The sequence below is a fragment of the Ischnura elegans genome, chromosome 1 (genome assembly GCF_921293095.1).
Source record: "Ischnura elegans chromosome 1, ioIscEleg1.1, whole genome shotgun sequence".
Classification (NCBI taxonomy): domain Eukaryota; kingdom Metazoa; phylum Arthropoda; class Insecta; order Odonata; family Coenagrionidae; genus Ischnura; species Ischnura elegans.
The window spans coordinates 111,080,594-111,152,682 of NC_060246.1; the positions used below are offsets into that span (position 1 = coordinate 111,080,594).

At 38.4% G+C, this 72,089-nt stretch overlaps 1 protein-coding gene and 1 long non-coding RNA gene across 5 annotated transcripts; one reads left to right on the plus strand and one right to left on the minus strand.

The window, feature by feature from the left end:
- Positions 1–4,546: 4,546 nt before the first annotated feature.
- LOC124168020 (zinc finger protein 675-like) lies at positions 4,547–42,681 on the plus strand. Of its 4 annotated transcripts, XM_046546131.1 has the most exons (6): positions 5,251–5,335; positions 19,962–20,088; positions 24,232–24,799; positions 35,437–35,730; positions 38,379–38,611; positions 41,930–42,681. In XM_046546131.1, exons 3-6 carry the CDS (start codon positions 24,356–24,358, stop codon positions 42,438–42,440), a joined length of 1,482 nt encoding a protein of 493 aa, XP_046402087.1. In that variant the 5' UTR covers positions 5,251–5,335; positions 19,962–20,088; positions 24,232–24,355; the 3' UTR covers positions 42,441–42,681. The 4 variants fall into 4 exon arrangements, with proteins under 4 accessions (XP_046402071.1, XP_046402061.1, XP_046402087.1 ...); XM_046546115.1 differs by lacking the exons at positions 5,251–5,335; positions 19,962–20,088 and adding an exon at positions 4,547–4,710; XM_046546105.1 differs by lacking the exon at positions 19,962–20,088 and having other exon boundaries at positions 5,022–5,335.
- On the minus strand, positions 29,571–32,243 carry LOC124168040. The gene is made up of 2 exons (XR_006866821.1): positions 32,065–32,243; positions 29,571–30,070 (listed from the first exon to the last, which is right to left on the minus strand). It is a non-coding gene; the product is annotated as an uncharacterized LOC124168040 (long non-coding RNA).
- Positions 42,682–72,089: the final 29,408 nt, after the last annotated feature.

Below are 72,089 nucleotides of genomic sequence, written 5' to 3' on the forward strand. Positions count from 1 at the left end.
AGTGATCCACAATTCAGTCATGGAAAGCATTCATTATTAGGGGAAATATAAGTGGCATTACCAGATCTGCAGTAATACAAACCATCTTCGCCGATATTTGCATCACTACCATTTTCACTATAATAAATAATAAGATTTAATCAATAATTACTTATTACCTTTCCACCGTCATTGGAAACCTATGCATCATGGCGTCAACTTTTCGGCTGCTGCAGCCAGCCACTGCACAAGTTGTCTTTGGCTTTTCCACAAAAATCATACAGCAGGCAAAAGTGTGCAGGAGACCATGTGACCGCATATGACAACGTTCGCGTTCCTCTAAGTTAACGGAACTGATACCTGATACCCCTGCTACCTCCCCTCATACGCCTGTGAACCTCCCCTCCGGCGTCAGTATCGACACCTGTTAGTGAGGTGAAGGTTATTCGAGTTCTCCACCGGGTAATCTCCTTCATGGCTGCCGACATTTCGGGGCACGAGTAGTACTCCATCTTCAGGGCTGAGTGTCATTTCTCGGAAGGTGTTCGCGTTATATAGCGTGCCGGGATGTCAAGTTCCCTCTGATTGTCCTTGGTATTAGCCAATTGAATTTTATTCAATACAGGTTTCTACACGTAACTGAGGGAGTAACCGCCATCTCTATTGAAGTTCTTGTCCGTTAGCCGGATCTCTATGGCCTCCTTCATAATCCTTTCCCAATAATTCTTTTCTCGAGAGATGATCTTCACATCTTTCCAATGAATGGCGTGGTTTTGCTTGATGTCGTGTTCGTGCAGATTTTTCCGGGTGACATAGCCTGAAATGCCTTTGATGTTCCTTTATTCTCGAGGGCCATTGTCCTGCCAGTTTCCCCCACGTAAACTTCTCCACATTCACAGGGAATCTGGTATATCCCGGGAGTTGCGAGGCCACAGGGATCCTTGGCTCTATCTAGTTGGTCCCTATAAGCTTAGTACAGGGCCGGAAGAAGGATTCAATTCCGTGTCTTTTCAAAATTCTGGAGATTTTGCCAGAAACCGTGGACACATATGGCATTCCGACTCTTGCCGCCGGTTCCTGCCGTTCTTCATCCCCACGGGTGCCTACTCGATCGCTGAAGGACCTTTTAAGGGCCGAAGATATCTCCCCCCTGTTGTACCCATGCAGGCGGAAGGTCTTTATTAATCTCCTGTGCTAGGTTGTCAGAGTCGGATATGACCCTTGCTCGGTGGAATAGCGTGGACAAAATCGATGTTCTTTGGGATGTAGGATGATGACTAAGTCCATTCAGGTAAAGGTCGGTATGCGTGTTTTTCTGCTAGACGCTGTGTCCCAGATCTTCCTGGCGGTATATCAGGATGTCCAACAAAGGTAGCCGACCATTTTTCTCTACTTCCATCGGTAAAATCATCCATCGGAATTTTCTTTATTGTACTAAAAAGTACTCAGGGTTAAATTAATCTTTGTGATAGTTGACATTAACTGTGTAATGTCATTTTCCCTGATAAACAATTTCCCTTATGCTGGTTATTTCTCATCTACTTGATTGATTTTAGTTTCCTATTTAATCACTGCCGTTATACATGTAAAGGCCTGTTTACACGATACATCAACATGTACAAGTTAACGTCTGTTTGCGTGAATGATTTTTGTGGACCGGAATATGAGTGAATGCATGAACCAAATTAGGACAGGTTCTATTGTATAGTTTTTAATGTTTGGGTTCTATTTTCCGTTCATGCATTCCCACAAGCTGGGTGGTTACTCGGTACATTTTCGTGTTCATCCTCACGTTCACACATTTAGACATTAACTCGTACGGGTTAACGTACCATGTAAACAGGCCTAAATGATTTTCCAATCTTCGTCCAATTTTCTTCATACAAGTATTCTCATGCATAGTGTAATGTAAGATGCCCAGTACCTAGCTGATTTTAGAATTGAGGTACATTTGGTATATGAAACATTGTACAACCCATCTGCAGATGACGATGCAGGCCGTTGCTATCCAGGTTGGAATGACAGAAGTCTGGAACCATATGCTGTGCATTTGGATGCAGCTCAGGAGTTTGACAATCAAAGCAGAGTGGAGGGTGGGCAGGTTCCTAATTAGGGGTCAATCGGATCGTTGGCTGGGAGCTCATGGATGGAGGGCATCAAGCTAAATACCAAATTCAGGATAAAATTTCTTGAGTTTCTAAGGGTACTTGTCTGAGTGAAATTAGGTAGATGCCAAATCTGCAATGATGACCTTTGATTTGTCACTAGTTTAATGAAGGCACGGGTTCACGCCAGTCAACATCAGGTACCTATGTTAAGGTCACCAAGGAAAGCAGCACTAAGGCTGGAGCAAGTTCACATCATTTCATCAACTGAGGCACAATGGCAGTGATTAAATAGGAAACTAAAATCAATCAAGTAGATGAGAAATAACCAGCATAAGGGAAATTGTTTATCAGGGAAAATGACATTACACAGTTAATGTCAACTATCACAAAGATTAATTTAACCCTGAGTACTTTTTAGTACAATAAAGAAAATTAGTAACCTGTATTGAATAAAATTCGATTGGCTAATACCAAGGACAATCAGAGGGAACCTGACATCCCGGCACCCCTGATAAAAATAAACTCCTCCATTAAGGAGAGGTTTACCCTCCATTGAGGGTACAGGAAGGATAGGTGTACCCTTCCTGTACCCTTCAGCAAGGGTACACGAAGGGTATTTTAGAACATCGGTGGGTACGCCCTCTCCCTCCTGGAGGGTACGGGAAGGGTTTGGCCAGCCTCGATGAAGGGTACAGGAAGGATAAGTGTACCCTTCGGCAAGGGTACACGAAGGGTATTTTAGAACATTGGTGGGTACGCCCTCTCCTTCCTGGAGTGTACAGGAAGGGTTTGGCCAGCCTCAATGGAGGGTACAGGAAGGGTAGGATTAATATAAAAACTAAAAATCCATAAATTAACATAAAAATTTAAAAAATCGCTATTAAACTAAATTAAACGAATGGGGATGAGTTGCAACAGTGATTTCTAAAGTTATAGGGCAGAAAAAAAATTAGCCTGCACGTGGTCTTGAACCCAGGACCTACTGATTAGAGGATTATGAACTAGTAATTTAACAACATCGGCTTTCGAGGTTCTTGACAGGGTTAGCTTCTCAACGGAACTTATGCTACAAAATCTTAAGATGAGAATCGCACCCGGGCCTATGTGGAAGAAAGCTGTGACTTTTTTCTACGACACCTATTTCGTTTCAGAAAATAAGATCGGCATTCAAATACTGAACATCACTATAGCAATGTCTCATTGTCAGCCACACAAATAGGTTACATCCTAAAACGTGAATGGAAGAACTTCAAAATGAGCTTTTTTCACACAATTATAGAAACTATTGTATACAGTGGCGTAGTCAGGAATTTCGTTTGGGGAGGGGGGGTCCAAAACCAGGTGGGGAAAGTTTTGAAAAACAGGATAGTAAGTATTGGGAAACAACTTATTCAAACACTTTTCATAATCGAAAAAACTTCAATAGTCAAAGAAATATTTTTTAAATTCATTATTTTTCAATATTTTGATTTCTTTTATGAAGGAAAACGATTGTGTTTTTATACTTCGGGGGGGCGGAGGGTCCGAACCCTCCGGACCCCACCCCTGGCTACGCCACTGAATATGTATAGTATTGTTTTCCTGAAGGAAATTTTAAAGATTAGTTGTGTAGCCCGTCTATCTTTGCTTTCAAAGACTGCTTACGTTCTTGTACGGAACTCAATACTCTTCAGCAGGTGAAAGTAGCTGAGGAGACACTCTCACGATATGTTTTCCTCAGTTATAAATGCTAAGTCCCAAGGAAGGGTAGACTAAGGATTTTTCTCTCCTTCCCTTACCCTTAATGGTGGGTAGAGGAAGGGTACACGGATGGTAAGCGAAGGAGTTCCAAGGAAGGGTACACGAAGGATTTTTCTCCCCTTACCCTTAATGGTGGGTAGAGGAAGGGTACACGGATGGTAAGGGAAGGAGTTCCAAGGAAGGGTACACGAAGGATTTTTCTCTCCTTCCCTTACCCTTAATGGCGGGTAGAGGAAGGGTACACGGATGGTAAGCGAAGGAGTTCCAAGGAAGGGTACACGAAGGATTTTTCTCTCCTTCCCTTACCCTTAATGGTGGGTAGAGGAAGGGTACACGGATGGTAAGGGAAGGAGTTCCAAGGAAGGGTACACGAAGGATTTTTCTCTCCTTCCCTTACCCTTAATGGTGGGTAGGGCGTGGGTCGTTCAAAGGTAACTACCCACCATGAAGGATGCTACCCTTCCTGTACCCACCATGGTGGAGTTTATTTTTATCAGGGACGCTATATCACGCGAACACCTTCCGAGAAATGACACTCAGCCCTGAAGATGGAGTACTACTCGTACCCCGAAATGTCGGCAGCCATGAAGGAGATTACCCGGTGGAGAACTCGAATAGCCTTCACTTTCACTAACAGGTGTCGATACTGACGCCGGAGGGGAGGTTCACAGGCGTATGAGGGGAGGTAGCAGGGGTATCAGGTATCAGTTCCGTTAACTTAGAGGAACGCGAACGTTGTCATATGAGGTCACATGGTCTCCTGCACGCTTATGCCTGCTGTATGATTTTTGTGGAAAATGCCGAAGACAACTTGTGCAGTGGCCGGCTGCAGCAGCCGAAAAGTTGACGCCATGATGCATAGGTTTCCAATGACGGTGGAAAGGTAATAAGTAATTATTGATTAAATCTTATTATTTATTATAGTGAAAATGGTAGTGATGCAAATATCGGCGAAGATGGTTTGTAATATCGCAGATGAAACCCGAAGCACGATTGTTTATTTACTTATTTACTAAAGGGTTTGATGTATTAGGTCGACAATATTTTCTCATTATATTTTCATTTCGCCGCGGCATGATATTAATATTCGATGGTGTCATGACATGTCGATAAACATAGAGTTTGTAGGGTATTTATGTCGATAAATCTTATAAGAAGGCGAAGGGAACGGAACAAGTGAGGCTTATGATGCGTACTGATGCGTACAATCCGTACCGTGCAGCGGACCAAAACAATCGGAAAGGAAATATTCTTTGGACAGAAAGGTAGAAATAGAAACCATCGCAGAACAGTGTGATGAAACATTCGTTGGAAATTGCAGTGGCTATGCGAAAATATGTCTTAAGCTGTTATTCGTAAAAGAAAGTGTTGCGATAACCTTATGCTCGTCTAATTTGTCGATCATCGAAGAAAGTGAAAATGCCCCAAATTCACATTCGCCCGTGCATGGTGCTTGGCTGTATTCCAGATGACATTAAAAGACACAGGTTCCCTCGGACCGCAGAAATGTAAGTGGATGAGGATTCTATTGTAATCTTATTTTGTGCGTTTTTGAATCAGTTTCTCATTAACGTAACTATAGTATATATGGACACTTGATAATGCTGCGGTATGTTCAGTTTTGGTCACGTTGAGGTAATAAATACTTTTTATCGTAACCCTCATAGTAATTTCCATTCTTGAACGTCAGTGCATGCATTCATTGGTGACAGAATTTGTGGTTATAAAAAAATCCTGTTTGTCATTTTGTCTCAAGAGTTTTGGATATTATAGCTGTTCTGATCTCACGTACCTACATAGCAACGAACCTCTCAGAGACGTCTCACTATGGTCTCGAATGACTCGAATATCACGTATGTCTCGGAGATGTAATCGTGAGACGTTCAGGAATTAAAAAAAAAACGTATTTAAACGCCATCAATGCCTTCCATATATATTTTTCGGTTCAAATCTGCAGTTTTGATTATTAAAATCACTACATTTAATATGGGATTCTTATTTTCAAAAGGTGATCCATCGCAAAATTTGTCGCTAAAAATGATTGAGAAAAGTAGGCCATAACTGTATAATTTAAATTTAATTATTTTTTTTCCTAAATTTAAAGCATACCATAGTACAAAGTCTAATGAGACATCTCAGAGACTTATGTGAGACGTCTCAAGAGATGTCTCATAGACCATTTTTTTGGACATAGTGACATCTCAGAGAAGTCTCAGAGATGTCTCTGAAGCTCTCAGAATGTCTCTGAGACGTAACATGTGATATTTGAGACGTCTCAGAGACGTAACCGAGACGTATCTCTGCTATGTGGGTAGGCTCTATGAAGGTAACAGCCAATTACATCAAGCAGGAATTAAATGCTAATGTACTCGAACCCCACTATATGTGTCGCTCCCGCAGATCGGTCCATACTATTATGTAGCCTGTCAGTCAAATAACTTAAGCAAGGTGGGGTAAGTGCGACCCCTAAATAGTATTCAACAATTTTAGCTAGCTTAGGAAAATTTTCTAGGCTTGCTAAAAACATGAGATTCAATGTATAATATATAAGTGAATCACTGAAAAAGATAATTAGAATAAAAATCCTCTCTGTAAAGTGGTAATTTTTTTTTTTACAATCTTGTCAAGGGATCGCACATACCCCTTACATGGGGAAAATGCGTCCCATGGCTGATGTGCAATATATTTCCACATTACGCGGCACATGGGGTAAGTGCGATTTGCCCAGAAATTTAGCTGTACATTGCTTTTTAAAGTACAAAAGTATTTTTAACCATTCATGAGAAATCAAGTTTTATCTTAGGTAATGTAAGTAGATTTTTTGCATTTTTTTGGTTAATTATGACACAATATGGGATTGTTGTTAAATGTGTTTTTTTAATGATATTAACAGTATTCTACTGATACACATTAAATCAAAAGTGTATTAAAAATAGCTAGTGTGCTGAAAAGCTGAAGAAATAAAAATAGTATAAATCTTGCATATGACAGCAAATCTGAATACAAACTATATTGTAATGAACAAAGAATTGCTTCTCTAATGTAACTTACATTATTGATTTAAAAAAGCAAAATGAAAAAAAGTCATTTTCTTCAACCAATTTAACATTGAATATTTATTTGTTTATTTTAAGTTGTACTCCGAGAAAGATAGGCAAAAGGTTAACTTTCCTCAATGGCCGACAGAGGGCTTGGGTAATATTTTCACAATGTCTTCCCTAGGTATTTCGCTGGAATCCTCATTCTGTGGATAGGTAAAACTTATTTCAGTACCAAAACATGTCCTCAGCAAGCTAACCATGGGATCACCTGATTCATTACTCTCCAGAATTTTCCCTACATAGTGAACAACTGACTTTTTGCTGCTGAATCTAGCCAGAATCCAATCTCCACTTAGAATGTTAGTCACAAAATTTGTTGAGCTTTTTTGACTCACACTGTCTGGTTTCAGGCATTAATACCATGTCATCTACATCCTCCTCATCAGAAAATATGATATCCAATGCCCTATCATAATCAATCAACAAACTTAAGCTATCTTTATCAAATAAACCTTCAAAATAAAAGTTGATGTGAGGACTCTGATTAAAAGACCTAGTTTTGCAACATTTATACAAGAAAGTTTAACACAAGAACTGTTAGAAACTAAAAATTTAATCCATACTACAACCTCGTAGCCTGGGGCAAGTGCAACAGGGGATCGCACTTACCCCAGGCAAACGGGGTCGCACTTTCCCTGGAAGGTAGGAATGAATGGTTATGACAGTGAAAGTGCGACCCCCCATCTAAATTAAATATAATGACCCGAATTCCAAAATTTAAAGTAAAGCAAGGAAAACCAATCCATAAAGAAGAGAAAACATGATATAGTTCTTACCTAACACCTCCGATTCGTTGATTCTGAGGGAGCTGCAGAATAGCCTCTCCTCACAACCAACTGAGACTACGAGATGAACCGACAGGTTAATTTCCTAAGCAAGTGGAACAAAAACTTAAGGGATAAGTATTAAAAAGCGGTTGGCTCTGGTTCCATTACAATGTATGGAGTATGTTGCACTACCACCCCCTGCTTCGAGAACGGAAATAAGATCTTCCTTAAGGGAGGTCGCACTTACCCCGCTGTCGCACTTACCCCACCTCACCTTAATTAATTATTACACCCAAAGCAGAGGTGCCCAATTTCTTGATCTTGATCTTTTAATGGATTGGTCACCAAAACGATGTACATGTGGGACTGGAAAGTGCAGATAAGGTGGGGGAGAGCACCCAATGAACCACTAACATTCCTTAGCTCAAATGTAGGCAAGCTGAGAGATATGTGGTGCCTACACTTAATGGAAGCGGAAGTATCTGGGTAGTGTCTTACATTTATCCCCCCAAAAGAGAGTTTCAGTCTCATTCTTTCAACTTATAGACATGATCAATATTTAAGAAAATTTCTCATGCAACTACAACAACATAGTGATTAGGTAATGAAGGTAACTGGGTACAGAATAGTGTTAGATAGTGTTATCTCCAGTTACATCCATGTACAGAACATCCTCTTTTCTATCCAATTCAATACTCCCTGCTTCTGCTCTTCTAGTCAAGCGTAGAAAACAGTAATATTAGTATTTTATGAAAAGAATATACTTAATCACTCAATAATTAGACCCTCTTCTTTCATAAACTATATAGTTACATTCATAATATCACACCCAATCACACCTCTTCCTCAGTGAATTCAACAATTAGCTCATTTTAGTGTTTATAATTAATTTTGTATCATGAATTTACGAGAGAGGTGTAAAATTAAAGGGCATGGAATGAATCATGTGGTCAGATTCCTATGTATAAGAATACCAAAGGGATCACTCCTACTATATCTTCAGGTCAATAGCCCACCCTGGAGGTAAAATACCCCCAGTGTACCTTTTTTGTTAAATTGAGAAATTTATGTTTTTTTATTACTCTTAAATTAAACTATGTAAATTGCTTGAAAATGCAAGTGTTAATATCTTGCTACTTTAAGCTAAATTTTTTACGTTGAAAGTACTTAATAACAAAATAAGCATTACAGTGCTGTTTCTTATTAAAATGCAAAATTCCTCTTCCTGAAAGATTTATTGACTTCATTTTCCATGTGAGAAATATAGCTAATATAAAAGTAAGGCCAAAATTTTATTCTTTGCTTTCCTTTCTCTTAATTGCTATTTAGTGCCTCAAATAGAGATATTTTATTTCATAAGGGTAATTGATACAACTAAAGTGGGTCGATATCAATTTGTTGCTTGTATGGCAAACCCAAAATGTATGAATAAGTTCAGATTATTTTAGGAAAAAATCTTAAGCATCTTTTTTACTGGGAAGAATAAAACAATGTGTTCTGTATCTCAAATTTACCACACAGGTATGTCCTCTTACCAGTTACCGTAATTAATCGTAAGGGATTATAAGGGTGCAGGTGGGTGGTGACCAACTGACCAGCCAGCTGGTCCCAGCAACCTATAAAAACTGATGGAAGGAGATGAAAGACAGAAAATTATTCTTGCCAATAACTATCCATTTCCCCAACTACCTGAAATTTGTCTATGTTAACCCTATCCACAAAAAAGGTCCTCATGCTGACCCTTAAAATTACTGGCCAATATCAGTTTTTCCTAGTCTTTCCAAAATTTTTGAAAAAAATTTCTCAATTGTCTCACAAACTTTCTTAAGTAATTCCAGCTTTTAGACCAAGCCCAGCATGGCTTCCTAGTGGGGTCATTCCACGTCAAATCACCCAGAAATTTTCAAAATGACACCCACCGCCTCGGATTTTAATGAAATTTTTGTCACTAGCTACTATCACCTATCTAATGACCCATGTAAAATATTTCCTCTCTTACTCTCATAGTTTGCAAGATATGAGGAGTCAAAGTTTGATATGTTTGCTCAGAAGTGGCGCTAGTGGGAGTCAAATTCCAGAGTGCAGGGCACAGCGTAAAAATTCATAACTCAGAAACCACATAATATATTTGAATGAAATTTTGACCCTTTGTCTATCCAAGTGCATAGCTTCCATAGTAATGTCTTTTATTCCCCTTGCATTGTTATGTTAGCCAAAATGATGTCAACAGTTGTTAATTAACCGATTTTTTTAGCTCAAAAACATTACTTCATATTTTCAGAATTATCACCAAAAGGCAGAGCAGTTAACCCATCCAATTTTTTTTTAAATTGAAGGTTAATATGTGCTCCAATATACTGTGAAATAAAAATGGTGGTGTTTTGACTGCCACCATGAGTATTTCAGGTTTTACTTTTTTTTCTGCCCCCATGAGAGGGATTTTGGACACGTACTGTAGGACAATAAGTGTATCCATACCTTCATGAGGATATATTTGAAATATTGGTCAGTAAATCTAAGACCAAACATGTAGTCTAGTGAATGTGGCTCTTGTTCATACAATTTTTTTAATAACAATACTTGGCTTGTGGCAGCTGAGGGGAAAAGTCCAAATGGCTCAGAAATGTGAAATGATGCTTTTTCCTGGAATTTACCCATTTTTTCAAGCGTTTAGCATAGGGACAAATTGGTATCAACATACATTAGACTCTTACTGTGCATTAAGAGGATAAATGGAAATACTAATTTAAATAAAATTATTTAAATAATACACTTCAATGTGTTTAAGGCATCTCCCGAACATCTCTGGAGGCTCTCTCGGGCAACTAAACGCTTTACAATACCACCAATTCCATCACATGGGGATTTTACATGGCTTGTAGCAAAGAATGTCCATGATGCCCTTAAAGAGAAATCCTGGTAATGTTTGCAAAGATTGAGAAATTTTTTGCAGTTCTTGTACCGTCCTGCACAACCATCACTAAAGTAACTCAATTTTTTGACTAACGTAAAATTTTCCTTCATAAAGCAAAATATTATTCTTTGGGTTTCATAAACAAAAGCTACATCATGCTCCAAATCATCTGACAAGATGCATAAACTGGAAATAATAAGCTGTTTAGTCAGGTGATCTCGAGTATAAATCACAACAGGGTGTACCGTACAAGTATCCCTTGTCCAGTGATACCCTTGTGCCTCATCTTTGATAACATGTGAGTAGTTCTCATTGAAGTCAAGGAGAACAACTGCATCATGGGGTCCAAGATTTTCTTTCATTTGCTTAAGGTAGTTTGCCTGTACCATCGTAATAAATGAATGGGGCACCAGTTTTTCCACTCTTTCAATTAAAGTTAATCGGTACTCATCAAATGTCGCAGTGAAGTTCACCAGTTGAGATCTGTCACGGGAAACCCACTGACTGTATGAAACTTCATCTCCGGGGTCACATTCTTCGAGCTTTTTCAGCAGTAAGCTTTTCAACTTTTCACGTGAAGGACACTGAGAGCAATGTCGCAGTATACAGTCCCTATTTTTTCTAGAGCACACTAAATAACCAATTAGGTCCTGGCTTGTTTCCTCTATATTACAGGCATTAAGCCGTAAGTTGACATTTTAATGAATTGTGCAAACACACACTGAATGCGTTCCAGGAGAACCTGCTACCACAAACCATTTTGGACCTAGGTTGCAGAAGTTAGAAAAGCCAATTTTAATTCTGGGGAAGTCAAATTTAAAAGTGGAATACAATTCCTTCAAGTTAGCAAGTAATAATCTCTTCTGAACATGTACATTTTTGGAGATACTAATGGAATCTTTCTTTCCAGGTATCATTCTGGAGTACTCTTGACTTTTATAGAAAGTCCTAACTAATTGTAATGTTTTATATTTGCCTTCCCTTTTCTCAATTCAGGTGCAGCCAATTTTCCATTGTCTCTGAAAAGTTCTCTTGCTTGGCGGGCAGTGTACTCACTCACATGAAACTCTTCCATTACTTTCTTCCTGCTCCATGAAGTTGGTACCAATGATAACAGATGTACCTTTCCTTGATGAGTGCTTGATGTGTCAACTTTTTGTTTGATTAAGTCTATGAGCACATCCATATCATGAACTTTCTGAAGTAGTTCTTTTGGCAGTTTTGGGTCATCCTTTTCTGGAGATAATTCTTTATCAAGAACTCTTTTAACTTTCCTTTTAAAATTACTGCATGCTGACTCTACTTTCCTTTTAGCGTAGGTTGACCTTCTGTGAGATGATATGCCATGAAATTTTAAAGGTGACTCCTCTCTATCTTGCAGCGTTCTGTTAAGTAGCTCAGTTGATTTTTCTTGGGATACTGTTGTTTCAAAATTCAAAATACTATCATTGCTGTCACTATCTACTTCTTCAACATCGGAAAGCTCATTTCCAAACCTGGAGTGTTTCTGTACTTCCTCCATACATGGCTGGCATATTTTCATTCCTGGCACTAATTTCCGAAGAATTGGGATTTTACAGGCCTTTTCTGCAAATTCAAGACTTACATTTCTCAGTGATTTTGATATTTTCTTCTTGTTGCTGTTAAAAGGATCAAGACAATATATTTGGTAGGTTTCATACTTTTTCAAATAGTATATTCTGTGATGTTCGCAGACATTGGATAGGACTTCCCCAGGTACACCACTTCTGAGAGATAACAGCTGTTTTTCAAGTATACTAATGATCTCAATTTTGTTCAGTTGCACCACTGGTGCGTAGGTTTTTTGAGGCAATCAGATGCAGTTACTTTTCGATGCTGCACAGTTAAAAAATTTGCTCATTTTGAAGCATAGTGGAGACACCAACCTTTTTTAATGTTGAAGTTCACAATGAGCAGCTTCGCCTAACTCATTGCACACACAATTAATGTACAGGTAAAAATACACGGATCGTAGACACAGAATAAACTTGGACACCCATGGAGCATCTTCACACAAGAAGATTTGGCAGAAGACTAAAAGTGGTACCCTAGAATCTATTTTGATTTATCATGCCCTCACTGTGATACATTGTAACATTTTATTCTTCCTAATGTAGAGGTTGCACTTAATTCTCTTATTCCTTGGGGAGATGGAATAACACTGAAAAGTGATGCTGAATAGGTGGGATTGTATTACCTTCTCAAGTTTGTCATGCAATACAATCATATGTGAGGCAGGGGAGAAAACAATTTGGCACATATTGTCAGCATTATCTCTCCCAGTGAAATAGAAATTTAATACTCCAGTTGCCATCAAGGAATGTGGATATTGATGACAACCTGCTGCATATCTATAAGTAATACAATTGCTCTGCCAGCTCTTCCATCATCAAGGGTTTGGAAGACCATACTTCTTCTGTGAAAGTGAGGCTAACTTTGTACAACTCCAGTTCAGTGGGACTCATTTAATCACTTTTTCACAGATCTTAACAAACTTGAACATTGCATGTGCTTATGATGACCACTGGTTTTTTGGATTAGTGATTTCTAAACACGAGGAAGAACATGATGTGAAAGTGAAATTTATGCACCCATATGGAAAATCCCCATGTGATGGAATTGGTGGTATTGTAAAGCGTTTAGTTGCCCGAGAGAGCCTCCAGAGATGTTCGGGAGATGCCTTAAACACATTGAAGTGTATTATTTAAATAATTTTATTTAAATTAGTATTTCCATTTATCCTCTTAATGCACAGTAAGAGTCTAATGTATGTTGATACCAATTTGTCCCTATGCTAAACACTTGAAAAAATGGGTAAATTCCAGGAAAAAGCATCATTTCACATTTCTGAGCCATTTGGACTCTTTTCCCCTCAGCTGCCACAAGCCAAGTATTGTTATTAAAAAAATTGTATGAACAAGAGCCACATTCACTAGACTACATGTTTGGTCTTAGATTTACTGACCAATATTTCAAATATATCCTCATGAAGGTATGGATACACTTATTGTCTTACAGTACGTGTCCAAAATCCCTCTCACGGGGGCAGAAAAAAAAGTAAAACCTGAAATACTCATAGTGGCAGTCAAAACACCACCATTTTTATTTCACAGTATATTGGAACACATATTAACCTTCAATTTAAAAAAAAATTGGATGAGTTAACTGCTCTGCCTTTTGGTGATAATTCTGAAAATATGAAGTAATGTTATTGAGCTAAAAAAATCGGTTAATTAACAACTGTTGACATCATTTTGGCTAACATAACAATGCAAGGGGAATAAAAGACATTACTATGGAAGCTATGCACTTGGATAGACAAGGGGTCAAAATTTCATTCAAATATATTATGTGGTTTCTGAGTTATGAATTTTTACGCTGTGCCCTGCACTCTGGAATTTGACTCCCACTAGCGCCACTTCTGCAGCTCGATTCTGTAAATGTGATATGGCCGTCACAAGCGGATTTCGTCAATGTATTCACGGCTTTGACGCTGGAGCGATTCTGAAACTTTTTAGTGACGTCACTCTCACAGCCGCGTCCGTGAAAGTATTCACGCCCAAGAGGGCCCGTGGTAGCTTCGTTGCGGCAATGCGCTCTAATTTTTCATTATGAATTTACGCTGTGATTGATAATTAATAGCACATTATTCATTAATTACGATGGTGGCTATTTCATATTGTCACTTCCCATAAGTAATATGTATTAAAAACAAATAAAAGAAATGCGTAAAGTTAAATTTACATTCGCGTCCTATTTAAATTGATTGGCCTTCATTGCGATTGAAGTTGGTGGGAAGTTAAACCTTGCGCTGAGGGTTTGACAATTATCTTATATTTGTGCATCTTCTAGAATGTACAAGTAAAATACTCACAACTTAATGTTCATAATAATTTGGAGTAGAACCAATGGTAAAAGTATTGTGCGGTACTGAATGTTAACAGATTTATTTAATATTTGTTTCGTAAGTTCAAGCCTTCGATTTGTTTTTATTAACGAGAATGGAGGCTCTTTACATACCTCCGCTACTTTTGCATGAGCATCAATGTCGACGGAGGCAATAGATGCACATACTTCGGCGGCAGATACGCGATATCAACAATCCCTGCGAGACGTGAGATTGGCGATGGATCACTGAGTTCACACCACGATTAATTCGTAGACGTTTAGATGGCTTGCCGGGGCATACTTTAGTACGTTAAGATAAACATTGATCATCTATTCCATCTCTTCCATGCATTATTGCTGCCGTTCAGTAACACGACCAACATGATTCGTTTTTCTGTTGACACAATAGAAATACTAAGACATGTAAACATCTCGCCCTCTAGCAGAAACTGTTAATAATCTACTCGTATTCGCGCCATAAACATTTTCATCAGTATAAATCGTGAATAGTGGCATGTGCTTGCACAATCAGACACATATATGTATACGCACCACAGCGCATTTAAAATTATATACTGAAATGATGAGAGCTCAAACGCATACGAGAATGAACCATTATTAAATAATAAAATAACACTTGTTATCATTCCGCGTAAGCATTAGCTCCATACTATGAGGAAATAAGAGCTAATTGTGCAATTACGAGCCCGCTACGTGATAACTGACTTCGATACGCAGCACTTGACAACATATAAAAGAGGTAATATACAGTTTATAGCTACAAACTAATTAAGCAACCGTAACTTATCATTAATAGGTACTTTTAAAAGAAAAGACCTCACACAAAATTGAGTAAAGAAGTATTATTTACTTTGGGAGTGAATATTCCACGGCATTGTATATGTTTCTCTATGGTAACTGAAGTTGCAGTTGGCCGCTGAAGTAAGTTTGTATCGGAGATTCTGATTCGTTCCTCGCGTCCGCACAGCTACCAACATAAGAAACTTAAGTGATCGTTCGCAATCCGTCAAACATCTCACGACACAGGCTTACAGGATCGCTTGAACGTCTTTCACGGTGAGAGGCGTGAGAACTCCGCTGTGGTTCGAACCACGCGAAGCACAGGTATGACATTTACAGAATCGAGCTGCTGAGCAAACATCTCAAACTTTGACTCCTCATATCTTGCAAACTATGAGAGTGAGAGAGGAAATATTTTACATGGGTCATTAGATAGGTGATAGTAGCTAGTGATAAAAATTTCATTAAAATCCGAGTCGGTGGGTGCCATGCCTGGGTGAACTGACATGGAATGACCCAGTGGGGAAATCCACCACCACTGCCACATTTCCGCTACTTGGCCATATCCATAAGGCCCTTGATAGTAGAAATGGTACACTAGGCATCTTCTATGATATTAGTAAGGCCTTCGATAGTATCAATCATAAGATACTATTCTCCAAACTCTCTAGGCTAGGGATTAATGGCAATGCTCTGCTTTGAAGAAAATCTTTCCTCTCCAACCGGCAGCAGCAAGTAAAATATTGCTACCAATGAGACACTGGCTCTAACAAAAATATATCTAAACCATTTCAAGTATGCCAAAGTGTCCCCCTAGGCTCAATACTTGGACTCCTGCTTTTTATAACTTAATAAATGACCTCCCACATTCAATTTCAGTTGGTAAGGTACTTCTCTATGCTGATGATACCTCCTGTCTTTTACAGTAAAAAAATTCAGCTGAACTTGGGGTTATTTCCCGAACCTCAATCTCAGATATGAACAATCGGTGCCAAACAAATGAACTCACCATAAACTCCCATAAATCTCTTCACCTGCAGTTCCACCACAAAAGGTACCCACCCACGTCCAGCTTCTTACTTTGTTTAAATGATAGCATCCGCATCAGATCTCATTCTGTCAAGTTTCTTGGTTTAGTAATCAATGAAAACCTGGACTGGTCAGACCACATACAGAGCACCATGAAAAAAATCACTCTTGGAATCTTCCTAATTAGAAAACTAGCCCCAATTGTCACTCTGGACACCCTGAGACTCCTATTTCACTCAAAAATCCAATCTCACATCTCAAACAGCACTTTATTCTGGGGAAAGGACAACCTTTCTCAAAAGATGTTTTCCCTTCAAAAACAGGCCATTAAGGCAATTCTTTGCAACCCTCTTTGTACCCCTGGCAGACCTTTATTCAAGAACCATACCATCCTCACACTTCCCACCCTTTTTATACTTTATTGTTCCTTATTTTTCAAGCAAAACCCCCACATATTCTCCTCTCACCATGATGTGCACCCTGACCACACACAAAATAGTACTGACATCCACCTATCCCAAGCCTCTACTTCCCTTTCTCTACACAGTCCTCATCATTCAGCCTCAATAATCTATAAAAAATTACCATCTGATATTAAATTACTCACCTCTCTGCCACTGTTCAAAAACCGTGTAAAGAATTTACTCCTTCAAAAAGCATATTATTGTTTTTCTGAATTCATGGTATCTAAGTGTGACTGTGGTCATACTTGAACTTATTGTACATACAGTAAAACCCCTTATTTACACTTTTCTAGGGACCCAAGAAAAAAAGTGTAAATTGCGGGAAAATGCAAATAGTGGGAAATAGAGAATTTTCACTTTTATTCACATACTGGCTTTGGAAATGTTAATTTTTTAATTGTTCACTAAGCATTATTCCATAAAATTGCTTCCCTCTGAAGCACAGCTGGCAACAAAAATTTAAAAATCCTGTTTTGTCTGCATTAAAAACATCTCTTGGGCTGTAACCTTCCAGAAGTCTAATATATTCAGATTCTTTCCACTGAGTGGCTGTCTCTATGTTAACATCTTTGCTTTCACCACTCACCATCTTGTATACAAGACTGTACCTATTTTTGAATCTATCCAACCAACCATTATGGATACCGTGGAATCTTCGATTCCCAATCTTCTGGGGAAATACTTTTTCTCAAGGGCCTTTGGGCCTGTTTACACGATACATTAATGTCTGCTTGCATGAATAATTTTTGTGGACCGGAACGGGACAGGAAATGTACGAATGTAGGCAGGGGCAGATCCAGGATTTTTCTTTCTGGGAGGGGCACAGAGGGCCTGACAGGCAAAATATCTTGTCTTAATTGAGATTAAAAACAAGATGTAACAATGACTTTACTAAATTCTCTTTATTTTTGTATCAAAGTTATTCTTATTGAATTAAATGATTGAGCCTCCTTGAGTAATACACAAAATAAAGCGAACGTAATGATGACCATCAGGGACGGATCCAGGATTTCTTTCTAGGGGGCACAAGCATGGCCATATCCAGGATTTTGTTCTAAAGGGGGGCACAATGATACCACATTATACAAAACGAATGCAATGATAACTGGACCGTATTAAAAATCTTGCATATTTTTTAAGTGTCTGGGGGGGCACATGCCCCCCCATAGATCCTCCTGTGATAACCGTATTCAAATTTTGTCTATTTTTTAAGCATCTGGGTGGGGCACATCCCCCGCCCCTAAATCCAACTATGAATGCATGAACCAAATTTGAACAGGTTCTATTTTCTGTTCATGCATACGCACAAGTTGGGTGAATACACGGTGCATTTTCGTGTTCATAATTTAGACATTAACTTGTACGGGTTAATGCACTATGTAAACAGGCCTTTATATGACACCATTTGCAGGAACATTTGATGATCTTACACCTAAAAACTACTCTTTTAGCAATCGTTCTATTTCTTCTTACCTGGAATTCTTCACATATATTCTCTTTTTTGATAAATGTCCGCACTGGTTTGCATATTTTACAATGGCATCGCGATTTTTCACTACGGTATTGAATGTTGAGACTGGGAATCCGATCGGATTGCCAGTCCCAACATTCGAGTTGCTTCGCCAGCATTTGAATCGATGCGGGTTCCGGTGTGGGAATCAACTAGCTCTAAAATTTTCATTTTCTCGTCAGTTAAAAATGTCCGTTTTTCACCTCGAATTTCCATTTTCAAGCACGATAATTTCTATTTCCCGTACTAATTGAGGATAACTCGCCAACACACGAGTATCTGAACTACTCCTCGGCGATCAAGTGCGTAGTACAAACTGTTGTGCGGCTTCATAATTTTTGAAAGTTACAGTTGTTTGCGATACGCTGCTATGTAAATGGAATAATTCAAGTTTAAATAAGTTTTTTTAAAAGTATTTAATTAACCCATCTACGCTACGCAACTGTTGAATGAAGTCAGCGCAAATTATCCCAGTTGCCGGTCAAGTTTTATATTTCCGGCATTTATCACGTTTCAGCACGTCTGGTTTCCTTTCAAACTCTCGTATCAAAATATAGGCTACATGATTATTGTCAACATTGTTTCAGGAGTTCTTGCATTATAATTATTACATAGCTCGATGGCTCAGAACACCTACTTTCATATCGTGAATCTTTCCGCCGCTGACAGAAAACGAGATGACGTAGTTCAACTTTCCGACGTTAGTGGCGTTCTATCCCGCCACATTCAAATTCTTCTCGAAAATAGTTCTCATTGCGTCTCTTTCTCTTGGATTTTAAAATACTAATGCGCGAAAGGAAGCCAAAAGATAGTTTTTAAGGGCTGATATGCACGATTTATTGTTTTAGTAGGCAAATAATGTTTTTTAGCCGGCGCGTCGTGATGCACATGGCGGGAAAACGAAAAAAACACGGCGTAAATACAGGGTTCTATTTACATTGGAGAGATTGGAAATATGACGGGACCCAGAAAAAAACTTGCAATTTGCGGGAAAACGTAAATTCCGATAACGCAAATACGGGGTTCTACTGTATTTGTTTTTTACTGAGACCTGTTTCGTTTGTTTTTTAATTTTCTGCTATTTAACCAATGCTGTTTGTTATTATGTATCATATTCTTTATGTATCACTTTTGTTTTTCTCCCTTTTACGATTTCTATGTCACTTGCTAACCAACAGAAATAAAATCATTATTATTAGTTTTTATACAATCATTTGTCATTGAAGCACAAATTCAGTTGATGTTGTGATACATTTGCCCTCACATTTAGTTCATTCAAATTATGTGGTGAAATCTGGATCTCATGATATTTGTAGTTTGCCTTTTTGGAAAGATCATAATTTTTCTTCCCACCTTGTTTTCATCTTAAATACATATCCTTATCAATTCTTCTTTAATGAAATGATACTCTTATGTGTAGGTTTCTGCGAGTCACTATCTTAAATCTCTTATTTATTTAATTTGTTGCAAATTATGTAATTCAGAAAATGAAGAGAGTCAGTCTGCATGAGAAAGTGCTTGGCTTTCCAAAATTTCTCTAAAGCCTTTTTCGCCAAGTCCTTTTCACTTAGAAAATATTTGAGCATTTACCCTCACAATGAGTGATTTTCTGACCCTCCAACCTCCTTTCATTGCAAAGACGTTGTCCAGAATGAGGCCTGTATGAGCGATTCCTCCTAAGATGCGGGATAAGGGTGCAGCATTATAAAATCAAGGCCCCGAGCAGAGAGCTTGAAAGAGTGATGCCCTCTGTCCAGGGCCAAGAGGTAATTTTTTTTGTTCAGGACTTGACCACCTCCTGTGCATACTCTCTATACATCCCATCTGTACATAGTCAACAAGTTGCCATCTCATCACCAACTGCACAGTCCTGGCAACATAGAATTTTGAGCATTTTTGTCTGCCAGTTCTTGCCATACTTGGATAATGCCTGGGTTGATTGTTACCGTATTCCCCTGAATACAGTCCCCCTCTGAATATAGTCCCCCCCCCTACTTTTGAGGCTTCAGTTTCAGGAAAAGTTAAAAAAATGCATATGAATATAGTCCCCTCCTTTACTTTTACCATGGGCATTTTTGGAAAAAAAGGGGGAACTATATTCAGACATATACGGTATTTCTCTAAGTCTAGTTCGGTAAACTCAGGTATAGTTTACCCTGTCTTTATTTTTAGCTGTAAAGCAATTCATTATAATAACACTTTTACTTCTAGTTAATAACTGGACTTCAATCTTTCCAATAAGATACTTTTGAAATCCTCCTTAGTCAAGTTTTACATATGCTTAACTTCGAAGCAAATGAATGACTACTATGACTCGTAAATGTAACCAGGTGGTATGTATCTTCTCCCCTTTGTTCCACCAGGGAATTATAAAGTTCACCTTTTACATTTCATTCAGGATAAGAAGAATTCATTTTTACCCCAAAGGCTTCTATTGCTTGGGTTTTACAGAGAAATCACATTGTGTGTATTTTAAATGGAACTTGATGAGTAATGAATCTATAAATGTGGAACAGGCATTCCTCATAGATTTCCAGACGGCCCCACATGCCCACCTGTGTCCCCGTACGGTATGGAAGCAATGGGTGTGGTGACCTCCAAAAATGTACTCTTGTTACAAAGTTATGGTTGATGTCTCTAATAGGGAAATTGCATACTTTTTATAAACAGTATGCTGATATACTACAGTAAACACTTAGTACCGCAATATACTTTTTTCCGCTTAAAATTCAATTTATACCCTAGAAAATGACTCCCAAAAGTCGCCCGAGTTTCGCGGGCTAAAAAATACCGCCCCCACTAATCTTTGGCTGTGACGTCATAGTTCAGTACGAGTCCAAGATCCAAGCCCAGTATCTGCAGGTTTGGAAGAGCCACGTTGCGTTTAAAGGAACACGTGGGTGAAATAAGGAAAAATTACAAGTGGTGCATTGTTCCTCTGTGCAATAACACCCCAGAAAAAATTATCGCCTGCATTCCCACGGAGGAAATTAGAAGAAAAGCCTCGATGCATGCCGTCTGTCGGGATGAGCGTTACGGAAAAATAGGAGTATAATAAACGGAATGATAAACCCGTGTGCTATGTGAGCGAAGATAACTTTAATATAAATAATATTTCCATATTTCATTGACTGAATAACTTGAAACTGAGATTTTTCGATAATTCGGCCGCCGTAGAATAAAAACTCAACTTCAAAACAAAAATCGAGATAGGTGTTTCTCGATGGTTACGATCGTACGATGGACTCAAATTATTAAGGCATTTTGTTCAATTTCAGTTACGGAAGGACATAGAAAATTCCATGATGTTTAAAAACAAGGGAGGAAATATGAAAATATAGAGCAACGTTGATCCTCATGCATTCGAGTGCCAGCCAAGAAGACAGCGTTTTCTTCTACTGTCGGCGTCAAAATGATGTGCCGCTGTACTTTGCAAATTTATATCCTGGCTTCACTGCATGCTATAATAATGAACTATACGTCATTTTAAAGGAAATTTTACCATAAATTCTGATTTATTTTATTACAAAAAATTGAAAAATGTAGACACGGTCAGTGCAATAAATGACTCCGCGCACCGAAAAATTAGCCGTTTTGTCAACTTCATGAAATTTGCAACTCAACCTAAGGAAAACTACTACGTCTACAGCATTCATCTTCTACATTAATTTACACTCATCAGTGCGGATTAATAAAATGGCTTTTGGGTATTTTTAAAACTTATATTTTGTTATAAATTAATGAAAATATTTAAACATTATCTTGTCCCATAGTTTACCCCGAAAGATAAAGGAAGTTGTAGATGGAAAAAGGATGGAATCCAGAGGTGGTCACAAAAAATGAATCGCAGCATTCTTTGATTTTATTCTGCGCCGTTGCTTGCTTTTCAAAAAAAAGTTGAGTCACAAGAGGAATGTTCCGCGGCCTTTGATTTGGAAAGTATGGAGATAAGAATGGACATGTGTGGATCAGCAATTTCCATTTAGTTAGTTGTCAGGATAAACCAAGGATCCAATTAAAGGTTGTCAGGCCATCGTATAAAGATAGGACTGATGTGCACCACAGGGGAAATGGAGTGTTTGAGGGAAAGTCAAACCCAAAGTTGCCCAAAGAATGTGCAGTTCTATGTTGCTCTTTCCCCAGTTAAAACCAAATAGAAATTGGATTGGGATGATATTTTCACCACGGGTTCCAGTGATAGTAAGATCTTACTATCACTCGAGTGCAGGTGATCACGGTCATCGTCGAAAGTCATCCCTCTAGGATTTCCGATACGGAATTTTTAAGTGACAACCGATCGCAATGACGATAAGCTCGCCTTAAGAGAAGGTTTCAGATATATCCTGAGAAAAGCTCCCAAAATGTATTAAAGACTCTGTTTGGAAAACATGCACATTTTAATGCTAATTTAGGAAGTATTTCATTTCAAAAGTAACTTATTAACACCTGAAGACGTTGTGTTTATTATATTGATCGAAGTGCGATTGACGGATTCTTTCTGCAGAATAGGAAGTGGCTTCGGGGTTTTTAGTCACAAGATGGTAGATTGTGTTGGAAGTTCGTCTATATTATCGCTACTAAATTGAAACATTAATAGTCTGGCTTCCTCAGAGCTTCCTGTCGCCCTCCAGGCAAGGTATTTTTAAGTTGAAAGTATCATCGACAGCTTCGAGGTGGAAATAAGTTCATCATAAGACTCTACCGGACTGCCAAAAGAATACACATTTCACATGAGTATACGCTTTCGCCAATATTATACGCAAGTCTCACTTTGTTATGAACTATAAAACATTACAGATGCACATCAGCTACCTTTCTATTTCTCGGCATCGACTTTCCGAGCCGACGAAGTCTACAGTTTCACTAAAATACCCTGTTATCATGATGGAATCAGTAACAGGAAGCTTGCTAGGATCAGCCTAAGAATAACCATATGCCTTCATCTTTACGCAATCTATCGCTTTCAATGGAGGAGAAATAGATCAAATAATAGCCCTGAAGTCACAATGAACAACTCAGATAAGTCTGCACTTCAATAAATGAATCATAACCACGCCGTCGCATGTATTCAAGTATGCAACCTATACTATGGCCGTGCCGCCGTGCCTCGTACTGAACTATGACGTCACTTTCCTACCAGCCAATCATCGGGCGTTTTCGCTTCTCACTTGCATTTGAAAATTCTCGTGAACTTTGATGCATTAAATATCGCAAACCACGTCATAAAATAATAAAAAAACTTTCACCGAGGTATGCAAACATATGTTTTTATATAATTTTGGGGCTATTGATTATATCTGAAATATATGCAAGTTCCCTATTGTAGCTAGGTTACCTAAAACCTTTTCAATTAAGAAAAATGTATAATTTCAAGGTGTAATAATCTTTATTGGTTATAAAGATCTATCAATCAATGCAATTTTTGACATTACCTATTTATTTTTGACAAGTGTGTTGATATATATTTTATATTGTGTGTCATGATACAATATTTTTCTGGCCTCTGGTGGCAGCAGGAAATTAGCTGGCTGGCCACGAGTTGAAAACCCTTGAGCTTTACTCTCCAGTTCCATTTGCTGTTTATTGTGTTTAATGAAGCATCTGTGAATTTTACCAAATTTTGTGATCATCAAGATATAAGCCGAGGTCAAAACCCTATTATTTACATGCATGAGCCTTAAGTGGGTAAATATATTAAGCACTTGCAAAGGATTACTTGACTTAGGAAATTTGAGTATATTTGTACCTTTCTATTAGTTTCTGGTAAACTTTGATTTTGAATGTCGGTAGAAAAATTGTTGGTGGAATCTTGTAACAAATTACCCATACTTTTCAATTGTGGTTAAGGTAAGAAATTAATTTGAAAACTTAATTTTCCTTCTTTTCATGTGCTGATTGCTATTCGTCAGAGCTGAGAAATGGAGGGAGGCGTGTAAAAACCCTAAACTCTCTACTGTTCCTGTAGAAAAACTACATGATGTATATGCTGTGTGTAGAAAACACTTTGCAAGGCATCAATATACCAACTCTCTCATGAATAGACTCAATCGGAATACAGTTCCTTCCCTTTTTTTACCTAAGTCCGATGCCTGTGAACTTGATGATTGTGTGGTAGTTGATGTAACTGTTCCTCCTGTAGGCACTGAAAATGTTGAGGTTTTACCTGTTGTCAGTGATGTAGAGGATCATTTTAGTGACTCTAATGATCAGAATTCTAATGTGAATGAAGGTGAACATTCTGTGTCTTCTGATGCTCCACCCTCTGCTCTAGGCCTATCAAGTAGCAGAGAAACTGAGACCTCTTTGCCAAAACCTGTGATGAGTTCAGGGACTATATCCCTGTTAAATGATTATTACAGATACACATTGTGTCGGCTTTGTTTTTCCAGCGATGACCATCTGGTTAACATATTTGAGGATAAGCAGGAGTGTGGGTTTCTGATCAGTGATGCAATTGAGGATTTGCTCCAGTTTACGGTGAGTATTATTTATGCTATGTATTCTGTTGATAGGTTGCAATAGGGTGGTTTCCTTTTATTTTTTTATTGCCTAAATCGAAAGATTATTACTCCTGGAGTATGTATTTCACGCTTTTAGATTTTTAAATGATGATATCTATTTTTCGCGATCAAATGAAAAGTGAAAATTTTCAAGCGCACGAAAACGCAATGGGTAAGTATGAATGCCGGGAAAACTCCCGTGTGACGTCGTTCTGGTTCCCACTGCTGCAAGTGAGGTGACCTTGGGGCGAGGCTCTGAGCGCTGATACGACTCAGGATGCTAGCAGGTAGCAGAGTACCATGCTAGCTGGTAGCACTTGGCTTAAATAAGGATTATTAATACCTTATCAAACGAGGAAAACTTTCCAACCTTAGCCAGTTTTAATAAGTGATTATTAAGACATGTTTCCCTGAGCTCTGTGCCTAATGCATGCATTGGTAACCTCCGACGATGTAAAACTCCTATCTACTCGTATAGAAACTAGGTCCCTGTGACGTCACGTTGAGTGGCATCACATGGGCGCCAATCTGGCCTTTTTCAAATGAGGATAAAATTTACCCTTGCCATTCGCCCTAACTGGGATTTCTAAAACCAAATAATTTGTATATTATGAATACACTAATGGTGGGTAATGAATCGCAATCAATGCCTTTCGTTTTCTTTGATGAAGGAAACTACCCTATTGTCATACTATGTATTCACATACTCTAATTTCCGTTGTAAAACTTGTGCTTTCTGGTGAGAATAAGGAGCAGTTCCAACCCGAGTAGAAAATCCTTAAAAAAATTATGTGATCCCAAGATTTGTGTATGTATTCTTTTTTTATTTTTGTCTAATAATTTCTGTTAGATTCAGATGCTTGGTCGATATAAGTATTATTATTATATATATTATAAATATATATAATAATAATATTATAAATATATATATAATAGTATATAAGTTATAAATATTCAAAATAAAAAAAGTTTATTTTGGAATTCATCTACTTCATCAGTGCAAATTCTGGAAAGTTTCTTGGGACTGCATTGATTAAAAAAATCATCGTGCTGAAGAGTGAGCTCATGAAGACACTTAATGTGATAGGAAAACTGAAAAGTCACTGTAGCAGGAAATTTTTTAGAATTCAAGTTGGAGAGCTATCAGAATATATGTATGAGTGTTAGAAGTATATTTATTTACTATAGAAAGTACATAAGTATAGAAGAGAAGCCCCTTTTGCAATAGGCACACAATTGCAGAATAGGACGAGCGTAAGAATGTGTATGTCACAAACTGCAACTGGGCAAATCCACCAATGGGCAATCCATTCATGAAGTAATCAAAATGCATGAATGCAAGATGACAAAATAGCCCTGCTCTAATTCTACAATGATTGCCTATTACTTGAGAATCTTGAAGATGTGCAATTTCATACCCTATTCCAAATGGCTATACATAATAGGATCTGACACCATCAGATGTATAATTAACTATTCTTCTGTCAAATGTATGATTGCTTGAAAAATAAATACATATTTTCATATTGGTGCAGCATAACTTCCTTATAAAAGCTCTCTTGTAGAGACTTGGTGCTGTTTTTTTTTCAACTAGGTGGCACTGCTAGTCCTTGAACCTTATGTGAAAATGCTAGTGATATGAGTGTGCTGATATATGCGTGAGTGCTTCTTCTTAATGTGCTATCATCATTTTAGTTTGAAGAGCGGAGGACTGCATTCAACTTTCCTTTATCCTCCTTCCTTTTCCCTATTTTAAATGAAAGTAGTACAGCATAAGCTCGGTTTAGCAAGTGCTCAAAATCTTGGAAAACTTATTAAATTATTATTATTATTAATATTATTACCTACTCAATTCGGCGCTTGTTATATCTGAAAGGGAAGATGAAGCTCCTCTATTCCCATATTAACTTTTACGTACAGCTTTTATTTCATACCGGTGTTATTCCACATAGTATTAAAATCTGCATTTGCGTTCTTGTGTATTTGTACATAATTTTGCTAATAAAATATCTCATAGCTATTATTGCAGGGTTCCCACTCAACAGTAAACACCTTTAAACTGTGAATAAGCCATGAATTTAGTCTACCGTGAAAATACCTGTAAATAGCCGTGAATTTCGTCATAAAACCTTAAAAATCTATCAAACTAGATTGTAGAACTTCTATTATCAGATGAAAAGAAAAATCGATATTTGGATCATGTTTCAAGGCCAAATCACGTGCAGACACTGTCCACGCATTTATCTACACACGTGTATTCGAAGATCAGTTATTGGTCTGTGAGCCATGGCGACACATTGACCTTAAGCCTGTGATTGGAGGACCGGTAATGGGTAAATTGTTCATTAACCCTGGCAAAAAATCGGACACTTCTTCACTTCCCTGCCACCCTGCTCCTTCCATTTCTCCACTCACAACCAGGCCCTACATTTTGCGAACGATAGGTGATGTCATAAGAGATAGCACTTTCATTGCTGGTTTTACATTCACGGTGTCTGTTGCGTTTGTTAAATTTGTAGTTGATGTGCGGCCGATGATTGTTACGTGATCAATATTTATGTCTAAAATGCCTTGTCTACAGACCATAAATTTGACAACATTTGGACCGTGAAAACCTGAAAAAACTGAATTTTATAATTTAGGTAGAGTGGGAACCCTGTATTGGCCTGGTTTCCGTAAAACCTTGCATCCAGGGCTGCATACGATGTGCAGCTATGCGATCATGGATCGTCCAGAATGGGTGAGAGCATCTAATCGCTGAGCAACGACCAAAATCATGCTCCAGATGCTGTGCCAAACTCGTAGTCGTGGTAGCCAGGCGAGGTCCCAAGAGCACATGGCACAATCGGATCATCCGCAGCATTTGGGAGTATTTAAGATTAAGCTCTAGCACTCTCTCTTGGTGAGCTCGGAACACTGCTCCCAATCCGCGACAGGTAGCCCAGCATGCAGACTGAGTCTTCTCCCCCATGAAGCTACGTTTGCTTTAATGTTATGGATTCTTCATAGATTCTGTGCCCGCAAGCTGGAAATTCATTGTAGCATAGCAATTAAATCTGCACAGTTATTGCATTGTATCCATGATGCTTAGACATGTAATGGCTGAGCCTCATGCGCTTCTTTTCTGAATTATTCTTTCCACCTTAACCGGTAAAATGAGTGACTATTTAGATTAAAACTTATGCACTTCTCCAAAGAGATATGCTTCATTATACTGAGTAGAATGGCGGAGACTTCTCAGATTCGGTCTGTCCTTATTTTTACAGTTAGTCATAGCCCTTTTGACCGTTCATTGCCAATAACTATTTATAATGGAACTCTCGCTATATGCCAAATTCTAATGAGCTTCCACTCTAGTTAATGTTTGCTCAGCTGTTCAACGCCCTCAAGAGATGTCTGTCATAATATAGAGTGCATCCCTTGAAAGGAACTTTTTGGCTTCACTGTATGCAATTTCTTTTAAATGTAAAACATAGGCCGTTTGGTGTTGCAAATACTATCACACGCTATAATGAGATTCTTGCAATATGCCACACTCGCTATACTGGGCTTCCACTGTTTCAAGTTCTATTAGGTAATGTGAGGAATAATGGGAAAGTTTTTGCATCTTATACATTATCATGGTGGAAGATGAGATTGATTTAGTGGAGAGGATATGTCACAATGTTATCTCTAGAGAAAGAAAGTTGTTTTGGTTGGATATAAATTTATTTAGAGAGTCACGTCTGCTAGAAAGGGATGAAGTGGGGTGCAGCTTTTCAATTAAGGTTACTGATGTTTGTTAGTAGTCGTAACATGTTGTCTTTTTGACGTGCCATATATCGGTTATGTTTTTCTGTGTATCTGATCTATCATGGCAAATAAAGCATTATTATTATTAAGTCTTTGGATGTGGTCTCGTCCTACTGCCAGGAGAGGGGCATGAAATGGAGATGCTGGAATGGAGGAAAATGGTGTGTGTGGTGAGATGTTCTGAGGGAGAAGATGAAAGAGATATTTACCCTTTAAAGGCTGAACTGACTTACTGACTGATTTTTATTATTTTTTGCATATCCTATTTATTTTACAACTAATAGGGTGGTTTCCTATTATTTTTTTATTGCCTATATCGGAAGATTATTACTCCTGGAGTACGTATTTCACGCTTTTAGATTTTTAAATGACAACATCTATTTTTCGCGATTAATTGAAAAGTGAAAATTTTCAAGCGCGCGAAAACGCGACGGGTAAGGAAATCTCTCCGTGTGACGTATTTCTGGTTCCCCCTCCCGTCTTGTGAGGTGACCTTGATCGAGCCTCTGAGCGCTGATACGATGCAGGCTGCTAGAGGGTAGCTTAGTGCCTTGCTGGCTGGTAGCGCTTGGCTTAAAAAAGGTTTATTAATACCTTATCAAACGAAGAAAACTTTCCTACCATAGGCAGTTTTAATAGGTGATTATTAAGACATGTTTCCCTGAGCTCTGTGCCTCATGCATGCATTGGTAATCTCAGACTAGGGGTCGACGGGGCCCCGAAATTTTCGGGTCGGGTCGGGTCATCGTCCTGACCCGACCTTCGGGTCGGGCCGTTTCAAATCTCGGGTCAAAATCGGGTCGGGTCGAAAATCGCGAGAATTTTATCCATCGCGAAAAATATTTCACTTTTCTTTTTTATAACTTCTATTGTCCCCAGCAACATTTTAAATTGATTATGGCCATCATTTGTGACAGCGCTCTCAAAATATAACATATTTCATACATTTTATGGCGTAAAAAGTCGTAAAATACAAGCCAGCGAATATTTTCTATGTAAATGGCGATCTTAAGAAAACCTAAGTAACGTTAAAGTTAGACATTATTTTATATTAGAATGCAATAATCAGAACTAGCTGACATTAGAAGGCTAGCATCAATTAAGGGCGCTAAAGGCAGAAAGTAGTTTCTAATATCTACGCAGTAGCGAGGAGTGGCGACAGGCAGTCGTGACGACTGCCGGCCCAATTACGTTTCAGTCTGACTCCGTCACTGAACTATGAAATAGTAGGGACTATAAAGAAATATTCACGGGTGATTGGTATTGACTTCCATATTTTCAGCTGAACATTATATATGCGTTATTGGGCTGAAATATTATTTCTTTCCGATCGATAATAAGTTGACAAATGGGATACGGCATATATTCCATTTCTTATCCATTTTAGCACCTGCGGTAACGAATAAAACTTCTCGGCTAGGCACCAGGTTAGGCTGAAAAGTTTTTAAAGCCTAACCTCTAGAGATGTGCGAATAGTATCCGCGAATACATACTCGAATACCTCGAATACTAGAAAGTATTCGATATTCGAGATCTGGAATATTTATGCCAAAGATGCCGTCTCGAATACCTCGAATATGTACTTTTAATTTCGCGTCATACACTGTCGCTCGCACGTCGTTGGTAGTTGACTCGAAAAAATGAGGAGAATTCTAGTCGTTTAGTGCATGCAGCGCCGTTTTAGGCAAGCTGACGAACTACATCAAATTCGCGGGTTAGAGCGGTGAATAGAGTTCAACGTGGGGAACCGAAATTGATCGGGTGAAAAAAATCCGAAAATCCCAGGTGTCCCCCATCAGGAGAAGCTCAGTGCCGTGGGATAGTGACATTGGCGCATTTCCCACGATCCGCTATCCACCTCAATTCAGCGTTCGCCCCACCCCCTCCGACGATTTCCTCTTCTCCGAAATCAAACAAAAGGTCCCTGCTTGCCCAGGGATCGTATTACGAAGACCTCAGCTTCGAAAAAAATTGCAAGTCACCGTAAAAAAATAGAATCGCGTTTCACCCTTCTTCCCCAGGAGATGAAACTACCATAGGGAGGAACTCATCAGTGCCGTGGGATAGTGACATTGGCGCATTTCCCACGATCTGCTTTCCCCCTCCATTCAGCGTTCGCCCCACCCCCTCCGACGATTTCCTCTTCTCCGAAATCAAACAAAAGGTCCCAGCTCACGCAGGGATCTTATTACGAAGACCTTAGCTTCGAAAAAAATATCAAGTTACACGAGAACAATAAAAACGTGTCTCACGCCCCCCCTCTACTCACCCACTGGCCTTTTTCTGCTTACCTGCTTCGAAGTTCCCCATTTCTGGAGGTCAACTGCTGCATGAGTCATCTACTAGCCCAAAAGTTGTCTAACAATGACTTTCGGCTATTGATATTACGCTTTTATTGGATTGAAATATTAGTAATAAGCGCGTAATTTAAAAAAGAATAAGACCAAACACGACATATTTCTGACTTTATTTAAGCATTTTACGCAGGAAAATAAATGCCGGAAAGACGAAGAAATACGACGGAGGCTTAGCATTTTGGCGTAATGCTCAAATGCGGTGCTCTCCTATTATTTTTTATAGCCTCAATCGAAATATTAATACTCCTGGAGTACGTATTTAACGATTCTAGATTTTTATAAGACGATATCTATTTTTCGCGATTAAATTAAAAGTGAAAATTTTCAAGCGCGCGAAAACGCGACGGGTAAGTATGAATGCCGGGAAAAACTCCGCGTGACGTCGTTCTGCTTCCCGCTGCCGCGAGTTAGGTGACCTTGGGGCGAGGCTCTGAGCGCTAACACGACGCAGGATGCTAGCAGGTAGCCGAGTACCAAGCTAGCTGGTAGCGCATGGCTAAAATAAGGATTATTAATACCTTATCAAGCGAAGAAAACTTTCCGACCACAGCCAGTTTTAATAAGTGATTATTAAGACATGTTTCCCTGATCTTTGTGCCTCATGCATGCATTGGTAACCTTAGACGATGTAAACTCCTATCCTCTCGTGTAGAAAATAGGTCCCTGTGATGTCAACTGGAGTGGCATTACATGGGTGCCAATCTGGCCTTTTTCAAATGAGGATAAAATTGGCCATTGCCATTGGTCTAAACCGGTATTTCTAGAACCAAATAATTTGTATATTATGAATACACCAATGGTGGGTAACAAATCACAATCAATGCCTTTCATTTTATTTAATGAAGGAAACTACCCTATTGTTTATATAAAATTAAAATATTCCATTAATCAGCAAAATTCCTGTTTGAATCCTTTAAAGGCAATCACAATTACTCGCCCAAATCTTGGGTTTCCTGCTGCATAAGCGACCTAGTCAAACATTTTCACATTCATCTTTTAGTATTCGAGGTATTCGAATATTCGAGCAATGATTTGATATTCGAATTCGATATTCGAATTCGAGAAATCTACTATTCGACCCATCCCTACTAACCTCATTAAGGTTTGTGAAGGTAAATGATGATATTTATATCATTCTTTTAGTTTACGGAGACATAGATGAAGGAGACTCCCGACCTGTTCTTAAAAGGCCGTTGCAGATGCCAATGCTGTTGTCAATGCGACTACGACTTTATCTCAGCAGCTGATATCTTAGAAATGTTTAACATTGATTTAAAAGTATTGTTTTTGGCTGGAGTGGAATCAATATTAACAGCTTTATTTTTATAAAAACTTATAAGTTCATTAAAATTATATATGTGAGGATAAGTTTATAAAAATAGCCATGCTTTCCATTTTTACCTATTTAAGCGGCTATCTGCGAAGTCTAGAATACGGAACGAGTATTTTCCTTCCATCTACCCGTTCATATAACAACTCTTGATGTTACCCCTGCCCAAACGCGTTCCACTCCCCTTGTTTACAAAACTCCAGAAGGGTTCGGTGTATTTAATTTTCCATACGGAAAGCATAAAAAACGAAACCAAATTACTGTCGACACGTCGACTAACTGGAAGATTATTTAACCCATTACTTCAATCAGCCAATCATGATCACTGCTAAAATTACTTAAATAAACCCACGTTTATCAATCTTCCAGTTTTTAATTGTCTCGGCCGGTTTTAACGCCATAGTCCAGTCGTTTTAACAGGTCTGGAAAGAAACCTGATGTGCTGCAGTTGTAAATGAAAGGATTTCTTCGAATTAATGGAGAGAACGCTCTGTGGGGTTCTTAGTGCAATTGGAGTGCCCTGGGTGAACAAACTGGAAGAGAAAGGAGAGAGCAAGGAATATTTGCAAGGTTACGGTGCGGGGAAGAGAGCGGAAATGGGTGGAGTAGTGTGTGTGGCAGTTAAGATTGGCCTTTACAGAGATTTATGGCCATAAAACCAATCGGAACCATGCGGTGTACATTGGGGTACAGACTTTTTTTTAGCTAATAGGAACAATATTCCTGAATATCCGACTTTCTTTGCCATTTCTTCCAGTTTACTCTCCCAACGAATCCCAAGTGCACCCTGAACCCTTCTAGAACGTTCTCCTTCCCATGTCCCCGCACCCTCAAGAGAATTGTATAGTTAAGACCTTGCTTTACAATTTTTATTGCCAGACGTCCTTAGAATGATGTGAGTGTGGCGTCGAAACGGGTTGAGGTTAAGTATATACAGTAAATAAAATAATTAAAATGTGCATTTACAGAACGGTTGTATGAAAATATTTCATGTTGAAATATATGTTAGCAACAATGACACAATATCTATGCTATTACATGAAATTAGTTTTCACTGACCTCAGTACATGCATTCATTTTTATTTGAATCATGCTGAAAAATCCAACGGCAAGCGAAAAATCACGTATTGAATATGAAAGATTAGTACTAGCAACAACACAAATATTAAGCTCCTTCCATTCTAAGTTTAGATATGTTTCTTAGTGACCATTAGTGTTCTTACACCAAAATTTAAAAAGTTTGGATGTATAATAAACTTTTAGAAGACAGGAATGCTGTTGTTTTTGAAGTGTTAAAACTCAAATTTTTATTTCCAGATTATATTTACACGAAGGACTACTTCATTTGTTCATGTTACTTTCATCCTTTGTATTATTAGTGTAAAAAAATAGGTTTAATATTTTTCACTTCTGGCAAAAAACTAATAATTTATAGATTGTGTAATTAATAGTAAATAACTAGACATAAGTCATTATTATAAGGCAAATATTAATGGGTAGTGATAATTGTTATTAGCTTTCATCAGTTATCATTCTATTTTTTTAAGACTGAGTTTTTGGTTTCTTTAACCTTTTGTAATGAAAGAGTAAAACATTTATGGAAACAAAATATTTCTTGTGTATATTTGTCATTGATTTTAAACATTTGTAATATGGGCCATTGAGTTTAATAATAGCCTATCTGAAATTGAGTGCACTGGAAGAATTGACTTTGGGATATATTTACAGGAAATACAGGAAGATGTTTGTTTTACCTTGACCTCATTATCCAACTTAGTATTGTATTTATTTGTGTTATTTTTGTAGTAGTCTGTTTCAGATATGCATTTGCATTTCTGTTTTGAGTGAATACACTTAAACTAATCTACCATTTAGGTATAGATTGTTTATTTTTATTTCCTTTTATTGGCCTTCATAAACATATTTTTTGACATTTCTGCTTCAAGAAAAAAATTATGATCAAATTATTGGATACGACCCGACCCGAGACCCGACCCGACCCGAGGGTCAAAAAAAATACCCGACCTGACCCGACCCGAACCTTAAAATTTTGACCCGTCCACCCCTATCTCAGACGATGTATAACTCCTATCTTCTCCTATAGAAACTAGGTCCCTGTGACGTCACGTGGAGTGGCATCGCATGGGCGCCAAATTGGCCCTTTTCAAATGAGGATAAAAATGGACCATTACCATTCGACTAAACCGGTATTTCTAAAACGAAATAATTTGTATGTTATGAATAGACTAATGGTGGGTAACGAATTGCAATCAATGCCTTTCGGTTTCTTTGATGAAGGAAACTACCCTATTGAGAGATATTATGAAAGAAAAACCGAAAAAAATTTTTTAATGTTTTCAAGCATGTTCCCAAATTGGAGCACACCACAAAATTTTGCTATTGCTTAAAAAATAAATGTACACTTGACCAAAGAACTAAGTTTAACAATGTAATATATATTGTTATACATATGTTGAATAAATGAGCGTTTGGTACTGGAGAGTGAGGGTAGGGAAAAACATTGAATAAACCGCTTTCTCACTACATAGGTGATGAAAATAACCAATTTTGAAAAGGTATAATTAACGACCAATGTATACACAAGTTATGCGATTCACTTTAAAAGATACTACAATACTTTATTTGTATGACGAAAGCTATAAAAGTAATCATAGAAATGAAATTTAATTTTCATGAATGTATAAAAATCTGTTCCCAAATGGTTATACTGTAAATGTTTAAAGAAGTGATTTGGAATGGAAATAAACAAATATATGAAGGATAACGGGGAGGAAATGATACAAAGCATTATAGGGTGATGTGCCAAATTTTATCGGTCAATCAAATGTTAAATTTTACTTGTGAAAATGCTCAAAGGCAACTATTGATCTATGCCTTGGCGGAATGTAACAAAAACACCTTATTTTGGTTTTTTAGGTTATCTTGCTAATATTTGCTTGCATATATCTGGAATGAGCTAAGGAACAATATTAAGTCATATTATGTGTATGTATGTGCATGGAAATTGTCTTGTAAGTGGTCCTTTGGTGTTAGTCAGTAATCAGAACTTAATAAATTGTTTGGTAATTTGATTTTATTAATTATTAACTGGACCCTTCCATTTTGTGTTTCCAGGTTTCGAAAACTGATGATTTCCCTCAGTTTATTTGCTCCAATTGCTGTGCGAGGCTATGCCAATTCAAAGAATTCAAGGAATCATTATTAAAAATGAAGAAGGAATTTGAGAAGTCGCTATTTATCCTAAGAAAAGGTACAGAGAAAGATGAAAACACACCGGAAAACTTGGATAGTGACAATGAATTTCTTACATTGAAAAATATGGGGGAATCTAAGGATTGCAATGATATGGAACCTTTGTGTGAGCTGAGAGAAACTACTGAGGATGATTTTGCAGTTGATTATTCAGAGGTAATATTGCTGTTAAACATACATATGTATTTCTGATCTTCGTAAGTATTGGAATTTAAGCTCCATGAATGAAAGTATAAGTTTTGGAGATATGTCTTAATTAAAGCTACTTTGTGTTGCCTGTTTAATCCTCATATGGATTTAAGAATTTAGTTATGCTGTTGGATTTATGGCTCTGCAGCGGGGCTGTGTTATTTTTTGCTATTATCTTTCAAAGTTAGCCTTTATTGACATATTTTCTGATTGGTAATGGTAGTGACATCCATTATCTTCATCTCTCACCATGTTTTGCTAGATTTAACCCATTATTGTGGCCGTTATGGAAAAAAAAAATCTTGAACGCTGCATCCTTTTCCATTTGTTGCTGTAAAGCTATCTATCTATTTCTGTTCCCTTTCTCTGTTATTTTCAAATGAAAGGTTAAACTTCGTGTGCAATTATTGTTTTAAATATTTTTCTGATATAGTGCTTGAAGAACACCTTTATGTATCTGAATACTAAAGCTTAGGACCGAATAAAAGTCGTATGTGCCCATGTGATATAATTTTGCTTCACTGCGTCCACCCTTATGTTATATCGTTGCAGATTACATTGAAGGATAAGTTATTTAATTTTAATAATCAAACAAGTGCAGGTGAAATGAGAAGAGACAGCTGTTACTTTCGTGATTTTTACACAATTCTGACAATCAAGACAAATCTTACGAATATTCTGGGAGCTTATATCCTGCAATTTCTAGAAATAAAGGCTGTTGGGTTTTGAAATATAATGAATATGGGATAATAAGTGACGTGTCAAAGAACATAGCACCGCTTTGGAGGTGGAGCTAGAAGAGCCAGTATTTTTTTCCTATCTCGGAGCCCCATTCCCTCACTGAGGATGTTTCCTTAGAAATGGGCGGGTAAATGTGATGCGGGGGAGTGCAACGAATGTAGTTTTACTTCTGATTGGTGGGAAATCCGAATAAAATTACTTCTTAGAAGTATGGGTTATAGGTGGTAAGGAATAAGGAACAGTCTCCTATTTTCTTTCATCCGCCTCTGCATCAGGGACTGATGGAAGAATGTTCTGGGGTGACAAAAATATCCTCACGCTGGGAAGACTTCCCTCACCTTTTCTTTCCGTAGTGTTGCACTGACCCAAACATTGAGATAATCCATACCTTCCCACTAAGCTTCCTTATTTGTCATTCACTGCCTTCTTCCTTCCTCCTACATAAAGTGATTGAACTTCTCCCCACCCAAATGACCCACCTGAGCTATACCTTCTTGGAATGAGGGGAGGGCCACCCCTGGGCTTTATAAGCCAGCCTGTTGTTTCTGGTATGTCTGCCTTGTTATGGTGAACTTTCAAATTCCAGAGCCTTAGATAGAGAGGCCCCTTGGTGTGCCAACAGTGTTGGAAGACAGCTCATCCTTAGACGAACATACCTGGGATGGATGGCCTGCAGGCGGCAGAGGAGTTTTATGTTGATTTTGCGATTGCTGAGTTCTTAATGTTCAACCAGTTTTTGAAATCTGGCCTCTTTTGATGTTGAGAGGCGGTAGATGATCTCAAATCTGAATTTACTGTAAAAGTCTTCAGCCAGTGGGTTGATAATAATGTCTGCCCCCTTGACCATGTGTTTATCGTCCCAGTGTGACACAGAATAATTAAATTTGGCCACATCACTTGTCATTCTTGCGAGGGAAAAAGGAATTTCCTACAAACCACAGCACTAATCTATCTGCCCAAAACTGAGGCAGCTTCACTGCTATGCAGTATACTCCCAAGCTGACCATTTCTGAACTAGCATGACCATTTTCTAGTGGGTTGAATATGTAGGAATTCACTTTCACTCCCACAATATTCGTGTCGGGGTTATCACTTAATATCTCATCAGTGAGGTTAGGTGCAGAGTAATGGTATACACCAACAGCTCAATTTAAAGATTTTTTTGCCTCATGGCAGAAAATAATATACAAAACTAATGTGGTGTTATGGAAGAGGTCGCCTATATGCTTTGAGATAACAATGAAGACTGTCCTCTCTTGTGGTCAGGGGTAGAACCTCCAAGCCGTCAAGTCTCCACTGGCCAAGTACCCGGCCTCAGGTGGCATCTTGTGGCCTTTTACCAAAATGCTCCATGCTAATGGCAGCAAATGGGATACCAATTGGGCGACTGCCACAAATTAAAAATTTATTTTTCTATTTTTCAGACTCTCTGCTCAAACTGAATGTCTACTGCTAGGTTCATGTTTCTTTTATGTTTCCATTGATTCAACTTTTTGTTTCTGTAAAAAATTTATTCCCAAGAAAGTGATTTCCTAATATGTTAGGGGATCAACTATGGCCAATTAATTAGTCACACTAAATGTATGAGAAAGGAAACCTTCAACTGCATTAATGCATGTAAGAGATGTAAGAAAAATACTTATTAGTGATATTTTTGAGCTGAGCAGTGCCTCAAAGTGACAGTGGGCACTCATGGGTTAAATATAAACTTCACCTTGGGTGGGGAACTCCAAAGAAAGGAATATATTATGTGCATACATTGGTCTAGAATTCACATTAATTGGTATATAGTCTTTAGATGGCATATTTTGTCTTCATATGAAGTAGTAGTGCTATGTGCTAACAGGGTGCAATGCAATTTTCATTTCTTCTAGGTTCTGTCTGATTTGGAAGAACCATTCACAGATTTAGAAGACATTGAAGGACAAGACGAAAGTGAATCGGAAACTGGAAAGAAAATAGTTTCTTGTATGACAGAAATTGTTCTTGAAGGTGAATACAAGTGTTTTGAATGTGGGGAAGAGTTTCAGTTTAGAAATCTCCTCACAAAGCACCTCATGGAGCACAGGAAGACATGGCCAGTGCCTTGTCAGTATTGTGACAAAAGGTAAGTGGCAAGTACAATTTTGCATTAAAGTGTAAACATTGAAAAGTATTCTTAAAATTTTTCTCATGTGACAGTATATTAGGTTGCTCCCTAGGATGCTGGTCCAAAGGGTTCTTAGGAAAGGATAGTCCTGCTATCCTGAAATTCACTAGTTTGTTTGGTTTGATCTCTACCCACACCTATCCCAACCAATCTGCTCTTTGAATCACTGAGAGAGTAGGCACATACATATTTTAATTAATACGAGCGTGCTGCACCCGCTCCCAGCGGGCTTCCCCCACTCTTTTCAATGCAGGTCCACAGAGGGATAGGCACGTTTCTAATTTTAAAATGTAGAAACAAAAGGCAGGGTCTTATGTACAAATTTAATTGGAATGTTCATGCACAAATTGAGGTCAGAGGACCTCTTTAAACACAACATTGGAAGTCATTACACTATCCTCTGTTAAACGCACATGAAAACTAATGCTTACGTATCAACAGGAGACTTGAATGTGGAATCAGCCGCATTTTGATAAAAGTTGTTTAAATAATGCGAGATATTGTTGCAAATGAACCAATATATCAGTTTGTGCGCTGTATAAGTCAGGAATATTTACCGGTTTTTGTTTTTTTTTGTTTTTTTATTATTATTTAAAAACCAATTTTAGGAAACAATAGCAATACCTAGGAAGTAAGATATGCCGTCGCATGTTCTCTGATAAATTCTGTGCATTATGGTACCTCATTTGTGGAGTTTGGTTGCGTATATGTTGAGAAAAAGGTATCTATACGGTAGAAATTATATAGAAGATAGTGGGTAGAATGCTGGGCTGCAATGGTAGTTAAAAAAATGGATTTTTGATATATCAAGTTCTAATATCACTTAACAACTGAATCTTTCCATGCTGAATTGCAAAAGAATAATGATAAAATCTTGCGATCATCAGTTACTGCCAGGGGCCTTAAGTGGATTACAAAAAAATGGTCAATTTGATAGCTTGACTCTTGGTGTATTGGGTGCATTTTATTTTTTTATATGCATCCAAAACCTTTATTTTAGCTCTCTAGTGGAAGCAAATTTATAATTCAGTAAAAGTACTTGCAGTTTGAGCGATTACATCATATGTATCAAGATTTTTTTTTATTTTTCTGAAAATTTGTTATTTTACCTTGTCTAAAATGCATGGCTATCCATCATTAACCTTTTCGTGCCGAGCTCCTTCGCGAGAACTTGCTTTTGGCTCTACGATGGGTATGAGATTTTCTTTTTCGCCCCGTACGGAGTTTTTTTTCGGCTTGGGACTGACCAGGTAGTGGCTTCCTCCCCTTAATGACCTTTCCTAGCGGGGTCCCGGACCCTTTCCTTGGCAACTGGGCAAATATAATCCTCGACCCTTTTCCCGGAAGGCAGCCCATCCCGGCCAGTGCAATTTTAATTTTTTAAAATTGTTATTGTTGCATTAAATGTCAGTTCATCAATGTATTCCTTTCATTTTGCAATGCCTGTAGAACTTTTAAACAAAGTTCTACGGTTATTTTTAGGGCTTTCAGCAAAACGGCACTATATCATAGCCAAATGAGCTTTTCCGAGAAGTGTGAGGTTATCATCTTCCACATACATATTTCAGTAGGAGAATACTTACACCAATGAGAGTACCTACTTACAATATGAGAGTAATTACCTGGGTAGAGCAGTTCTTATTCCTGCGATGGTATGGAATGCTTCTCACAACATGTGTCTAGGTAAAACATTCCCTATTGGCACATTAAATTTACGAATTTTTAGGATATGCATTAATCAGTATTTATAGCGAAATTCGTTTATAATACCTTTGTATTCAAAGGTTAATAAGAGGTTATTAAAAATAGCCGCTGTAATTTTGGCTCACGACAAAGAACTGAGAGAATCAAATTTTATGACATTACAAGGGCTTTTTTTCATAGAAGTTAAATCGGATATTCTATCGAATTTCACCGCAAATGTACACTTAGAATGTAGCTAACAGAGTAACGTATATTTTTAGATGTAAATCATTACAATATCGCTCCTATAAACTTGCTAGTAAGTTATAAAAATAACAATTAAACATCTAACCTTAGCATCTCCAAAAATTGTTCTAGGTGATGATCAACTCCGTTAATATTACGTTAATGAACGCTAGAATTCCGTTTAAAATTTGGAACCAATCAGCAGAACATACAGAATGTAATTACTCGCATTGATTTTCAAAAAATGCAACATTTACGTTTTTAGTTATTCCACCTTATAAACATATAAGTGAGCATGAGCACCTTCCTTGAGTGGGACAATGAGAGCCGGAATGGGCCGAGGTAATCCCCACACGGACAATAGGAAAGGGTCGGACCTCTCGCGCCGAGGGACCCTAATGGCGGTTGGGACCCACTTGCCATGCTTGACCGCGAAACCGTGAAAACACGGCCTTTGGCCTTTTGCTTCGAAAAATTCAAGCCGTGAAAAGCTGGCCTTCCTTCTTTAGCATCAGAAAATTCAGGCCGTGAAATCACGCCCTGCATAGGGAAGAGGTTAAATCATATGAGATAGAGCATTTCAAAGTATTGTTTTGAGCTTACATTTATAAATAGCAAATAGAATTTAATCGAAAATAATATCAATAATATGATCTGCAAATTGCGTTTGAGAAGTTAATAGCTTAAGTTTATTCTCCAGTATTTAATGGTTGTGTTGCATTATTGCCCAGTCACTGAGATAATCTTTCTCGTTCAAAGCACCTTCCAATAATCATGGACTTAGTCTTGGTGCAGATTTGGAGGAATTTTTCCATGTTAAAGGAAAAACAATGGCAATTACCTTCTGAAGGTATCTTTACTTCTGTTGGTCTTCTCCTCCTTGTAATACAGGTCTGCCCCAAAGGCTTGACCTTCCTGTGTGCTTGAAGTATTCAGGTCAAAGTGATTGATATAACTTAAACCTTTAGTTTGTTCGCTGTGGTAACTATTTGCCCATTTAACGTGACAGCAGAGCATAGGAAACATTACTGAACAGTCACTATGGGATTGACCCCGTATTTTCCTTGAATTCCTCTCTCAGACCTTCCATCTTGAGTTCCCCCAGGTGATGTTTATGAGTCGCATTCCAAAGCAGAAACCCCCAGCTGTTCTCTGGCCAGGTCACACCTGGGTGACCCCCTCAAAAACAACTATGAATCTGGGCCACATACGTAATTGCAATAATTTAACCTAAGATTGGTTTTGGTTACATAGTTGTTTTAGTTTAGTCATTCTTGTTGAAAATATGTTTGCTCAATTTCATTGATCAAGTGAAAGTTTTGAATGATTTTTCTTATTCATTTCCAGGTTTAGGACATTATTGGATCTTAATAACCATATCGTAATGCACTCGAATTACAAGCCTTACGAGTGTGAACATTGTGGCCTGAGGTGTCGCCTGAAGGCAACCCTGGCTAAGCACAAGATGATCCACTCTGATGACAAACCCTTCCTATGCTCCGTTTGTGGGGCAAATTTCCGTGATGGGGGTCTTCTCAAGAGCCACCTCAGGATGCACTCGGGAATTAATTGCTACAAATGTGAGGAATGTGGATCGCAGTTTACCTCAAACAGTAAGCTTGTCCGACATCTTCATACCCACTCAAGCAAGAGGACTCATGTGTGTGGGGATTGTGGGAAGTCTTTCAGACAGTGGAAAACGCTCGGGCAACACATAACCAGAGTTCACCAAAGGGAAAAAAGGTATCAATGTGGTGTTTGTTCCGATAAATATGGCTCAAAAAAAGCACTTAGTGAACACATGAAAATCCATCTCAAGCAAATATGCCCATCGGAAATGATTGTAATGATGACATAATTGATGATTCACCAAAAATAATATGTGCTGTTGAATTTAACACCACATCCTGCTGTGCCTGTGAATGCATCCCATGAAGAGTTGAGACTTAAATTTAGTTTTTATAGCAATGATTCTGTATCATGATTTGTCAATTTCTTGGCTGAATGAATGGAACTGCTGTAATGTTACCCAAAAACCAGAATTTTATGTCTAGTGTTCAGTTGTTGATTAAACTTGAGATGATTGTTTGTACCAAATACATTGAGAGGTGTTTTAATTTCTGGCTCTGTCCACGAAATGTCCTAGGTTATGGGTCCAGGACCTCGAATAAAATAGGAACAATCTGTTGTATGATTTAAGTCAGGTAAAATTGATCGTAGCATATGTCCAGTGGGGGTGAACTTGTGATATCCAGTAGCATTCGATATCCTAGGCTCCTGGTGAAACATTTCAATTAGGCAAAGTTCACAATTATGTTCCCTTAGGTCTAACTTGTATTCTTAGCCTCAGTTAACAAATTTGTTTTTTCTTGATAGTCCATTCTTTTCTTAAATTTGAGAGATGCAATCCCTATTAAAAATACTCAGTATTCCCTTTATAAATCAGCCTATATTCAACATGTGTTTCTACTCAGTATTATTATATATGTATTTCATGCTTTGGCCTGGAGCAAGGTAGGTAACTAATCTTCTCAGTCACACTGGAGCAAATGGCAGTGTATAATTTTTCAGTCCACATAAGCAAAACACTAACCATGAACAAATAGCACGTATTTCTAAAAAAGGTTAAAATCATCACATCAGTTCCTTGAGTAGGCTTTTTCGATGTGGTGACGTTTCAGCAGAGAAGTTTGCTGGATGTGCACTCTGTCTGTGTCCATCTTTGTAGGTGGTTCGCTGGCGTGGCAGCTGGCTTCTTCATGTCAATGAATTGCAGAAATATGATATCAACTGTCTTGTATACTCATCCATCGGAGTAGGCATCTTTTCATTGGTCCATGTAGGAGGCCGGAGACTTCTCGTTGGTCCGTGGTGTTTTCCGTTTTCTTTTTCTCACATGTTAGTTCGAGCACAGTGACGTTGTCAGGGAGGAGGTCGGGACCCTTACCCCCACCACCCGCCCCCCCGAAGTATAAATACACAATTATTTTCCTTTGTAAAAGAAAACAAAATATTGAAAAATCATGAACTTACAAAATATTTCCTTAACGAATTACTTAGTACTTATACTTTAAAATCCATTACTTAGTACCATTTTCAAAAAATTTCCCCCCTGGGTTTGGACCCCCTCTACTGAACGAAAGGCTTGGCTATGCCACTGTTTGAGTGGTGGGCGTGTGAGTCAGAATTAAGGTGCACTTCCGCGAAAAGAGGAGAGCGGCACTAGACTCCCTACAATCCTCCTCAGTGCAGACATCTTTGGAGTGAAACTCTTGTGAGTGGTACTGCTTTGCTGACCACTCCTGCATAGGATTTCAAAGCTAAGTATGTGGTGTGCCTCAGTCATTAACCCTTTGAGTGCGGATGGCATAGCATTGATGCCCAGCGTAGGTCCTGCCAACGGGCAGGTGGCATCACATTGATGCCACGCCGGCCTATGTCCTTCAATCGCTCCCTACGCTCCTCCGCTCTGTTCTATCTACTCTCATGATGGTTTCCCGCAAACAAAATGGATTAGGCGACCTGTATATGCCTTCCGTTTTTGAAAAATAGTTTATATTTTTTGAGTAATTTTTTTTTACATTTATGGAGTACTTTTTTATTTGTAAGATTTTTCGCCATTACAAAAAAAATTAAATGTGATATTTTCTTTACTTTTCTGAATGTTTGTACTAATTGTTGCCACATTTGAAGGTTATTATTTTCGTTTAAGTCCTATTAAAAATTTTCAAACAATATTTCCTTTCATCTCATTGACAAAAAATATTTTCGTATTTCAAATTACGATCACTATACCTACACACGCTAAACACAGATGAATAATCTGTTGCTGTTTTTATTAATGTTTAAACTTAATACTTACATAATGCCGTTATGACTCCTAACATTCTTCCATAATATATTTGCCACTCATTTTCTGAACGATCCTTTCAATAGGGGTCTGATTATATTGGCTACGGAAGAAGAAATAGAGTTTTCGACTTCTTCTCATTTATTTCGTATGAGTTTGTTAAAGTTACTAGGTGGGAATAATTACAACCACCAATTCGTTATTCACGGGAAATAATGAAGGTTCTAGGGAAAATTTTATATTTTTTCCATTTTGAAGGAGAAATTAGAATTGGGGAAAAAATGATCGATCGAATTTCGGGGCTCAAATAAAAAAGTCGTTTTCCGTCACCGCGGAATAGACTACAAGTCGCTCTTTGTTGCCTGTTATCTCTATTTTTAGAAGCATTTTTGCCATTCTTATTAGAAATCCATGCAACTATTCTGTTGTGTGCATGTCGTAGAAAAGGTCAGCTCTTCCTTCTCAGTTTTTGCGACTCTCGTTATTAGTACAGTCTCTCCTTCGGACATCTTTCGATTGCGTGCATTTTCACTCCTCTATAGAGATTTTTTTCTAATATTACCGTATGGCCTTTTTCCATTGGACATTTTGGTATTTTACATATATTTAGCCACTTACGTGGAATATGGGAGACATCTTAATTTTTAACTTTATTCCTATTTTCAAACCCCAAAGACCTTTTATGTATCAGCCTTTGGTCAACTAGGCTTAGAATATCTCCTCGCAATAAAACTACCTCTGGCACAATTTACTCAAGTGTATGCATTGAACACTGCATTGGGTCTTCTCCGCGAAGGTTTTTTTTGAACTTTGAAGCAATTTACATATTTTACTTCGACCAAATCATTTACTTCGACCATATCATAATCAGAAAAGAAAGTCAGCAAAATTTGTATGCGCAAAGAAACAATTATTTTTGGATTATTATATGTTGCCGTTTTATCTGGAGCATTCACGTTTAGATATTTCTTGTACGTCGGTTCTAAACTTTAACGCTTACATCTCTTTGTGACTGCAAAAGAGCAACCTCATCAGTCTTGTGAATTTTGTAAGTGTAATGTATTTTATTGTAGTATATTTTATAGGTGTTAACTGAGGTTTACGTTGAGGATGCAAGTATGTGGAGCTGGAGGAAATATTGTCGTCTGGAAGGCTTTGGTCCATATTGCCAATGCTCCTCAACATGCAGTTCTTCAAGGATAACCGAGCATAGGAATCTTACTCGTGGGGTATGGGAGACATTTTTGGTCCGATATACCTAATGTATGATTGTATGAAGTATTGTAAGATGGCCATCCATTCCAGATTATTGGAAAAGGTAGGGAAATATCTTCGATTTTTCCCTCCTTCACAGCACTTTTTCCCGAGACAAATTTTAACTAATTTTCCGTTGCATGCAGTTTGGCAGGAACCCTGGAGTAGATGATCCGATACCAAGAGACCCCTTGCATAAAATTCGACCCCTTTTGAAATTATTCACTCAAAGAATGAAAGAAATTTATTACACATTTAAAGAACTCTGCTTCATTAGTCCATGTTGCTTTGGCGTCACAAACGCGGCATAACATTATATATGCTTTCTGAGCCTAAAGGCCTCCTGCAAGATGCTATAATTTACACTGGGGCGGAGGATCCTGATGTTGGAGGCAGGGGACATGCAAACAAAGTCGTGCGAAAATTAATCGATAGATTTCTCCTCAGTGGGCACAGTTTATACAGTCGCGTAGCCACGATTTTGAAATGGGGGGTTTTTGCCGGAGGTTTGTGGGCCCTTCTGGAGGGTGCGGGGGCCATTTTACCCGTTTTTGGCACCTCAACGGGGGTTGTTACCCATAACAACCCCCGTTGAGGGGGGGTGGCTACTCTACTGAGTTTATGCATGGAAAATTATAATCATCATAAAAATTATAATAATCTGTTCAAATATCTATTGAGTTACTCAAAAGACACACCACTGAAACTCTAAGGACAAACAGAAGAAATAATCCTCCTCACGTCCTTAGAACGACTAAAGTGGCGAATCAGTATAACTCTGATGGTGTATGATGTGCAGATGTTCCAGGGCTGTGTTTGAACCCTTTTTTCAAAGAATTACACAATCATTAGTTAATATTTTCAGCATTAACGCAAAAGAAAATAGCAAAAAGATAAAATAACTTTCATATGTTTGCATCCAAATCTAAGTTACTAGTAAATTTAAAAATTTAGATGTGAAAATTAAAATTCGAAAACTTTTATTTACCCAAAATTTGATGCATGGATAGTGGATGACATCTGAAAAATTATTTATCATATTTTATAATTCAATTCCGCCATCATTTCAGAAATTATTTCAAGCTTCTTAGTTACTATGTAAAAATATGTTGTCCGTCGTTTCTAATGTTTGTGTAACGGGTTGCATAAATATCCGCAGCATTTATCACATGGGTGCGGATGCCATCACTGTGATGCCATTACCAAATTGTTTAATAAATTGTCAAATTAATATAAAAATCCCTTTTTTATTGAAATTGTTTTCATATTTTCGAAAAACAAAGTGAATGCAGTGAAAAAAAATTCTCCGCCAATGTGAAACAACTCTGAGAAAATGTTACGCAATGAAAGGGTTAAGGGTGCGGTCCAATGAATGCTACATTCGCTCCGATACGCTTCTAAAGGAAGTGCTCCAGAGGTTACTCTGAGCTCTGGAGCACCGGTCCTCAGGCACTATGTTCGCTATGGGAATTTATTTTCGGACCGGTCAAGAGCGAAGTCAAAATAAAGGAAATGAACGAGTGCGGGCTTACCGAGATCGAGGAGATGGTGTTAATTGCGAATTGAGGCAAGGGTAATTAAATATTCAATTCATCTACATCTACATAATACCCTGCGAGCCGCCTCTAGGGTGTTTGGCTGGGGGTGAAAAATCACCAGCATGCAATTGGATTCCGACATGCACACCATACAGTCCAAAAAACGTCACGCAAACTAATTAATTATACTACCACATGCCGTTAGAAATAATAATAATAAAATTCAAAAACATGTATCAAGGTATACACAAGTTAGTAGGCTACACTACAGGTCATCTAATTTATTTGTGAGTTCTATCGCTGCCGTTGTAATCTCTTATTGAAAATACAAAAAAAGACATTCTGAATCTCTCCTATTTTATTTATATGGTCTGATCTTCCGTGGTATGTTGGCGTCCATCAGAAAAGACACTGCTCTTGAATTTATCTATAAGGTTTAGTCTATTTTTCAGTCTACGGTCTGACAGAGATTCCCATCCGAGTTGATATAAGAGGTCAGTTACACTAGCAAGACTATCATAACGACTTTTCGCATACCTTTCGCTCTTCTTTGCACGCGTTCTAACTCTGTTCTTAAGTCTATTTCATGAGGGCCGTAAAAAACTCTGGCAGCGTATTCTAAACAGGTTCTAACGAGGGAAAAGTAGCTAATATCTCGCACTTTACTATAAATATTCTTTTAACAAAACCCATTTTACGATTAGCTTGACCTGTTATTCCCCAAGTACGTTTATTCCACGATAGGTCATAATTGAGTCTAACTCCTAGATATTTCACGGATTCAACTGTCTAATTGGGTACTCTGAATGATATAGCTTTGTTGTTGGGAGTCAGTCTTTTTCCAGATATTAATTACTACGCATTTTTTCAAATTTAATTCTAACTGGCATGCATCGCACCCCGCTTGGATTACAGCAAGGTCATTTGTTTGGATTTTCGTCGTTCGTCAGCAGATTTCTCTGTAAACTACAGCGTCGTGTGCAAATAATCGTAGCTTACTGTGTGGGCACTATTTCACCAACATCGTTTATGTAAAGAAGGAATAGGACTGGGCCTATTGAACTTATTAATGATTATGGTCGAACAGGGGCGGATCCAGGATTTCTTTCTGGGAGGGGCACAAGCAAGGCCGTATCCAGGATTTTGTTCAGGGGGGGGGCACAAGGATACCTCGCCATACAAAACGAACGAAATGATAATGGGACCGTTATAAAAATCTAGCATATTTTTAAGGGTCTGGGGGGGGGGGGCACGTGCCCCCCCTGGATCCGCCTATGTGGTCGAATATCATTCAAATGAATTTTATTTCCCAGTATCGTGGTTCCTCAAACGAGGCTTCCACTCAACCGAGGAAACATCAAAACCGTGATTAAGCCGTGAATTTCGTCTATCGTGAAAAAACCTGGAAAGACATGGAATTTCGTCATAAAACCTTAAAAATCTCTCATCCTAGATTCTAGAACTACGGTTGACCGATAAAAAATTGACATGTCGATCATATTTCAAAGTCAGTCACGCGCAGACTCTGTCCACGCATTTATCTGCACACGAATATAAACGAAGCGCAATAGGGTAGTTTCCTTCATAAAAAAAAACGAAACGAATTGATTGCGATTCCTTACCCACCATTAGTGTATTCATAATATACAAATTATTTGGTTTTAAAAATCCCAGTCAGGCGAATGGCAATGGTCAATTTTAACCGCATTTGAAAAAGGTCGGATTGGCGCCCATGCGATGCCACTCCACGTGACGTCACAGGGACCTAATTTCTATACGAGTAGATAGGAGTTTTACATCGTCTGAGATTACCAATCCATGCATGAGGCACAGAGCTCAGGGAAACACGTCTTATTAATCACCTATTAAAACTGGCTATGGTCGGAAAGTTTCCTTCGTTTGATAAGGTATTAATAATCCTTAATTAAGCCAAGCGCTACCTGCTAGCAGGGTTCTCTGCTGCCTGTTAGCAGCCTGCATCAGCTGCCTGCGTTTAGCGGCGCACATGTCTTCGCTCCAAGGTCACCTCACTTTGCGGCAGCGGGAACCAGAATGACGTTACACGGGCTTTTCCCGGCATTCATACTTAGCCGTCGCGTTTTCGCGCGCTTGAAAATTTTCACTTTTCATTTAATCGCGAAAAATAGATATCGTCATTTAAAAATCTAAACGCGTGAAATACGTACTCCAGGAGTAATAATCTTTCGATTTAGGCAATAAAAAATAATAGGAAACCACCCTATTATTGGTCCGTGTGCTATGACGACACATTGACCCAAAGACTGTACCAAAGCCGGAAGACTGGTAATCATAGTGTTCAAAACCCTGGCGAAAATTTAGACGCTTCTTAATTTCCCTGCCACACTCACAACCTTTAGCCGGCACTGCATTTTTCTAGCGATAGGTGACGTCTAAAGAGGTATTTTTGACGTCATGTTAGATAAGTACTTTCATTGCTGTGTTTGCATTAACGGCGTCGGTCGCGTTTATTAACTTTTTAGTTAACATGCGGGCGGTGATTGTTATGTGATCAATATTTATGTCTAAAATGGCTTATCAACAGGCTGTGAATTTGACGACATTTAGACTGTGAAAACCTGGAAAAACCATGAATTTTATAATTCAGTCAGAGTGGGAACCATATCAAACAAGGGCGAACCCACGATCATAACCGGGGGGTAAGCCATGGGTTATGAGATTATATCCTTGAAAAAATAGTTTTATTTTAGTTACATATCTCATACTAATATATATCATTTTTGGTGGGTTTAAAGAAAATTTGTTGGATACTTTCGTTTCAATTCAGTACTGATTTTGTTTGAAAATTTTTGCGATTTTTGCTTCTGGGGGGGGAGCTGCCCCTCGCTGGGTACGCCCATGCTTTCAAAGTAAAGCCACGAACTTAGGACTGCATTTTTCATGCCTATCCCCGACCACCTCTTCTAAATGAAACTCATTGCCATAGCTAAAGTCTGTACTCTACAGTTTACTCACTTGTAACATATTCTCTTATTATGGCTAACGACTATTATAATACATTCCTATTATTTTTATATCTTACTATTTTTAAAGATTTTTAATTTATGGTATGACTATTGATGTGTCGAAGGAAGTTCTTACAATTCTTTCATAAACTACATGCCCCTTTTAATTATTTAATTAAATTCTGAACATAAAGGCTGCTTCCAGAGACATTTGAAGTCCTTTTTATCCTACCTGTATGCGCCTTCTCCGCTACCTACTTCCGGAGTCACCTTTATGAAAAAGGCGTCCATATTTTGCATCCAACAACTGCATCTCGAGTGATCTCTCCAATTCCTCAGTGCACTCCCTCCGAATTTCCGCCAAAAAATGACTAGCTCCTTCCCAGACCCAAGTTTTCATAGGAGCGTCTGGAACGAGGCGGGGAATGGGTGTGTGACATTTGCCGCGAGTTGACAGCTTTAAACCGATGCGATCGGGAGCGAATAACGGACCATTTGGAGCTCGTTAGAGGCGCTCCGGAGCATTGGTAGCGTTCATTGAACCGCACCAGAGATGTACCGAGTGTCTCACAGCTCACTTTCAGCACCCAACTCACAGATAGACCCCTTAAATTGACCATTTTTCTAAAGGTGGCTGCATTCAGCAATTTTTCATGACTTTTTCAATTACTTCAGACTAACCTTTCACCTCCATAGATGGTTTAGGGGCGATTCGCAACGACCTGAAGGTGAAACCCCTCCATCATGGTCATTTCGGTAAAAATTAGGAACACACCTTTAAAATTCTTGCGTTGATTGATGCTTTAATAATTCCATACTCACGTTTTAACTTATGAGTAGATAAAAAGGTTTTTCATAATCATCTATGAAATTCTTTTGTTTTGGTCACATTATTTATTTTTATTTTTTTGGCTTCACTGGTTCAGTTTCAGTGGTTATTGCTGCTTGCATACTTATTTACGTTTTGAGAATTTCTTACCGAAACAACAGTTGAAAGCATTCCAATATAATTAGCTAACAGCCCTCCGACGAGAGAGGTTCTATCTTCAAGAAGGAATTGATGGCTGTAAATGTGTATCTAATCCCAATTTTCCTGAAGAAATTTTCATTCAATGTGCCGCAATAGATAAAAAATTACGGTAACAGTTATGTTGGCGAGTTCAGATCACATCCTGGACCAAGCCTCGGGCCTAGAGCAAAGAGGTCAGTTCTTTCCTCGAGTTGTCGCGCAGGGTTAAAACCTTTATTTTTACTTGTCCAAAGACTGATGTCGTACCGTCATGCCCACAAGGCAAGGTCACCAATTCCCCCTTTTTATGCCGCAATCTTGCACGTCTAAAGGAGCGGATTCAACATCAATTTGAGTCCGGCGTCAATTCAGCATCAGCAGATTGTCCTCTGGGATGAGGACAGAGTAGGCAAAAATATAGAGGTTTCCTATTATTTTTTTATTGCCTAAATCGAAAGATTATTACTCCTGGAGTACGCATTTCACGCGTTTAGATTTTTAAATGACGATATCCATTTTTCGCGATTAAATGAAAAGTGAAAAATTTCAAGCGCGCGAAAACGCGACGGCCAAGTATGAATGCCGGGAAAACTCCGTGTGACGTCGTTCTGGTTCCCTCTGCCGCAAGTGAGGTGACCTTAGGGCGAGGCTTTGAGCGCTTATACGACGCAGGATGCTAGCAGGTAGCAGAGTACCATGCTAGCTGGTAGCGCTTGGCTTAAATAAGGATTATTAATACCTTATCAAACGAAGAAAACTTTCCTACCATAGGCAGTTTTAATAGGTGATTATTAAGACATTTTACCCTGAGCTCTGTGCCTCATGCATGCATTGGTAATCTCAGACGATGTAAACTCCTATCTACTCGTATAGAAAATAGGTCCCTGTGACGCCACGTGGAGTGGCATCGCATAGGCGCCAATCTGGCCTTTTTCAAATGAGGATAAAATTGACCATTGCCATTTGTCTAAACCGGTATTTCTAAAACCAAATAATTTTTATTATATGAATACACTATTGGTGGGTGACGAATCTCAATCAATGCCTTTCGTTTTCTTTGATGAAGGAAACTACCCTATTAGCGCTCATTAGTTGAGCGATGAACCAATGAATTTTCGAATATATCGCACTCTAAAGTCTACGAGAACCATCTCCCTGCCTTTCCCAATATAAAATCTGATACTACGGAAAGGTAATATAAAACCATTTAAGAGGAAAATATGCAGCTGCCCCGGTCTCGTCAGTGCAACCCAATACGGAAAAGTAAGCTGATACGATTTTAAAAGGCAAAGTTGAGCTCTATCCTAACCACCTGCACCTTGGCGCGTGTAACTTTGGAATGTCACAAAAAAAGACTACCTATATGAAGATCAAAATGCGTTTCTGTTGCATTGTCTATTAGTTTAACTATACCACCTAATACCAATTGCCATATTCATGAAACTTTATCTACAAATTTGATAGTATATTAATGACAAAAAATTATTCCTCTCCACCACCACACGTAGAAAGGTGGGATTTTCACACAAGCAGCGGTTATAGAGACAATAAAAGAGGATTAAAGCTCAGGAGAGGGAGAATGAACTAGGGATGAGTCGATTCCAAATGTCGATTCTCGATTCCACCGATTCTCGGGCATGGAATCGGAATCGAGCGCCTAAAGTCGATTCCGATTCCATCGATTCCAGGAAGATATATGTTTTGAGCATAGACTATAAGTTTGGGGCATAAAGGCTGCCACAAACTAAGCGGCCGCGGTGTCAGCGTTGCCCGCGCGGAGGATACGCCCGGCACGCGGGTGCTGCGACGAACATACCTAAGCGGCCTCGGAAACATGAAAATGCCGGCAAGAGCGACAAACCGACGAACCCTGAAATGCCTCGTGTTCATGAGCAACTCTCAGATAAAAAAAGGAAACCACGGGATCGGGAAGCAATGCATGCGTTTTCCGTTCTTTTATAAACCGCTGGTCACGGCAAACAAATTATTGCGATTATGAATCACATTCGGAGAATTCATCTGGACCACCAATTTTAAAGTATAATAGATCGAAATATATTTTTTTATTTTCGAATGTTATCTGAAGTCTGATGATAATAAAAATGTGCAGAGAGCGAGTTTTCCTGTGAAAGAAAGTTATAAATACGCGCTGAGAGCGGTTTTTTTTAACATATGTAACTTATTTAGACTAACACGCGTCTGCGTCAATAATAATAAAAATTTAGACACATTCGCGTTTGCATAGCCCAGTTTCATCAATGCAACCCTTGAGAAAGTTGATACTTGCTTGGCCTAAGCCGCCGCGGCCTCCGGGCGGACTCGGCAGGTTGCGTTCGGCCGCCACCGCGCACCCGCCCGGCTGCTCTCGTATGTATGGACGCAATGAACACTACATTATTGTTTAGCCACCGCGGCCAAACGAGAATGTAGCCACCAGCCACATGTATTGTTATTTTTAGGGATGGTCGGATCGGATACCTCGGATCCAAATATCCGCGGATATTACCCTTCATCGGATACATCGGATCCATAGTCGCGGAAGACATCGGATCTGGATCCGAAATTTTAAATAATAGCTTCAGTGAATGCAACGCCCCATCAGGGTGGAAAGAGTTCCGATTTTCCCTTCGAATGCGCCGTCGCATGCGATTCTTGTCCTACTCATGAACCGTTTTGTTTGAAAGCTCTCGCAGAGGTTACGAGTAGAATTTCAGCCGTGGCCAGGATTTTCAGCCAGAAAATAAAATAGGCAAAATACGACTGGCACATAGTGTGACTCTTGCCAAGAGATTGAACAATCATTGGGGGAATCTCAGCGCCGTAGGATAATAACAACGTCAAAAGTAACCACGTCGCAGATTTCAGAAAACCACCCTCGGCCGTCCCACAGTGGACTGAAATCGAAAAAAGCTGGCCAAAAATCATATCTTCCATATTTTTATAATTAGCTCGATGAAATTTTTCCTCCTATTCTTACTTAGGCTATATAACATAAATATAAAGACAATTTGCCGAAAAATTAATCCGGGGAGTTTTTTTAAACAAATACGCGGAGACGGAAAAAATAACAAAAATCGACTATTTGGACCGCTTCAGTAAAGAGGGAACATTTAATTAAAATTATTAGCTAGTAATAAAACAGCAAGCAATTTGACATTAAATTAATAATTTAAATAAAAATTTTCATATTAAATACATAAAATTATTTTTTAAACATTAGTGATTTAGTCAACTACCTTTGCGTCAACATTTTGTCCTAAAGAACACACATAAGAAATCACCTAGCAAACAATTTATACCATAAACCAAAATACCACAAAATTATTTAAGAACCATAATAAATTAACATAAATATATAAAACATAAGGGATAAATTTACCAGCCCACTAAAGTTTTCATCGGATTCCCAGCCGTCACTGTCCTCGTCTCTGTCCACTACCAGTTGGCTCCTCCAATACAAGTAAGTATCGTATATCCTTTGAAACATTTCTTTTAGCATTTGTAAATACATAACGATTGGATTTTAGATGATCCGAAGTAAGGAGAAGCCTTCGGAAAAGATCTCCTCTTTCAGTTAAGCGCGAAATTTTTCGCGCGTGGTGCGCTCGGAATCTTATGACATCTTTGTGGCGAGATTTCAAAGCTTCCTTCGAAAGTTGGCCAATTGGAAGCACTGCTGCCTTGGCAATTGATGCTCCATAAAACAAAAATTTGTGCACCGTGAGGGGCGTGTAGTACCACGGATACAAATCCACGAAAAGGTATGCAGTTTCTGAGCAGTACTCGCTGAAATTGTCGTAATCTATCTCAGGTCCAGATGTCAGAGCTTTTAAAATTGAGGCAAACCTCGAGATGAGTTCCTCGCTAATGCTTATTTAAAAAGGAAAAAAGTCCTCACCAAATCCTTCTTCCAAAAAAAATTAAATATTCATAACAAGTTTTTGAATTAATAAATAAAAATCTATATAATTTGAGTTTTTGGTGGTAAACATACCGGTAATTTCTGATGTTAGCTTAGGTTCAGAAAAAAAACGTTGGGCAGTGTTCCCATCATTAGTCGTGCCTTGACCATGCTTTAACAAGTGGTCTCAAGAAGAATTTCATGCATATCTGTTGGGAGCGGTTTATCCTTCTCTAATCAACATCGAAATTTTACTACAAACTGGTTCTCTTGCATTCTTTCCATTTCTGGATATACCTATTGAAAAAGTATTTATTCATGACGTTCTTCAACATTTCCTTTGTCTTCTCGTCTTTCCCCAAGTTTAACTTATCATGGAGATATTGAAGGGCCAATTTACGTTTTGACGACGGCGAATTTACATTTTTATTAACAATAACGTCATGTATTTCTTTGCGGGTTACTTTCTTGCGCTCCATTTTCTCTCATCCAAAATATCAACAATCTAAACCACCGGGCAAGGAAATCGAAATTAGAACATAGTTCTCTGAATAATACACACGATCACAGAGATATTTTACTTGGAAAACGTACCTTTTTATCGTTCCGAGATATCCTTCACTAGTAGCAGAGAGGAGAAGAGAGGGCCAGCCTTTATGGGGAAAAGGATATACATTTGTTGTTGTGAATTGCTGTCGAGAGAGGGCAGTGGTGTACTCTCGCACGGGTAAGCTGACCTTGGGTCCTCTCCCTCCCTTCTTTCCCCTCAGTGTTTGACGGGGGGACACTCGTGACATTCGACACCTCGGTCCGACGGGAGACGAAATCAGATCGGGCTGTGTGAGGGAGAGAGCTGTTGGGACAAAAGAAGCATGGATAGGAGGGATTTTTTTTATCGCCTGGCGAGCTGCGTCTTCCACAAATCCTTCCCTCATCTCTCTGCTTGGCTCTTCCCGTTACTACTGAAAACACTTTTACAACATGCAGCTGTGAATAACTGTTGAAACAGTCTCATACAGTTCAAAGAATGCGGTCCGAAGGCAAGAGAGAAAAAAATTTCAGGGCACCGGGACCCCCGGTTTGATGGTTATAAGTGAAAAATGAAGCATCCTTCATTATTGAAAACTCAAAATTATGTAATCTAACCTTGAATTAATCATCGCTTCCGCAAACATATTATCCATCAGTCCGAAAGAACAGATTCTTAAATTCTGAATGCATCTCCATTCCGGGTCATATTCCTTTAGGGTATTTTGTTCCATATTGATAAACTAAACGAATAAGCTATCAGTGAGAAAACTTCAGGGAAGTATCCACTCGACCTCCAGGGATTTTTATGAAATTTTGAGAGGAGATATGCACGAATATCGAATGGACGTTCAGAGGATTTCAATATAAGACAAGGTCTCAGGCGTTATTTTATGGAATTGATTCATGTTCAATGAAATAAAACATAGTTATTTTATGTCATTTAACAGAGGATTTTATATTCAGCAATGTGAGACTCAATGAGTCCTTTGACGAAGTTCTGCAGCCTTCCGCTATACGGTACTGGCACCAAGGCAAATTTGAAAGATAATAACGTTTATAGTATTTTGTCGGAAGAGATAAGCCACTTTGTGAAACTTATTGGGCTCCATTAAATGAGGCAATTAAATATTATCCGCTGATAAGTTGACGCAAAAGTGGAGACAAATTTATGAAAGTAGGAATCTTTCGTTCGGAGTTTCTTATTTCAGGAATGAAGAGCATATAAAACGTAAAAGTTGGCGCACAACAACATGCGAAAAGAATTACACAAAATAGTTCACTATCTCAATCCTTTTGATTAACTCAAACATTCTCCTGCGAACAGATGTTTTTTATATACGCTGAAAATAGGGTATTTTCGGACAAATTCTTAATTAAACGATCACACACACACTCCTACAAAATATTTTTCCTCTGTTGGAAGTATTTTTTAACGTCTGAAAACATTTTACTAGTTTTCAATCATAGGGAAAGTAGTCCCTAACAATGGAGGAAATTGAGGGCTTTACTTCGGGAAAATTATTTATAGAATACATGTCAGTGAAAGTATCTCCGGAGGGGCTCGTCAACAGGTCGTTTGCAGCTAGAACTTTGAACTTTATGTTGCACACTGGGAACAAATACTGTACTAACATTGAAAATCAATATTGTATTGAATAATTTGTTATCTAAGACAAACAATTAGTTTTGGCTCGTTACATTCTTTGCAAAAAGTCAATAAATAGGTATCTAAAGTACAGAACATCAAATATTTTGTAGCCTTCAATGAATGGATAACTCAAAATACTTACGCGATGGCGGTTTAAGGTTTTGGACGTTGGATTAAGTCCACAAAGTTTTATTTGTGATCAGGGAAGCTGAAACAGAAAAGCTCTAAAAGGCTTGGTCGTCTCGTTTGAAAATCCTTATTTCGAGGTAAATTATAGAAAAATTTATTGCATATTAGATGTGCCTCATCTAGTCAAATCTTTAAGAAATAACTTACTTACTAGTGACTTTGTAGCGGATGGAAAAATAATTTCATTCGAAAATATCCGCAGTGTCCATAAGAGCGACACTTCGAGCTCAACCACAAGAGCGATGTGGAAATTAACGCCGGCTCATTTGTGGCCAAATGCCTTTCAGAAGATGTCAGTGAAGCTGGCTACTCAAATATTCAGTTTGTCCGTCGCCGCCGCAATCCGTGCGAGTTGCTCCACAGAAGAGCTGATACTATCATCAGCTACCTCTACTGCGGACTTCATTGAGATGATAAACAACATTTTTTATTTGCTCAACTGTAAATTAAATGTCCGCCTTTGTGATAGCAATATTAAAACAAAGGACCTGCTGCATGAAGGGTATCGGATAATGAGCGGGATAACAAAAGTAGACGGAAGTCGACCTGCGTGTTTTGACGGCTTTCTTTTGTCGATTAAGTCAATTATGGCACTTTTAGAATCAAGTGAAGAGGGAGTTGCGACAGCAAAACTAAACCAAGACGCCCTGGAAAATTTTTTATCCGTGATGAGGCAGAAGGGGAGATTTAATCGCAATCCCACAGTAAAGGGATTCAGAACGAGCTACAGGCAAGTTTCAGTGCTGAAAGAAGTTTGCTGAAACCTCTTAGATCTTCAAGCTACGACTTGGATGATAGCTACATGCTGGACATACAGAATGAGGAATGGATTAGATCCATGGAGCCATGCTCTTCACCTTTGCCTACCGATATGGAAGAAGGTGAAGAAGACACTTCAACAAACTCCTCCGAGGAGCATGTTGACGTCAACTCTGATATCGGAACGGATGTGATCACCCTCCAGGATTGCTCCGACGTATACTTCTCAGGGTACTTGGTAAGAAGAAAGATTTTCCTGTCCCAAGTGCAAGGAAATGTTTGTACACAAGGAGGACATGAGCGAAAAGTCTCAACTCCTAATTTTATATAAGACCTTTCCTGGCCTGAAGAATACATCTTCTGGTCTTCATTACCCATCCAGTGACTTTTTTGTTTTTACTAAAGCTGCCTTGAAAGTTTCCAAAAGAATTTTCAAAAAAATTCACATAAACAAAATGTAAGAAAAAATTTAATTTATAAGTTGAAAAGAAATCTGAAATAGAAACTAGAGGGCCACACCGACGCGAGCATTCCATTTGAATGCAAATTGCATCTATTCTATGCATTTGACCTGATTTTTACGTGCCCAATTTAAAAAAAATTGTAAATGGATGTCAGTCAGTAAACGCAATAGCAGAGATAAGATAAGAATTTTGTCTCATAAATAAAAAAGTGGTAAATATGTGTTTGTAGTAAAAAACTGAAGTTAGTACACTCTTCTTTACACAAATCATGCTATTTTATTCTCTCCATCAAAAAACTCATTTTTTATAAAATTACTCTTTACTGAAAATATTCTCTGGAAATCTCTTGAACGACTATAAAAACGATATCGAAGGTCATCGGATTTATTTATACCAAAATAGAAAGTAATTTTCAATGATTACAAGCTTGAACGTTTTGAGATAAGTTAGAAGACAAATTACCTTAACATGGCAATTAATTATATTAAATAAATACTATATTAATTTCTTAATTAGTAAATCATGCCTCCAAAATACTTGGAATCAATCATAAGCTGAAACAGTAAAGTTAACGGTTCACTTTCTAGGATATTTGTCTTCGAATGAGGTAAAAATTCTTTGGCGCCGAAAAAATTCAAGAATTAAGAATTGAGTTCGACTTATTACGTGATAGACGGATAGATTCAGGGTGAAACTTGATGTAACTGTATTGAACTACACAAAAAACTACAGTAGCAGAGAAAGAGCTTCAAATGGTAACTCAGGTGAATAGTGGCAACAGCTCTCTGAAATATTATATACTATCAAAATATGTATGGACTGTCTTGAAATATTTAACGCCCACATTGCACTAAAGAATTTTATAAAGATGTTTTAAACGGCCTACGTAAAATTGACAAAATTCAATGCGGTCAAGTAATTTTAATGTTGTTTTGAAAAAATGCAGACTAATCGAAAATGATGGGAAGTATATGTTAGCGTGTATATGGAGTTTCTATCGGGAAAATTAGAAATCTAGTCGCAAAAATGGTTTCCTCCTCTATGAAATATTAATTTTCGGATTTTTGTAGAAGTGAATGTTGTGAAAACTTATAAAGCATCCCACACTGGTGTTATTAAAAAACAATACGATTTAATTACCACAATAGGGATACCAGACGATCTTCTCCATACAAAGACAAAAATTCAAGATTCTTGACGCGGTAAACGCAGAAGTATAATGATAGTAAATGGAGCCTAGAACCTTGAACACTGAAAATTGTGTTATAAATTATGATACAGCAACCGATGTTTTTTATAGTATATGTATACAAGGGCCGACAAGCCCTTCTACAGCAGACAAGTCTTCCTACAACCAAAATTGGTAAACTTTCTTAAAAATGAAAAATAAACCTTTGCTATTCTCTCGAAAAACCCACTACTCATCCTCCGAAAACATCGTCTTTGGTCACAATAACTCCCCAAATTAGTGAAAATAAACTTTATGTTGGGTAGCAAGGCCCCAGAATTCGAAACCACCTCATTATAAAGACCCAAGGCGAAATTCGTCGTTCCAAGCCGTCAAAATTTGCATTATTTTCTGAATAAGTAAGTAAGTATTGAAGTTACAGCGAATCAGTATTCTCCTTTAGGGATATGTAACGAAGGAGTACATATTTCCTAGTAAGCATTGACAAAAATATCCTTTCCCGCTCGAGAATTTTCTCTCCGCGCGCATGGAGGTTGCGAGAAGCTCGGCTCAGTGGCGCCGTAGTATTTTTTCGTAATATCAAAACCTTGTAACTCCCTTCCAAATTGAGATAGGTAAATGATTTTTTCACTAAAAATAGCTATATAGTTTTCTTCAAATTTGATTCACAGCATATAGGGACCTATGATGTAAGAAACGTAAGTTAGTAGGCGACTACTTTTTACCTTACAAAAATCCCAATTTTCTTGTCCTGGTGGGTGTAACATCGGTATAACAATTTTTTTCCCAATAACTTAAAAAAAAGGTGAAAACTTTCAAAGAGAAAATAGTATGAAGAAATTTATGCAGAAGATTCAATTCAATACACTCAACGGTTAGGCGGCAATTGCGAGAAGAAAGCAAAGTAAAAAAATACACGTTTCTAACGGAAAGTTAAGGAAATGTTTTTTATAGCTTTTGTTATAACTTTTATTGAAAAACTATTGGTACCAGTAAATGAAGCGTCTTATTCTACATTAGAATGCATTTTTTAACTAATGCAGGGCGCAATCTTAATTTTCATGCTGTAGTTGACGACTTGGAACCGCGCTCCCAGCCTTAGGGAGAATAACATGGGAAACGAATCTCCATAAGAAACCATACTGTCAACTGAATGTGGAGCGCTTTATACGACGAGAGTCAAATAGCCCGCGCGATTGGAGCTGTGAGCCTTAGAGCCATCTGAGCCACAGCTCCAGAACTACGTCAAAAACGCATACGCTCTGATAACATGGGCTTGGTCCTCCTCTCCTCGCTAGTAGTAGTTCGGCCTCAACGCTGAAATTTCAAGGTATACTTAGGGAAAATAAACCCTGGTTCTTCGCATCCGTAGCGCAAGCACTCACATCCTTTCGCACTCACGAAGACAAAATCACTAATTTTCTCGGTAGAATCGTAAAAGATAATAGTTTTCAACCAATAGAAAAGAAGCATTTGTGGAAAACCCCGTGTGAGCTACTTCGTAGAAAATTGTTTGCACGGATGTCGAAGGGAAGCGATCCTCAACAGTGCAAAAACCCTTTCATAGACCGAGGCTATAAAGCAATAAAGGGCATTTCTATAGAGGGACAGTTATGAAACGAGTACAGAACTTCTTTAACGCTACATAATAATCATAACACAGTGGTTGGGTTTTCGGGTACAATAGGGATTAACGCGGTCGGCAGGGTAGTGCCCGCCGGTGCGGCGCGGCGGCGCTCCGCCACACGTGTGCCCTTTTCAGTGTTTGAGCCGATGGCAGCTACGTATGGCCTAGGAGAGTACGGATATCAGAATATGCGAGTTTATAGTGGTTAGAATTGGGTTTTCGAAGAATTAATGCTTTGCAGCCGCCCGCTTCCCGAGACAAGAATCTGACTTGCCGGCGCAATCGTTGAGTCGTTTATATGTCTCATGAAGGAAATTGTTATGGGCGCTTGGAAAAATAGAACAATAAGACTAATATGGCATGCTAAATGTATGCAGTGTATGTAAGTGTAGTTTCGTCTCACTTTTAGCGAATTATCCTCGGCCACAGCTAAGTCTGAACAAATGTTCGCATCAAACCACCGCGTCGGGCGGTTGGACATTCACGCACATAACTTGATAGGAGAGGCGGGGTGGCAAATTTGGGCAGGATTTTTCAATTGATAACTAAAGTTGACAATTTATTTTATAATTTGGTGCAAAAAACTTCGTGAAGCAAAGTGAAAAACATCAACTTTTTCTCTACATTATGTTAAAAATACATTAAAAGTAGGACATTTTAATTGTTTAAATAAAAGTAATAAAAATTATCGCTATAATAAAATCTTTCACTACAAAGAATTATGAATATGTTCATTTTTATTATTGAATGGTTTAAAATTATGCATTTTAAAGCATAACACAACAGTAGCAAAAAACTTGTCAATTTTTTCAAAATATGGGAAAAAAATTTTGAGATCATTTTTCATTAAATTCACAGACGTCTCCTGCTTTTAAAAAATGAGTCATGAATAAAATTATTTCAGTAATGTGGTCACTGATTATTCTGTAATTTGAAAATATAATACTTTTTTCCAAATTAAAAAGTGAAATAAATCATTTTTGGCCAGCTTCTTTCGATTTCAGCCCACTGTGCGTCCGTCAGCTCGTGCCTCTGTTGTTTTATTTTTCGTTTCCGAAATCACACGGACCATAAATCATCGTCTTCTAAGGAAAATATCAAATCACACGAAAACGGCTGAAGCGTGTTTCATCTCTACCTCGTCTCACCAACTGACCTACCTGATTCAATTTTTTGGCCTACCTGATTCAATTCTCCGTTTCTAGACGACAAATGACAGGAGAGTGACTTTCTGGGCCCGAAGATATCTCGATAGCTTCGAAAATGAGGTGAAATGCACGAGATTTAAAAAAGAATTAGACCAAACGAGACGCATTTCTGACGATATTTCTGTTTATTTTTCAGCTCTAATTGAATGCCACTCAGTTTTCTATCTACAATTCTACAACTAGACTTTACTGATATGCAACATTGTCCAAACAGCACAATTTTCAAAGAAACAAGCGCAGCATTACCCCTCAAACAATTAGAGACGGATTGGAAACGCCAACTACATATATCACGCCCGGCTTCGCTTTGAAGGCAACGACGTCACTGAAGCAAGATCTGACTTCTTCGTCCTTGACTATATAAAATACAAATATAAAAACACAATTATTGTCCTTCACAAAAGAAAACAAAATATTGGAAAATCCTGTTTTTTCTAAAATTTTCCCCCCTGGTTTTGGACCCCCTCACCCCCCGAACGAAATTCCTGGCTACACCACTGCTCATTCCCCTCCACCTCTCCTTTACGCGCTTCTGCTGCCCACCCCTTCCTCATGCTGAACGGTTGAGCACCTCGTCGCACGTGACGTTAATGCCGTTTTAAATACTGTTAATTGTGTTGCTGATTGCGCAGTTGCAATTTAAATTAATGATACACCGATAAAAATGTCTTTCATTGTGTATAAACATTTCCATTGAGATAAGGAGAACCAATGAATGCCGTGTGCGTGCACTGTGGCTTAAATTATCGCGAGGATGTGCTAAATCCACCTCACCATACTGAAGCATTTTCGGGTGAAACACAAGTCGGTATGCAATGAGAAAGTAAAATTCGGGGGAAACGTGCGTGAGGAAAATTTGAATTCAGCCGGTGGCAGGGGGGTAGCCAGGAATTTTGTTAAGGGGGGGTCCAAAACAAGGGGGGAAATTTTTAAACGACAGGGTACAAAGGAGAGGGTTTCAAACTAATTTTAACAACCTTCATATTAGAAAAAACTTCATTTTTCAAAGATTAATTTTTTTTCCATTTTTCATTTTTGTAAATTCATGATTTCTAAATATTTTGTTTCCTTTTATGAAGGAAAGTAATTGTGTTTTTATATTTTGGGGGGTCCTCTCGCTATGCCACTGGTCAGTGGTTCGTCCTAAGATTTTTCCTATTTTCATTTCCAAACCCAAGCGTAACAGTTTAGGCCCTGAGCATGTAAAGATGTTTCTTAAAAAACAACTTGAAAGCCTATAAAAATGATTTTTAATTTATAAAAATATTAAATTGTGTATGAAAATCTAAAAAGCATTCCATTAATTGTAAGTACCCAGAATAAACTTGAAAAATGACTTTGTTTAATGGCAGGAATTTGACAATGCATTTGGATTCGAAAATATCCTATAGGCTCCAAAAATCCTGGATCCGTCCATCCCTAGTTATTTTATTCCATTCAATTCTTAAATTTTAATGACAGCAATGCTACAGATAAATCAAAATCCCTCCTGTTAGAAGGAATAAGAATCGATGGAATCGGAATCGAGAATCGGGAATCGATTTGAAGGAATCGAAATTGGAATCGGAATCGAAAAAAAGTGGAATCGACTCATCCCTAGAATGAGCATTCGTTCCCACAAGTCTGCGAGCACTTATGCTCCACTCGCTGGTTTTAATAAATGGGGCGAAGGCCTGGAAAACTCCTCTTAGGCTGATCGGTGGGACATTTGAGAGGTGAGGTTGAAGAAAAAAGCCCAGGGAGGAATGTGCAGGTATTGGCGTAACCTCAAGGACTGTGTGGTTGGAGGAGGAGGTACCGACTCACTTGGAGAATGGAGGGGAGGAGATGGAACACGGGAATATACAGAGTTGAAGGCGATAACAAGTGATTGTTCGCCTGCCAGGGGAAGGAATTTCATCTGATTTTCCCCCCAACATTTTGCACGTTTGCGTCATGGGAGCGGAGCTGTACTTCTTAGAACGCTTCAAATATTTATCTTATCACAATGGACGTGGTAATGGTGCTTTGAATGACATTATCCCTTGTTCCACCGCTTCCCCTTCTTTCACTGCGCAGGTCTCTCCGCCTCCGACCCCATAGTCCTTGACCAGAACGCCATGCCATTAGATCTGTGCAATTCGATAGAGGCGAGATGTTATCAGGAGGCAATTTTTGTTGTCCACGGTGGCGCTCCTGTAATTACGCCGATTGTCTTCGTGGCACAAATCAGTCGCTGACGGCAGAAAATTGATTTTCAATCGTTGAGTACACAATAAAGATTTAATGAAATTTATGCTCCGATGGATGACTGGAAAATATTGGATGATATTATTTTTAGCAGAATTGCTTCGTCGGCGTGGCTTATTGGACCAGTTGTCAGTGTCAGGGGTGGTAAGATTAAACATCTAGGAAAGCTGTAGGTTCAAAGATTTTCGCGGCGTTGATTAGATGATCTTTCCATTCTATTCGGGTTTTCACCGCGTTTGTTGTGTTTTAGTGACAACGGTTTCGACCTGAAGACGCTGACTGCAATGTCAGCGAAACCGTTGTCACTAAAACACAACAAACGCGGTGAAAACCCGAATAGAATGGAAAGATCATCTAGGAAAGCTATTTGGGCTTCCCTCCGTGTGATTATTTTCATTGTTTCCGACGCGACGTTTCTGGAGCCGAGTCTGCTCCCGCATTCAGGGCTGATGAGCCTATGAATCAATCAGCCCTGAAGAAGGGAGCCGACTCGGTTCCCGAAACGTTGGTAGAAAATCAACAATTACCCGATAGGAAACCGGAGTAGCCTTCCAAGACTCTGTACGCCGTTAACACGAGAGAACAATCCAGGTCTGCAATAATTGTTAATTCCTTCCCTTGCTATTTTTACGACCTCTCCAACTAATAATCTTTCATTTTTTTAAATCCTCCTCTGCACGCTCATGTTTCTTTGCGAGCAGTTCTTTTCAAACTATTTTAACGCATGGTGCCGGACCTAAAAATCTTAGCACCCAGGAGCCGACCACTTTTTAATACAGCATTGATTGGCATGCCGATTATCCACGCCCCCACTATAAGTAACTGCAACAAACCACGAGCGTCGAACGAGGGTCTTCCTCCTTGGCGGTCAAAAAGAATTCAGAAGTACATGGAGGAAGACGACTTGACTCGCAAGTTTCATGCCTTGGTGCCCCAGGACGAGTCGATGAACCCCACCTCCCAGGGGAGCAGCTAGGAATTAAGGCTGGGGGGGTTTTAGGCGCAATTAATAATGGGGGTTATGGAGTATGGTACACCCGCCAGGGAATGCGAGAGGTGTGGGGGGCCTTCCGCAGAAAAAAATTGAGATAAATGGCTCAAAATGGTGATTTTTACGGCTTTCTGAGGGATATTATATTAATCCTTACACTAGTCTAAAGGCAACATTAATCCAATTAAATAAAATAGATCATAATTAAAAATTTCTCTGAGCTTTGGGTGGGGGGGGAGGGTTTATCCCCCAAAACCCCCCCTCGCTGCGCCACTGCTACCTCCAACCAACTATTCTCGCCTTCGCCCATAATGCGAACAAAAACCATTCATACCTGAGGGCAATGGAAATGACCTTATCATTTTTCTTAGATTTACGTGGCACATTGTGAATGTAATGCGAGAGAATTAAATACGCAAGATTTCCGCATTACCTACTTACCTTCCTCTTTTCTATGGGATACATAAAATGGCAAGGAAATTATTTCGACCGATTTAACCTGAGTTATAAATTTTTTGGACTCTGAAATGTAGCGCATTACTCTTACGTCCGATTTGAACATAACCACCCAAAGTTAACGTTATTTGTCTCTTTAAAAATAGTAATCCTGCATTCAGAGCATTCTTCTCGAGTATACGCCTGGAATTCTCATTTACGCCGGCAATGTTGCAAAAAACCGCATCGGTATGCGAAACGTCCACAGTAATTTTGCATCTTGATTGGCGGAATAGAATTCACTCATAAAACGAAATGTTTTTCAATCAGCCAAAGTTAATTGTACGGGCGAATTAGCAAGGCAACCTTCGAAAAGCATTTGAAAAATTTTATTTTTTATTTAATTTCCACGAAATTTTGAACTGTTTATGCATTATTTCCATTACTCTAGCATTTATTAGTCTATTTTTGGCCAGCTGAATACAACTATAAATTTATCCAAACCAACCCATCAAGTTAAAAAAAATCATCTCATAAAATTTAGATTTTTCGTGTTACGGGCAGATGTCGCATTAGTTCGCTGTAATTAACTCAAAAATAAAATTTAAATGCCTCCTTCCATTTAGATTATTGTCCATATCCCATTATAATTTGCTTATATCTCCCAATAAAAACAAGAAATCCAGCTATGAACTTTGTTTTATGAATGTTTCAAACTGACTCAAGAAGAACCAGTGCGTTTTCCGAAAAATTACAAAAAACCCCTAAATCAACCTAACGTGGGCAGATTTTTAAAACTAGGCTTTATGTTACTTGAGCCATACTTTGGACTTGGCGATGATATTCGAGGCCGCACTGGGGAAAATCCAATAGATGGGTACCCGACGGCTACGGAAGAATTGATGCGTAACTGCAAGCACTAACATGCAGTACCATTTTCTGGGTACATTATTAGTTATCTCGCAATTCCTGCAATGATTTCATTAGTTACATGCCTCGTGGATTACACAAACAGGCAAAGAAGAGTGAAATAAAAGTATTTCCAGGGAAAATCAAAATGCATCATGAAGCACATAATAATGTAAGCGTAATTTTTATTTTTAAGTTACCCATAGCATGGTGTGGTTAATAATGAAAGGAAGAGGTTAACTCCTTTAGCGTCGTATTTTAAGAGCATTTTAACGCCGATATCAGTAGTTTTCCAGCCTTTACCACCGGCTCTCTTTTCCCTAGCTTGAGGTTGTGCTGAAGAGCGTGCGCCATCACTATAATCCCTTCAACCCCCGGTTACGGTTACACCCTTTTGCAAATCCCTACCCTTGCGTATATACTAGCGATCATTGAAAAAGGATGAGACAACCTTTGCCCTTTTCCGATGTTTTGTCACGTCTTACCGTTAATAAAGTGTATAAAGCTGTTTCAGCGAGTTTTAAAATTATTTGAAACCTTCAAGAAACAAAAACGAGTACTCGAGGCGAAAAAAAGTTATGACAGAGGTTTTCCGCGACGGGTACTCGATCTGACGACCAATTTATAATATACGTCTTTTAATACGTAAAATACAAGCCAACAATTAAAATCGGGGGAAGTACGCAATAAATGCACGCGAAATAATCATTAAATTCAACATAAATAAAAACAGAATGATAAATTTGCAAGTAATTTCTCCCCTCGAGTGCGTATATCTTCACGTGTAATCGAAATATTTATTTAATGAACAGCCAATGTAAAAGCCTTTGTGTCGTTTTTGGTGATGAAATAATTAAATAAATAAATATTTGCGGCGCGTAGCCAGTGACAACAAAAGTAGTAAGGGAAACAAAGTTCGCGGTCCATTTCACGCTTCAAGCCACTTCAAGCGCCTCAGGCCGGTCCGCTTCGCGCTTTGGAGGGATCTGAAGCACAGAAGGTGGGGCCCGGGAGCGAGCGTAAATTATCAATTTTGATAGCTCCAAACGCCCCAGCATTTACGTGAAGTGTTTGGAGCGAATGCGATGTATCGTTTGCAATCATTCGAGAAATTGCGCCAATTTCATATGATATTATCACGGTTACTATGCACTGGTGAGACAAATAAATAAAGCTGTGGAATAGAAGACATTACCCTCGTAGCTGAGAATGGTTTTGGTTAATAATTCAAAGTAATTGAGAGAAAATTATTATTAAATGTGCATGCCCGATCGGTTAAAGGAAGCCGTGAAGGGCCGTCAAAATCTGCAGAAAGTAAGTGAATACAAACGATGAATTATTTCAAGCGATGTTAATGACTTTAGCGTTATAGTGATTGATTATGTTTCCTTTTAATAGTGTGTTTACTGTGACGATACTTTAGTTTATTGAATTAATTAGCTTAGACGTCCCTGAAGTAACATTATTTCCTGTGGTAATCTCTATCCATTAGTTTTTCCCAAGAAATGCTAAAGAAGAGGCGAGTCGATGTAACAATCGAGGAGTTCATTAAAAATATCAGCCAGGAAAAGGAAAATAACAAGCGGGAGCGCGAAATAGAGAGGGAAGAAAGGAAAAAGGAGGAGGAGAGGGAAAAAAATTAGATGAAGAGTAGTGGCAAAGGCTCGATGAGAAAATGGAATTGCAAAGAACAGCGATAGATTTGATGAAGAAACTAATAGAGAAAAATCAGTGACATTTTTTTAATTGGGTGTTCGTCGTATTTTAATATAATTGATGTGAAAGATGTAAGAAGAGTTTCAATGCGTTTTTAAGATAAGTTCTTGTAATTTGTCGTTGTATTATAATTATAATTATAATGTATTTCATTTTTTAGATATATATAAATGTAATTAATCCTGAGGTAATTCATAATCATGATTCTCTGCCTTTTATTCACCCCTCTCATCCTAATTCTGTTCTCATTAAAGTTAATCGGTACTCTTTCCACGGAGCTACATCGGGCGCTTCGCCTCCTATTTCTTCACAACTATTATGGAACGCACAACAAGCCAAGAAGACTTCCGTTATCTTTTCCATATCAACTAATTTCAATTTGTCTCTTACATTTTTGTTGTTAATTACTTTTCGAGCCTTCGAAAACTTAGCATTGAAGAGTTTCTTACGCAAATTCATCCCGTAGTGTAGTTCATCTCGTCGTTTCGCATCAAGACCCGTTATCTCTGAATGGTACCATCAAATGTCCATTGATTTCATAAGCAGAGTCTGCAATGATGTGGGTATCATTGGGAAAGAATTCCTCTTGATGGCTCAAAAAGTAAGAGAGCCGTAAATTTTTTCACACCCGCACGTCATGGACGGTAGCAGATACTTATGAGCTTAAAGAGCATGAAAGAGCGTTAAAACTACATCAGTGGGACGCATCAGCGGTCGCTGAACATTACGTTTCCACCCCTATGAAAAAATTGTATAAAACTGTTTCAAATTCTGATGTTCACGCGGTGAAACCCAGGAACATGGAGACATCATCTAGACAACGCCGCGGAAAACTACGCATCAACTGTTTCAAATTTTTATACATTTTTATACATTGCCATGGCAATGTATAAAAATTTGAAGCAGTTTTATACAATTTTTTCATAGGGGCAGCCATGGGCATAAAATAATGTTTAATACGGGTTCTAACGCTATCGCTGTGTGTGACGTCAGCATGCCTTCGGCAACCATCGGGCGCTTTCGGAGCGTTTGAGCCGGCCCTCGGATTCCATACTTTCGCTTAGCCTTTTTAGGGTTAAATTTTTGAATTGAAAAGAACTGAAATCGCCGCCGGTATCCTCTCGATGTGTACTTTAATTTAAGACAATATAAAAAATTGTGAACAACCCTATTGGCGAAGACGGAAGAATATCATCCGCGTCTTATACGTGAATCCGTCGAGATTGCGAAAAGGCCAAACAACTTCAATAGGGAGGATGGATATAACCTCAGCCGCATTTGGAGAGGGTTCTTGGCCCAATATAATGACCGACGGCTAACGCCTTCCGTGAAAATTCAAAATCGGGTCAACAATGGGTTAACGAAACCAATATAAGCTCGGGACGAGAACAGTTTCCCTCCCATTTTCTTAATAACGCTCCCAGTAGGAGGAGTGAAACGTTGAGTGTGAAAATGTTACCCACGCAGCAATTCCCGAAAACAACCACCAATACCGATTTATTATCTTACATAAATTACGAAAAACTATAACATCAATGCTAACATCAACTAAAACAAATAGGTTAAACGTATAGTTAGATGGTCATGCGTTTCTAAGGCCCAAATGGTGATTTTTCATTTTCTCCTCAAATGTATCTGGTAATAATTGGTTGTACAGTAGTTTACCGGGAAAAAAGCATTTATTTCTTTATAGTAAGATGCTCCCAGGACGAAAATTTAACTACTGGTAAGGTTTGAATTAATTTTTGGGCTAAATTGCTGCCACTTAATGGTGAGAATACATGCTTAAAATTCGATGAATCATGTGTTTTCTTCTGAAACACATGTATCGAATTCGTAACAAAAATAATTGCAAAAATTTTATCCTCATACGGAATGCTACGATTCGAAAAAAATCTCGGGAAAAACTCATTGAAAAACGAGCGTTACTATCACAAGTAATATACAAAAGAATTACTTAGCTTTGATCGCAAGTTCATTTACAGGAATACATTGCCATTTACTGTGCACTTAAAGAATATTACTAATTGGAATTGATTCTAAGCCATTTATTATTATTATTTTACGCGGTATTTTCTGAGAATAATGAGAAAAATTAAGGAAAAGTACATCAGCACATTGAAATAAGCACTGTTACGCAAGTGAAAATCGGTGCATTCCTGGACGGAAAGTATGAAGGAACATTCACGTTGCACCGAACAATCGAATGCATGCCGATTTGCACAACGGTCAATTTTCAGACTGGAAGAGGTAACTCATGGAATAAAATATAGCCCATGAATTACCATGTTAACCGAAATCCCTGATAACATAAACACTCGTCCAAAAAGAAATTAATATTTCACAAAGTTTTTAGCGGCATCACTTGCGATTTCTTATACAATTTCAGGCTGTTGCATAAGAAAGCTAAATGAGGAGGACACAAATTCCATCGTAGGCCAAACAGTGATCTTAGAAGACCCCAAGGTGTCTTTTCTCGATCAGTCTCCGGTATTATATTACAAAGATACGTAGAAGACATCGTCAATGTTTGCACAGCAAATGGCTATATTGCCGACGTTCCACAACGAGTAAAAATGCTCATATGGGTTTAAAGTTGCATTATCACATAAAGACATTCATTTGGCCATTCTTCCTGCAATGTGCTCACATTCCCCTTTTAATTATTTATATAAAATTCTATTTATTGCATTTGTTACACCTTGAAACGATCATGTTAAGGTATCAGGCTTGAAATCGAATGCCTTTTTAGAAAATGTTCACTAGTAACACAAAATAAATTCCGACGGACAAAAAATTCAATACTTTTATACCACTGGGTTGTAAAATGTGCGTCGAAATCAGGAACACTAGTTTATATATATCTAGTACACCTATGCGAGGAATACATTCCACAAACCTTTTGTGGCAATAATGTAACGAAATCGATTCAATTTCCACATAATTCCAGGCTTAGGTATCAGCAACTATGATCAGGAGGAGGGTGCAAGTGTATCAAACGTATCATGTGAATTTTTTTTATGGAAACTGAAGCGACTTCTGAAGACCACGAAGGTACCCGTATATGTTGATATCT

Excerpts from the sequence above, each read along its gene's own strand:
- LOC124168020 (XM_046546105.1), top strand. The coding sequence starts at position 5,247 with ATGCCCCAAATTCACATTCGCCCGTGCATGGTGCTTGGCTGTATTCCA. Across the intron at positions 5,336-24,231 it reads TTCCCTCGGACCGCAGAAAT|AGCTGAGAAATGGAGGGAGG; the intron begins GTAAGTGGATGA and ends GCTATTCGTCAG. Across the intron at positions 38,612-41,929 it reads TGTCAGTATTGTGACAAAAG|GTTTAGGACATTATTGGATC; the intron begins GTAAGTGGCAAG and ends ATTCATTTCCAG.